Raw genomic sequence first — 72089 nt, forward strand, 5'->3', positions numbered from 1 at the left:
ACCCGGCTAGACGGAGAGATTCTCTGTGAGGATGTACACTGTCCACGAACGGGTAGCTGCAAAGACGGTGAACTCCTGTGAGGAAGTGTAGGGTCCAAGATCAGGTATACCCTCTAGGGCGGTAATTCCTTGTCCGGTCGTATATATCTCGGACCGAACGATCCGGCGTGGATCTTGTGTTTTCGCTTACCATAAAAAGTTATGGTGAGCTGTGACGATCTTCTGAGATTGTTTGCGATAGTCAACTATGAATTCATAGTTTCGGCTTTCTGTTTTAGCATGATTACAGGCATGACTCAGATGTGAGAATCAGATCGTTAGTGATTTGAGTTAGTGATCATGTTTTGGACCTTCTACGGAAGGGTGAGCTTCTCTAAGAAAGTATGACGCCTTAGTGCGTCATAACCGGTGATGGTTAGCCGCGTAAGACTTTGAGAGATGAGGATAGATTAAGGTTGTTCAGGACAATGCGTTTGTTAGAAGTAGTGAGCGACAAACGATGTCCTGATGGTGATTAGATGCAGAGACCTCGTTCTAGGAACGAGGACAAGCTTGTTGCGTAGTAGTTCCCAACTTACGATCAAATGGATCGTATGCTGCGTTGGTCAGTTGCACTGCTTACTTGCTTTGAACTGCTTACTTGCGTTGAACTGCTTACTGTTTGCACTACTTACGCATTTGTACTGCTTACTCGCTTGCACTACTTACTCGCTCGCACGCCTTATTCGCTTGTACTGCTTACGTGTTTGCACTATTCACCTGCTTGCATTGCTTACTTGTTTAACTGCATATCTGCTTTAAACTGCGTACCCTACTGAATTAAATGTACTTAATTCAGTTCCTTGTAGTCTTTCTTGTGCACCTACTAGTTTTTCGCGAAACTAACTCATTCTATGGGTACAGGTGTTTATTAGGTACACTACGGGCGATGGCGCGATTGCAAGATGGCTTCAAGACTTCTTCTTCCTGCTCTTAGCTCGCGTCCTGGACGCTTGGGGTTCGTATCGGATTTCCCTTAGGATATTCGAATCTTGTCAGTTTTGGTTCTTTTAGCTAACGTGCCCAAAGTTGTCAACTTGCCTTATGATTTATCAAAGACAAATCTTCCGCTGATTTCATAAACAAACTCTGAAGGAAAAAGATATTTCTAGTCTCTTGCCTGTTTTTCTGAAAAGGGTTCGCAAGTTTGAAATTTGGGGCGTTACAATGCAAGATAAATTGATACTCACATCAACCTATCATCTTTAGACTGCTAACTGATAATAAGATGTCTTATACAACACTCCACAACAGCTAATTAAGAAAAAATTAACTGCCTTGAACGGGTCGGGATCCAATCACATACAGATCAGCCCGATATAAACAAATCTTTTGACAGTGAAGCTGGCAGATTACCACAGCAAGAACTAAGTTTCCAGGGGATAATGCCAGGCCAAAACAGGAATCAAATATATGTCGTCGTATCTGCAAGAAAACTCCTTTAAAACATTCCAAACTAAAAAAATAAAAAAAAATAGTGTACCAGAAGCAAAAAAAAAAAATAGGTCATACCTCACTGGAAGCCTTTTTACTGTCATACACAAGACTAGGAGAACTTAGAGGGAATGGGACTGAACAAAGAGAGTCCACTTGCAATATCCAGCATCGAACATAATTGTCTTATAAATAGCAGTAAATTATCAATTAAAGCATGTTTCTTTTAAATTGGCAATGCCCAATGTGTGTGTGTGTGTGTGTGTGAAAAATACATGTTTCATGCCTCACCCTATAAAGATTAAACATTTGACAATGACAGGAAATGCATTAGAGAAATAATGAAATGCAGCTACTAAGATTCAAGATATGCGTTTCCAACTGTCAGAGATCAGGTTCATTTTCAACCTATACTCTACTGCTACACAGGAGAAGCAACACAAGCAAAATGCTGTTCACACATCAGAAAAAACAAACCATTCAGTGTAGCATGGCAGGGTTGAAATATTATATATGACCAGCACAACTAATAGAGTAATAACAGCATAAGCATTTCACTAGTAACAAGTGAAACATGCCTGGCTGCAGCGGTACAAACAATGGCCATCAAAAGCCCAGGAGAGGCCAGTAACCTAAAGAAAGTGACACATTTAAAACAAATATTATAGAAAAATAATAAAGAACAGCACAGGTGAGAGCAGGTTACCACTTGATCATGTGCATCAAACCGTCCAGAGAACTTGATTTCACCACTTGAAATGTAACAGCCCAGCACTTCTAATGAGCCAGATCCTTTTCCAACCACATTGGGGGCCCCACATTTGAGAGTTCTTTATATTCATTTAGGTTTCCATTAATGTTTTAATTAAGTTGAGGTTTGAAAAGTCAAAACATGGATTTAATTAGGATTCCATCAAGTAAAATCCCCCCCCCCCTCTAGCCTCTATCTCTTTTAATTAAGAGAGTTCCAGCCCAAATGGAACTCTCTCTAATTAGGTGTCTTGAAAATCTATAAATAGGGCCCCATAGCAATGGTCGACCCCCATGCTCTCTCTCCCTCTCTCCAACCACCTTCTCTCTCTCAAGCTCTCCTCCTCCTCCAGCAGCCTCCATTGAAGCAGACCAAGGTGAGCTCCCTCTTCTTCTTTTATTATTTTTATTTACTTTTTTTATTATTTTCTATTGAATCCACCATTGCCGCCCCTCTTGCTTGGATTTTTTTTATTCTTTTTCATGCAAGAATCATGTTTATGATTCAAAAAGATGGTCAAGTGAGTATTTGATGTTCTTCTCACATTTTTAATCCATTAAAGATGCTTAAAATCAATTTATTTCATTAATGCCTAAAAAAAGATTGAGATTTGACCCCTCTATGGATCGAATCCCTCTTTTAATGGCTAAATCAAATCCTTAACCATGCTTCCCTGATTTTTAATTTTTATTTCATTATGTTCATGCATATTTTCATTATTTTATACGTTTAATTATGATTCATAGCCTTAGTTACATGTTTTATTAATTTTGTCATACTTAATTAGATTTCTTTTTGTTCTAGGGTTTTAGTTTTATAGTCTTGAATTATGTTCGTCTGTTTATGCTATCATTTTACCTATTTATATTCATTGTTTAAATCTAAATTTTTTATGGTAGAATCAAGCATCTATCTATGGTTTTCAGTAAAAAAAGTGGATTTTTTTAGTCCTGTAGCCCTATTTTCAAAAATCAAAGTCGGAACCTATTTTCTGCATCGTTAAAATGCTGTACAGAATCAGGTGCTACTTGTCGGGGTCATATCTTCCTAACAGGAGATTGTATTTTAGATCTATAAAAAGTGGCATCTTCGTCAGAGTGTTTAGTTTAATTTGTGAAATTTTTATAATTTTCTATAATCGTTTACTATGTTATTTTCATCCGACATCAGAACCTATGGTTTTTGAACCGACAGGCACGGTACAGAGCTAGGTTCGTCTTGCCGGAGCGATATCTTCTTAACCGGAGATCGTATTGATGATCCGTAAAAAGTGACTGATCCATCTAAGTGTCTACTTTCTGTGGCATGATTTTTATAATTTTTCACTATCATTTTCTATTTTTGTGAAACCCGAAATCAGAGTCTATGTTTCTTGAATCGTCAGGCATGATTAAAACCCTAGTTCATCTTACCAGAACGATTTTTCCCTCACTAGAGATTGTATTTCTGATTCATGAAAGGGGGTTTTCTCATCATTATATCTAATTTATCTCTGAAAAAATTTATAAATTTTAATGATTGTTTTCTACTTTTCCTTAAACCCAAAACTGGGTCTGTCTTTCTTGCATCGTTATGCATAGGTCAGAATCAAGTGCGTTTTATGAGAGTCATATTTCCCTAACCGGAGGTTGTATTCCTAATATGTAAAAGGGGTTATTTTTATTGGTATATCTAGTTTCTTCCTGTTAAATTTCATAAATTTTCAGCCATGTTTGATATATCATTCTGGTCTAACACTGTGACAGGTACGGAATAACAGGTAAAACAACATATTTTTCTCTTTTTTATTTAATATTTATTATTTAAATAATCATAAAAAAAAAATTTAGTTGCATAGTGTTTTTAGGGTTAGTAGAAGTGTCCATGTCAATTTTTATAGTTTGTGAAATTCATTTGATGTGTTATTTAGTTATTTCACAAAAACAGGATGCTCACAGAGTTCTAATTCAATTGAAACATGAGCAAATTCCATCTTTTTACATATTTTATTATTTCCATATATTTTCATGTTTTTAAAATTTTGATCATCTTTATAATCATGTTAGGGTACTCTTCACCCGATTTGACATTGTTTTGAATACGTTTGGTCCCTAGATTTAGCGTATTACAAAGATCTTTTATGAAAAACCCTGTTTTTAACCCTTTTTTACAAATAACATCAATTTTTAAGGGTATTTCGATTATTTTTTCCTTAATTCCGAATTTTTAATTTATTTATTTTTATTATTTATTTAGTCATACTTCATCCATTATGTTATTTAATGATTTTTATTTCAGAAAAGCACAGAAAAAGGCCTATTTCAGGATAAAATCCCTCAATTTCCCGATATTATTGGATAAATCCTGAAAAGCCAACATAATTCTACTAACATGTTTGTTAATTTTACAGGAAAGCTCAAGAAGTTTATTTTTGTTATTTTCTTTTTTTCTTTTTTTATTTATTATTCAATTATTGATGTAAATTATAATTGTAATATTAGAATAAAAACATTTTCCTTTCTGCGTAGATTAGGGTTGCATTTACATATAGTTTATTGTTAATATTAACTTCTATGGATGATGATTCATGCATATTTTAAATTCACAATGGCCAACACGAATGGCACATGAGTTGCTTTTAAGGAGTTAATAAACTCAGTGGAATCCATATTTGTGGTCATAGTCAAAATACGAATGAAACTCAGATTTAGCATCTTCTTTTAAGTTACAAACAACCTACACTCTTAGGCATATTTTTAAAAGTTTTTTCAAGTATTTTTTCTTTTAGAATCAAACAAAGTATATTCAAAATATATTTGTGGTCATAGTCATGGATATATGGCGAATTTATTTCATTTGAATTCTATAAGGCACATAAAAACCCTTTTATTCGACACAAATTCGATTTCTGAAAAAAATGAGATTTCTCAAAGTTTTTCAAATTTTCTTCTTCCAAATATGATTTTATGAAACCACATTTCATTCATCATATAAGCTAGTCTGCATCATTTTCTAAACCTTCTTTTCCTCAAAATCGATTTTCTCAAAATCTTCAAATATTTTCCTAGTTTGGCTCACAATTTCCAAGTTTGCTTTCCTTTAAAAATTTCTTTAAGTTTGGCTCACAATTTTCTAAGTTTTCCTTTCTTCAAAAGTGTTTTCCAAGTTTGAAACACGATTTTCCAATCATCTCTTTTTTCCTAATATTTTTAAATATTCGAAGCATACAACATGTTTTCAACCTACATTTTTCTAAGTCTATAGCGCATGCCTGCTTCTTTGTGCATTTAGGAATAGAATAACGATTTACACAGTTAAGCAAAGCAAAGCACAAGATTGATCATTGGTTCAATTACCCCTGGTTATGGCACCAGGAATGGTTGGACCTCGTACCGACAGGCGAGTCCCATTCTACGATTTTCTTTTGCATTTTAAAAATGGAGGTGAATTATTTTTAAAACTTTTTCAAAAGTCAGTTTGACTTACAAAAGTAAAATTTTATAATGATAATAGGTTTGGCGACCAAGATGAGACTTATCTTCGCATGATCAATCTAGTGCTTTGCTCTATTCAACTCGTCAAAATCGTGTTCTACAATGTTTGCTCTATTTCATGTGAACTTGGGAGCCTAGAATCAAACCCAGCTGACATGGATTGCATGTAGACTTAGGCATGGTTTGGTAGGACCGATTGAGAAGACATTATTTATGCTCACGTAGACTTAGGTCTCATACAATCCTCCTCAATCTAGGATCTGATTGAAAACATTGTTTGCTTCTCAAAACTTTTCAAAATTCTACTTCTTTAGGTCATTCTATGCCTTCTGTTTTCCTTGCATGTTGATCATTTTTATCAAAAACAATCCCACCTATTTTTACTTGGCCACCACGTTGCTGGGCTTTCTTCCAGAACCATAATTCGGGACAAAGCCGCACAACTGGACCACCTATTTGGGTTGAACCCCCTCTGCCACGTACCTAGGGCCATAGTCCAAAGTATATCGGCAGGCACTCAAGGATGTTGAAAAAGACGAGCTTAGAACCGAAGAAATTGTTTTTATGCCACGTACATCGGGCTTCGACTCGAGTATATCAGCATAGCATGATTGGACATAGATGATCTGAGTCTTAGAGTTAGGATTAGGGTCCTACAACTATTTCAAACTTGTGCATGTACAGTCAACCTTTTAGGGAGTGTTGTATACGCATACTTGTATTATGCAGGATGTGATTGTAGCTCAATTATTTTCGTTTATTTTCCTTATATTTTCTCATATTTTTCAATAATTTTTCAAAAACCTGGATGATTTTTTAAACCTTATATTTTTCTTCAAAACTCTAGGCAATTTTTCTTTTCCTTCCTTTCTTCTAGATCTCGAATTTCCAGTTTTATTTTGATCTTGCCTGTTATTTTCCTCAAGAAAATCATGTATTTTTCTCCTAGATTTCAATCCTTCAATCTTAATCTTGCTATCTGTTTTCAGACTTCGTCTTCCTCATATTTTTCAGCAAATTTTCCTGATTATTGCGGTGGAACTTGTCCGCTTACCTTCCTTTTGCCCTCTTTTATCCCAAAAAAACCTTTCATGGATCATCTCGTCAAGAGACATCCCTTTTCAAAAATAGTGTTTTCTTCATGGTTGACGACCTCTCCTAGGTAACAAAGCATATTCTTGTTGTTTATTTTCTCTTACGGAATAACAATGTAATTATCGCAATTCTAGCGACGACCCCATCCCTGGTAATGGGATATCCTTTTAAAATTGTCAACCTGATCTCATCATTCTTCTCTTATCCTTTTCATCAAAATTGTTGCCCTCAAAAAAATTTCCATCATTCTGATCATCCTATTTGTCCTACAAAGAGTATTGGCATTATTGAATGGTTCAGACGAGATACGGGAAGAAAACAGTGCCACCTTAGTACAACATCAGTAGCAACGAGCAAGAAATGGACTCCCCAAGGTTGACCAGAGGACATGGTTAGCAAGGTGGCGATGACATCGATCCCACCATGTATGATCTATTCCAGAAGATGATGACAAGGATGCAATAAGAGCAAGCTAAGGCTAGCTCAAAAAAGGTGTCATCCAGGAATAAGACTAAGGGCAAAACCATCAGGAAATACATCAAAATCGCCTAGAGGAAGGTTCAACAGTACAACAAGTTAGAAAGGGCAGATTCCGTGAAAGAAGACTCAGATGAAGAGCAAGAGGCATTTCTCCAAACTCCATCATTTCATAAATGTGCTCGAGAGCTTGAGTCTACCAAACGGTCAATGCCGCAGTGAGCAGCCGATGATCTGATCCAGCTTCAGCTGAAGGAAATGACCAGGATGGTCACGGACCTACAGGTCTGTGACAAGGGCAAGAAAGTCTACACTAGTGAGGACTTCTACGATGGCCTTGAAGGGGATGACGGTCTGGAAGATCTCCCTCGCAAATTTGTCAAATTCGATGGGACTGGCGATCCCAAGGCTCATCTGGTCATGTTCTTCATGGAATGCAATCAATTTAAGAGAGACAATCAGGCTTTATTTAGATGCTTTCCACGCAGCTTGGAAGGCACAACAGCCAAATGGTACTTCAAGCATATTAATCCAATTGAGCTATGAGAGTTCGATAAGATGGTCAACCTGTTTATCAAACGGTTCTTATTCAATACTGAGGCCTTGCCCACATTGAACCATCTATACAGCCTGAGGCAAAAAGACGGCGAAAAGGCTAAAGACTTTATTCACAGATGGAGATCCACTTGCAATCGAATAAGGAATTTGATATCAGAGGAACATGCATTGTCAGTCATTCTGAATAATTTCTCATAACCTCTGAGGGGCTGATCACTACCTCCCCATCGTGATCTTTTATCGAATTGATAGAATGAGCCGAATGGCTCGAAGTGGGGATAGAATATGGTGTATATGAGAGCCTCACGCTCTCGAAGAATAGCCCAGATGCCAAGGGGAAAGTGCGAGCTACTTGCGCAACCAACACTACGGGCCAAAACAATAGCAGCAACATGAAAGGCAAAAGCGATGATGCCCTCAATCATGATAACAAGTCTTTTGGCTCCCCGCAGAAACCAAGCACTCGAGAGAAGATAAAGCGCGATGGTTGGGGTTATGACCACGAGTTCACTCCTCTAGATCAGCCACTCAAGAAAATTCTTGAATACCTGCTCGCAAAAGATATGATCAAACTTCCATGGTTTGTTGATCATCCAATCACCCTAGGAAAATGAAAAGATCATTTCTACAAGTTCCACCAAGCAATGGGGCACGATATTGAATGTTGTTTCGTCCTCAAGAACATTATTCAAGACTGCATCAATAAAAAGCTTCTTGTGGTAGACGAAGAAGAGGATCAGCCGGCCATCTTGACCAAGCCTTTCCTTGATCATTCAAGAAAATGCCAATGCCAATGTTTTCTCCTTTCTTTCATCTTGCTTTTGCCATTTTAAAGGGACGATGTAATCCCGTTTCTTTCCTTGATTTATCATTCTTCCTTCAATGTGTTAATAAAATCATCAAATTTCCTCATAACTTGACGTCATCTTCTCCTTTTTTGCAAAGTGTCTTCTGCGAAGAGTGACTTCTTTCAAAGTACCTCCCGAATCAATCAAGAAGCATGTTGCCATGTTATCTTTAGAAAGCGTTCTTCAATGTCAATTATCCTTCTTTTATCAAGCATCATTTTCCCTTGTTATACTGGGGCATCTTTTGAAAATTTGTCTTTACTTTAAAATGTCTTGTACGCAGGCAGGATCAATCAAAATCTTTCACCATCCTTCATTATCAAGCATTATCTTTTATTGACTTTTATCATCAATTTGTATCAATTTGCATCAATTCCGGATAAGAGATAATCCTAAGACCCCAACAATCATCTATGACGATTTATCGTCAGGGTGAAATTGAAAATTTCCCATCACAACTATCAAGCACTTTCAGAGCACCGGTCTTTTCAAATTCGACCTTCGAGTCGAGTCTTTTTATAAAAAACTACCCCTTTCCAAAGTCAACCTTCGGGTTGAGCCTCTTTCCAAAACTATCTTCGCTGGTTCTTTTCAAAATCAACTCTCAAGTTGAATTCGATTTTTAAAACCTAGTTCTCATGTTGGTCTTTTATAAAAAAAACAGTACTCATACTGGTCGCTTTTTGAAACCCAATGCTCGTGCTGGTCTTTTATAAAAAAACCATTACTCATACTAGTCGCTCTTTAAAACCGAGTGCTCGTGTGGATCCTTTAACAAAATCCAGTCCTCACACTGGTCTTCATCAAAATTCAAGCTCAATACCAATCAGACCTTCGGGTCACCGATTTCACCAAATTTTCAATCAGACCTTCGGGTTGCCAATTTTCAGACCTTTCGGTCAACCAATTTCTGTCAAGCATACCTTTGGGTCACCAAATTTTACAATCAAACCTTCAGGTTACAATCTTTATCGATGATAATTTTTATAATCAAACATTTGGGTTATAATTTTGCCAAGTATCAATCCTTCCAAATCTAGTTTAACATTGGTCCTTCCAAATCCAGTTTAGCATTGGTCCTTCCAAAACATTGGTCCTTTCAAATCCAGTTTAACACTGGTCCTTCCAAATCCAGTCTTTTTACTGGTACTTCCAAATTCAATTTAACATTGGTCCTTCCAAATCCAGTTTAGCATTCGTCCTTCCAAATCCAGTTTAGCATTGGTCCTGCCAAATCCAGTTTTTACACTGGTCCTTCAAAATCCAGCTTTGTGTTGGTCCTTTTACCAAATTCAGCTTTGCATTGGTCCTTTTACAAAATTCAGCTTTGCGTTGGTCTTTTCACCAAATCCATTTTTGTGTTGGTCCTTTTACAAAATCCAGCTTTGCGTTGGTCCTTTTACCAAATCCAGCTTTGCATTGGTCCTTTCACCAAATCCATCTTTGCGTTAGTCATTTCACCAAACCCGGCTTTTGCGCTGGCCCTTTCACCCAATCTAGCCTGGCATTGGTCTTTTACCAAATCCAGTTTTTGTGTTGGTCCTCTCACCAAATCCAGTCATGTGCTGGTCTTTCCAAAATTCAACTTTCGAGTTGAGCTTTTATCAAATACTGAGTCTTTTTTAAGGTCCAATCTTTAGTCATGGATGTGTCAGTTGGACGTCAAGTACTTTCTTTCACCAAGGATTTTAGAAACTTTTGTCAATTTGCTACCAAATTATGTGTTGATTTCAACTTCTATTGCACAAAAATTTCACCTCAAATTACCTTCTGTATTCTTTCCAAAAGGGTGAAGCTTTTGCGAAAAAAGATTCAAAATTCAAAGCCTTTTTTGTTGGTCAACCAAAAGGATGAAGAAAAATCCTCGATATGATTAGCAAGAAAAATTCAATGATGTTGAAAAGTCATAAATGAATTGATATTGATCATAGCTATGACACATTTCTAAAGACTATTCTTCTGGTAATAAGGCAACGGAAATATCTTGGGTAACAAAAAGAATTCACTCAATCTTAATATATCTCCAATCATTCAAGCTGCAATTAACTATCTGCAAAAGAGATCTCTCACCTATCATCAAGTTGAAGACTGATATATGAGTTAGACCCCTAGGGTCAAAGAAGACTCGAAACATCTCCAAGTTGAAGGAGCATGTGATGTATCCTTCCAGGGAAAATTTAAATCATCGCCAAGTTGAAAGTTGATGCGATAAACCTCCCGCCAATCTCTAAAAGATATTTGATCAATGCTATCATCAAGCGACTTCAATCAAAGAGACAATATTATCAATATTATTCCTGAGACCAATAAAGACTCAAAACATCTCCAAGTTGAAAGAGTTTGTGATGTGTCCTAGGAAAAATCAAAACATCACCAAGTTAAAGGCTGATATGATGAAATTCTCGCCAAACCCCAAGAGAGCTCAATTTTTATGTCTCAAAAAAGTGCAAAAGGGTCATCATGGGTAAACCCCAGATATCAAACTGTCAATCTGCCAAGAATCATATTTATTTATGTGAAATTCTTTTATCAATATCCTTTTCGCCAATTGCTTTTATGATACTAAGAGCAATTTGCTCTCTTTTCATATCAAGAAAATGGATAGCTTCCTTAAAGAAACCCAACTGCAATAATTTGAACTCGATTCTTGATTCTACAGAGTTAACCCAGTTAGAGGTAATACTTTAGGTAGAAGAGAGAATATATTTTTGCACAAATGTGCTTACTTTCAATCATTTTGAATCAACTATAATTTTTATCTTATTGGCAATATTTTCCAGCTATCCCGACATGAAGTGAGAGTTTGATGTTCATTTTTTATATATTTTGGCGTTGTTTTATCCCTCATTAGGACTTGATAATAGGAGTTTTCAATATCTTTTCCTTCTTTTTAATCTGAGCGCTCGGGCTTCTAGATTCACACACTTCTATGTGTTCCCCACTGTCCCACCATAGACAGTTCTTTTTTTTTGGTCCAAAGTCGAGACAACATCTATATTTCCAGCAAAAGGTCACCTTAAAAGCTATTTAGTCTCAACAATGAGGCGCCCAAGATCAATCCATTTCCAAAGCTTTAGGGAACCCCATTTTCTTCCTTTTGCAAACCCCTCTCAGATTTATTGTGCAAAATCTGAAGATTCCATCATGGTTTCTTCTTTCGAGGATTTCATTTCTCTGTTCAGGTTAAGGGTTAAACCTGAACCTCATTCTTCCACGAGGTATTTTTCCCTTCAGAATAAAGGTTAAACCTGAGCCATCTTTCTTAAAAAGCCATCTTTCAAAAGCTATTTGGTCTCAGCCATGAGGCGCCCAAGATCACTCCCTTTTCCAAAGCTTTTAGGGAACCCCATCTTCATTGCCTTCTTTCCAGCCCTTCATCTTTCTATCAGGTATTTTTTGTGGTTTCCTCAATCTTTTCTCTCGAGTACTCCACTCTAGCCCCCCATTCAGGTAAGGGTCAAGCCTGAACCTCATTCCGATGAGGTGAATCTTCTTCTCCATTCTCCATTTCATATCTACCATTATCACTAGAGCCAATTCTTTTATAACCAGTTAGATTTTCCTAACTGGGGCATTTTTATAACCCCAATTTGGTATGTTTTTCTTTGTCACTAAGCTCGACTTTCAACCGACTTAGTAGCAAAGAGGGGCATCCGTAAACACCCCAAATTTTCCCTGTTTGTTTTCAGACACCCCCCTTTCACAGATGTCAACCTTGTACATTAGTAGGAGTCTAACCCTAGGTCGATCCCAGTTTAGGTGTCATTTCACCCCCTTTTTCATGAGTAAAATTACTATTTTACCCCTAGGTCACCTTAGACCCTCGTCAATTGGACCCGGCCAAGCTCATTTTCAAGTTCAGAAGAGTTAGAATGTTAGTCATTTTTAGCTTACCTGAGCTCGATAAGTAAATCCTATTCATTTCTGATCATTTCAACTAAAATTGGTTTATTTCTCGAGAAATGAACTCATTGCTAGCTCGAATTCTAGCCAATTATCCCAGAGTTAGTTATTTCAAGTCGACCCTGTTTCCCTGAGTCTAACTTGAGCTCACCAGAAGTTCACGAAGTCTGGTTCCAGTTCAAATTCCTTTCCCATAGTCTTCAGTCCATTTCAACTCATTTTAGCTAGAATTGAGCTAACCCCAGTCTGTCTAGCTGGTGTTTAAGTTCCAGATTTAGTTCATCTCAGTATAATTGACCTTCGTTTCAGCTTAAACCCAGCACAGTCTTGTTACTCACCTCACTTCGATGTTCATTTCTCACCATTTTCCCAATAATGATGTCATTTATCGATCATCCAGTCTACGAATCTAGCTGAGTCAATGTCCTTTTAGTTTACCTAAGTTTAAAAACCCTAGAATCCAATTTAAACCAGTTCAAACATCATTTTTTAGTCTCACTCTTTGCCCTACAGGGGCAAAATCATTTCTTAGAATATTTTATTCAAAACATCAATTCTATTATTTTCCCAAGCTAGAACAAGTGTCAATTTGGGCTCGGATCAATTCTTTTTATGAAATTTTAGCTATATCCGAGATCCAATTCATATTTGAATCAGATCCAATATCGGATCTGATATCCAATACCCAATTTCTATCCTCAGACAGTAATTTCCAATTCCTTGCCTCTGTCGGGGGTCTGGGACTTCAAATCCCTCATCCAAGGTTTGCATTTTGCATGTCATTTCATGTCATTGCATATCATTTTCGAGATCCAGCACTCTTGTTTTCAAAATATCAAATCCGCACTCGATTTTAAAACCTTTCTTTATAAATCAATTTAAAAAACCTAGGTTTTAAAACCAATTTTTGCCATTTGGCCAACCCCCAGGGCTTCATTTTCCTAGTTTTTAAAAGCATTTCTTTAGAAAAATATTTGGATTCATTTTAAACTTGATCCCTAAATCAATTTCTAAATTTTACCAATTTTCTTCAAGTGGGGCCCACCTTGCAGGGGGCACCACTAATTTTTCCACCTTTATTCAATTTCATTTTATTTTCATGTTTTATCTATTTCAAAAATACAAACATTTTAGTGGATCTAGGTGTCTTTTAAAGCTTCTTGAAAATCATATTTTTAACCCCTTTATTTTACCTTTTTAAAATCATTTTTGAAAAACCAAATGGCACCCACATAGGTGGCTCCACATTAGAGTAGTCTCCAATTCATTTAAGCTTTTAGTTAGTTTAGGATTTTGGTCTTATCCTTAACTTTTTTTAAAAAAAAAACCTTTATTTTACTTTTAAAAACCAAATGTGGGGCCCCACATTGGGGGCACCACATTTGAGAGTTCTTTATATTCATTTAGGTTTCCATTAATGTTTTAATTAAGTTAAGGTTTAAAAAGTCAAAACATGGATTTAATTAGAATTCCATCAAGTAAAATCGCACCCCCCCCCCTCTAGGCTCTATCTCTTTTAATTAAGAGAGTTTCAACCCAATTGGAACTCTCTCTAATTAGGTGTCTTGAAAATCTATAAATAGGGCCCCATAGCAATGGTCGACCCCCATGCTCTCTCTCCCTCTCTCCAACCACCTTCTCTCTCTCAAGCTCTCCTCCTCCTCCAGCAGCCTCCATTGAAGCAGACCAAGGTGAGCTCCCTCTTCTTCTTTTATTATTTTTATTTACTTTTTTTATTATTTTCTATTGAATCCACCATTGCCGCCCCTCTTGCTTGGATTTTTTTTTATTCTTTTTCATGCAAGAATCATGTTTATGATTCAAGAAGATGATCAACTCAGTATTTGATGTTCTTCTCACGTTTTTTATCCATTAAAGATGCTTAGAATCAATTTATTTCATTAATGCCTAAAAAAAGATTGAGATTCGACCCATCTATGGATCGAATCCCTCTTTTAATGGCTAAATCAAATTCTTAATCATGCTTCCCTGGTTTTTTATTTTTATTTCATCATGCTCATGCATATTTTCATTATTTCATACGTTTAATCGTGATTCATAGCCTTAGTTACACGTTTTATTAATTTTGTCATGCTTAATTAGATTTCTTTTTGTTCTAGGGTTTTAGTTTTACAGTCTTAAATTTTGTTCATCTGTTTATGCTATCATTTTACCTATTTATATTTGTTGTTTAAATCTATACTTTTTATGATAGAATCATGCATCTGTCTACGGTTTCCAGTAAAAATATCAGATTTTTTTTAATCTTGTAGCCCTCTTTTCAAAAATCAAAGTCAGAACCTATTTTTTGCATTGTTAAAACATTGTACAAAATCAGGTGCTACTTGTTGGGGTCATATCTCCCTAACCGGAGATCATATTTTAGATCCGTAAAAACAGCATCTTTGTCAGAGTGTCTAGTTTAATTTATAAAATTTTTATAATTTTCTACAATCGTTTACTATTTTATTTTCATCCGACATCAGAACATGTGTTTCTTGAATCGACAGGCATGGTTCAGAGCTAGGTTCATCTTGCCAGAGTGATATCTCCCTAACCAAAGATTGTATTGATGATCCATACAAAATGACCAATCTGTCATTGTGTCTACTTTTTGTGATGTGATTTTTATAATTTTTGACCATCATTTTCTATTTTCTTGAAACCAGAAATCAGAGTCTATGTTTCTTAAATCATCAGACATGATTAAAACCCTGGTTCATCTTGCCAGAACGATTTCTCCCTCACCGAATATTGTATTTCCAATCCGTAAAAAGGGTTTTTCTCGTCATTATATCAAGTTTATCTCTGAAAAAATTTAAGAATTTTGATGATTGTTTGTTATTTTTCCTTAAACCCGAAACTGATCTTTCTTTCTTGCATTGTTATGTGTGGGCCAGAATCAAGTGCATTTTGCCAAAGTCGTATCTCCCTAAACAGAGGTCATATTCCCGATCTGTAAAAAGGGTTATTTTCATTGGTCTGTCCAGTTCCTTTATATTAAATTTCATAAATTTTCATTCTTGTTTGATATGTCATTCTAGTCTGACACCATGAGAGGTACAGAATAACAGGTAAAACAATATATTTTCTCTTTTTTTATTTAATATTTATTGCTTAAATAATCATAAAAGTTTGTTTTTTAGTTACATACTATTTTTAGGGTTAGCAGCAGTGTCCATGTCAATTTTTATAGTTTTTGAAATTTATTTGATATGTTATTTAGTCATTTCACAAAAACAGGATGCCCGCAGAGTTCTGATTCAATCGAAACACAGGCAAATTTCATATTTTTTGCATATTTTATTATTTCTATATATTGTTTTCATGATTTTTGAATTTGATCATCTTTATAATCATGTTAGGGTGCTTTTCACCCGATTTGGCAATGTTTTGAATACGTTTGGTCCCTAGATTTAGCGTATTACAAAGATCTTTTATGAAAAACCCTGTTTTTAACCCTATTTTACAAATAACATCAATTTTTAAGGGTATTTTGGTCATTTTCCCCTCAATTCTGAATTTTTAATTTGTTTATTTTTATTATTTATTTAGTCATACATCATCCATTATGTTATTTAATGATTTTTATTTCAGAAAAACACAGAAGAAGGCCTATTTCAGGATAAAATCCCTCAATTTCCCGATATTATTGGATAAATCCTGAAAAGCCAACATAATTCTACTAACATGTTTGTTAATTTTACAGGAAAGCTCAAGAAGTTTATTTTCGTTATTTTCTTTTTTTCTTTCTTTATTTATTATTCAATTATTGAGAAAAATTATAATTATAATATTGGAATAAAAACATTTTCCTTTTTGCATAGATTAGGGTTGCATTTGCATATAGTTTATTGTTAATATTAACTGCTATGGATGATGATTCATGCATATTTCAAATTCACAATGGTCAACACGAATGACACATGCACTTGCTTCTAAGAAGTTAATAAACCCAGTGAAATCTATATTTGTGGCCATAGTCAGAATACGAATGAAACTCAGATTTAGCATCTTCTTTTAAGTTACAAACAACCTACACTTTTAGGCTATCTTTAGAAATCATTGCATATTTTCAAAAGCTTTTCTAAGTATTTTTCCTTTTGGAATTAAACAAAGTATATTCAAAATATATTTGTGGTCAGAGTCATGGATATATGGCAAATTTATTTCATCTAAATTCTATAAGACATATAAAAACCTTTTTTATTCTATATAAATTCAATTTCTAAAAAAAAGGGGATTTCTCAAAGGTTTTCGAATTTCCTTCTTCCAAATATGATTTTATGAAACCACATTTCATTCATCGTATAAGCTAGTCAGCATCATTTTCTAAACCTTCTTTTCCTCAAAACCGATTTTCTCAAAATCTTTAAATATTTTCCAAGTCTGACTCACAATTTCGAAGTTTTCTTTTCTTCAAAAATTTCTTTAAGTTTGGCTCATGATTTTCCAAGTTTTCCTTTCTTCAAAAGTGTTTTTCAAGTTTGAAACACGATTTTCCAATCATCTCCTTTTTCTCGATATTTTTAAATATTTGAAGTATACATGATGTTTTCAACCTGCATTTTTTTAAGTCCATAGCACATGCCTCTCCATTGTGCATTTAGGAATAGAATAACGATTTAAACAATTGAGCAATGCAAAGTACAAGATTGATCATTGGTTTAATTACCCCTAGTTATGGTGCTAGAAACAGTTGGACCTCGTACCGACAAGCGAGTCCCATTGTATAAAAAATTTTAGCATTTTAAAAATGAAGGTGAGTTATTTTCAAAACTTTTTCAAAGGTCAATTTGACTTGCAAAAGTAAAATTTTGCAATGATAACACTAAATGACTAACTGAGCTAAACCCACTTAGGAATGGTCCAATGTCGAGAGAAACTCACCAGTGGCACAATCATGATCGATCCAAAATCTGCACAGACATGGACATACTGCCTATAACTCATTTAGGTAGTCTAGTCCCCTGACTCGGTGGACTCGGGACCAGTGAGACCTTTTGCCCACAAAAAAAAATAGAATCCAGGCAACTTGTACCGCCGCCCTCTCTAAGGCTGACTAGGAAAGTCCGATCACATGTGTTCAACGCAAACGGTCAGAACCACTAAGTATGATCCATCATCTAACAATTTCAGTGACCAATTTTGCTCAAAAAATTACCAACATAATTCTCTTTATTAAGGTCATAGGTCTGTACAGCTGGGTTGTCCACCCACATTGTGTGTTTCATACTTTCAAAACCAATATGCATGTTTGTTATTATGCACCACACACACATGACAATTTTTATGCACAATCATGACAAACTACACTTAACCATAAACATATGCATGTTAACGTATTAAATGCAAGAATCACATGGCTATATGCTATGTTTTAAACACGTTATACAAATAGAACCCCATATGCACCATATGCATATATACTATATGTCATAACCTTATATGCCTTGAGACATATTACATGCATACCATAAACATGTTATTCAATAAAAAACACATGTAGTATATCAATTCATGAAAGCATGCATAACCATAAAGTGCATATCATAAACATCAAAAGAACATATGATATTCAACCATGCATATACTCATTGGATTCAATTATGGAACTCAATCATGTCCCAACCAGTCCACTTTCGGAACCCGAACAACATGAGCACAAGAGTTTCAACTTGAAACTCCAAACACTGAATTTTATCAAACAATATAAATGTTGTCCCGATCAGATTATAGTGAGGAAAATCTGAAAATTTTACAGTAGATGTATCTATTTTACTGAAACTGGTTTTTTGCTCATGGATTAACCAATTTGGTCCAGCCCCTCCAAAGAAGCATCAATTCAGTATCTTTACATAAACAAGAAAATTCTCTAAAATTTATTGTGTATAGATAGAAATTTTAGAACAATATCCCACAGAGATCAGGTCCAAACTCTATCAAATATGTGAATTAAAATTCATGGACCGCAACTTATTTAGGTTCTTGAACAGGTTGCGCTCCAAAAAAAATCAAGTTTCGGAGGCAACTTTCATCATTTTTAACTCACGGACCGTAATGAATTTATGCACTAAATTTTTATTGGAACTTCTTCAATATATAATGTAACACATAAAGTTTTCAGCTATAACCATAGATTAGATTAAAAGAAATAAAATTAGCAAGATAGTTAATCAAAATATAGGATTTTTGTTAGGATAGAAATCTTGTTTCGACTTTCAGAGGCCGTATTTTCTCATCCAAACTCAAACGGTGCCAAAATTTCTCTTGGGACTTCCTAAACGAGTCTAGAACTCCATCTAAAATTTGATAATTCTTTTTAAGCAGTTTGAGCATATGATAAAGATCTTGAAAAGTGTTTGTACCAGTGAATAACACGACAATGTGTCTTTTTATGAAAAATCATGTATATTTTTTATTTTTTATAAAATAAACCACATAAACATAATTTTTATTATTCAATTCATCACAATATAATCAGTCTCAGTATAAACATGCATCAACAAAATTCTATGTTGCATACGCAATTATCAAACACATGGAATTAAATCCAAAACAAACAAGAAACAGTTTTTTTAAAAAATAGGCACTCGTACACCGATTCATGTATTGAAAAATAGAATTTAATTTTGAATTATATATAAATCATGCACATGTATATAAGATCTAACATAATGAATATAGGTTGATCATGAATTATTCATGCACATATCACAAATAAAATCATATAACACATATTTTTTTGAAAAAGGCTCCCATAAACCCTAATTGATATGAATTATATATAATATGAGTTTATGACTAATATTGTTTTATTTATCTTCTTATTGAATGTTGGACATATCTTTATCATGCTCTACCATCATAAAATACTTAAATTCAGAAAAATGACTAGTAGGGTTTATGCAACTGAATTAGCTAAAACTGATAAATTAAATGAAATCAATTTTTATATTTGGAAGAGGAGGATTCCTCTCGTTTTGACCTTAGAGGGCATCGAGATTGCCCTAACTACTGAAATGAGAGACCTTGGTGACAAAGCTACAGAAGCAGACAAAACTACTTAGCTCAAATATAAAAGAGATAACATGTTAGCTAGAACTATTATGCTCACCTACATGGATGACGATCTCATTAGGGTGTTCGAAGATTACCCTACATGAAAGTTTATGTTTCATGCTATTTCAAAGAAATATGATACTACCTCTGAAACTCATATTTAATTGCTCTTAGAGCAATATAATTCGTGTAAGATGCAAGAAAATAAAAATATAGTTGACTACGCGAACAAAATGCTAGTAATGACAAAGGACTTAGCAATTGTTGGGTTCCTGATTGTATGCATATATCCACTATTCTACATAGTCTCTCATCTTCATGGAAGATGGTGAAAACTGCTCTAAGACTGAACTCAAAAAATCTAACTTTGGAAGAGCTACCTGCTTAACTTAAAATTGAGCAATAACATATGCAACAAGACAAAAAAAGCGAATTACACTTTATAAAAGATGCTCCAAACCATAACCATGGCCCTTCTAGACGCCAACATTTTAAGAAAAAGTTTTTTAAAGGTAATGACAAATTTGATAAGAGAAAATGTTCAACATTTTGCAAGCCACAGGCAGCACCTCCCAGGTAAAGTGCTTTAAGTGTTGCAAACCTAGACACTTCAAGAAAGACCACTAGAGTCGGATGAACAACAACAATAGCAGGAACAACAAAAATAACTAACAAAAGAAGAGGCATGATATAATCTATATAATATCGGAATGCTCTTATGCGGACCAAGCTCTTTCTGTATGGTAGGTGGACTCTGGGGCAACACATCATATAGCCACGAGTAATGAAGGAATGATAGACATGATCAAGTATAAACCTAGTGAACATCGGGTGTACATAGGGAACAACACCTATTATGATGTTATGGGTGTTGGGACTTATCATATTGAAACTTCTAGAAACAATGTTCTGTTGTCAAATGTCTTGTTTGTACCGTCCATAAGACATAATTTAGTGTATGTCTGACCTTGGTTGCTAAGGGTTTTAAAGTTAGATTTTTACTGGGAAAGGTTACTATGGGAAAACATGGTCGAGTCCTGTTTGATGGGGTCTTTGACAAACAAGATGGTCTGTTCAAAATTTATAATTTTGAGATGAATAAAAATTTCATCTATTTCTGCTTATATTGACAATGTCTTTAATGTGGATGTAAATGTCTAGCACCAAAGACTTGGACATATTAATTTTAAAAAAATGAAGAAACTTATTGAATTAAATATAATACCCGACTTTAATGAATATTTTTTTCATAGATGTAAACCTTGTATTTATAAAAAAATGATAAAGAAAACCTTTTTCATATAATGTAATTAGGGCATCTGAATTATTGAAAATCATACATACTGATATTTATGGTCCTTTCAGGATTCAAACTCATAAAGAAATGCAATATTTTATATCCTTTATTAATGAATTTTCAAAATATAGTCACGTATACCTTATAACATATAAGTATGAAATATTAGAGAAATTTAAAGAATATTGTCAAGAAATCGAAAACCAACTTGGTAAAAAGATTAAAGTTTTATGGTATGATCGAGTTGGAAAATATACCTCACATGAATTTTTTGAATATTGTAAGGCTAATGGGATCAGACCTCAAACTACGACTCTAGGCACTCCTCAACAAAATGGTATAGTTGAAAGATTCAATAAGACCTTTCTTGACATGGTTAGATGCATGTTATCTAATGCTTTATTACCCAAAGTATTTTAGGGAGAAGCAATACATACATCAACATATATTTTAAATAGGGTTCCTTATAAGGCTATTGTCTCTACACCTTATGAATTATGGACAAAAAGAAAACCTAACATATCGCCTTCGTAGATGGGGTTCAATAACTCATATAAAGGTTATAGAGCGATCAAGAGATAAACTCAATACAATATCTATAAGGTGTATCTTTATTGGATATCTCAAAGGATCCAAAGGTTATAGACTTTACCACCCTGATAAGGGTTTAATCGAAAGTAAAGATGTTATATTTTTGGAAGATTAAAATATGAAAAAAATTATTCCTGAAATTAATATAGATGATCCTCTTGATTTGTATTATGACTCTGATTACTCGCAAGAATATTTTAGTAACGTTGAATCATCTGTTAGTTCTTTATTTTCTTCTCATCAGACTCAGGTTGGGCACAAAAGGTCTAGAGCTCTCCCGTCTTACTTGGATGACTATTATGACCACCTGTCGGAGGAACTGTGTTATGCTTTAGACCATAGATGACATGAAAGATATCATGTTATATGATGAGCAAATAAAATCATGCGAGTCAACAGACTGAGTAAAAGTCATAAATTAGAAAATCGAGTCCATTAAGAAAAATCAGGTTTGAAAATTGACTGATTTCCTTGAGAAAAAAAATCATTCGACGTAAATGAATTTTAAAAAAGAAATTCAAGTCTGATGGTAGTATTGATAAATTTAAAGCAAGGTTATTAGTTAAAAGATTTTCTCAGAAAAAAGGGTTAGAATATGTTGACATATATTCACCTGTTACAAAATTTGCCTCGATAAGGATAGTTCTCACTATTATAGCTCACTATGACCTATATTTACATTAAATGGATGTTAAAACCGCATTTCTTAATGGTGAATTTAAGAAAATCATTTTCATGAAATAACTTAAAGGTTATACAATAAAATGCAAAGAAGATAAAGTATATAGGTCGAAAAAATCCCTATATGAAATCAAGCAATCACCACATCAGTGGTACTTAAAGTTTTATAAGGCAATTATGTTACTATGTTTATGTCTGAAAAAGTGAGAGTAAATTTGTTATTCTCTCATTATATGTGAATGACATACTTTTGACTGAAAACGACAATGATATGATTGTCAAAACTAAGTCATGGCTAAATTCTCAATTCGAGATGAAAGACATGGGAGAGACGTCCTATGTTCTTGGAATTAAAATCACTCAAGATATAAATTCTAAACTTTTAAGCTTGAGTCAAGAAAGGTATATAAATTATATACTCAAGAAATTTAAAATGAGAGATTGTGTGGATGTTAGAACACATGTGATAAAAGGTATCAAATTGAGTAAGAATAATAGTCTTAGTGATGGACAAGAAAGACTGAATGTCTCTTATACACAAGCTGTTGGAAGCCTGATGTATGCTATGCTATGCACAAGGCCTGATATCAGCTTTGTTGTTGGGCTCGTTAGTCACTATCAAAGTAATCTTGGTTGGCTTCACTGGTAAGCAGTAGAAAGAATATTTTGATATTTAAAAGAGAATGTAAACTTGAAACTATGTTTTCAAGATGATACATTAGAATTAACTATTCTGATGTTGACCTTGAAAGCAGTATATATGATAGTAAATCCATTTTTGGATATGTTTTTCTCCTCGGAGGAAGAGAAATTTCCTAGTCTTATAAGAAACAAGGTTGCATAGTTCAGCATACTCAGAAAGCATAATATATTATATGCAATGCAAATGTCACATTTACCGTTTGGATGAGCCGTTTTATTAATAATTTGAAGTAAGATATAACCAATAGGCCGGTTTAAATTTATTGTGATAACCGAATGAGTGTAGCTGAGATGCGTATGCTGAGATGGATGTGTGGAAATACAATAAAAGATGAGATTCAGAACGAGGAGATACGTAAGAAGGTAGGCGTTGCACCCATTGAAAATAAGATGAGAGAGAACCGTTTACAGTGGTTTGGACATATTCGGCGAAGGCCTAATGATGCTCCAGTTAGAAGGATGGAGAAATGGGAAAATATATTAGTTAAAAGAGGTCGGGGTAGGCCTAGGAAGACATGGATGGAGGTGATAGGAAAGGATATGAATGCTTTGAACCTCACCAAGGACATAGCATTGGATAGAAATGATTGAAGGAGAAGGATTCATGTGGAAGACCCATAATGATTTTCTTTTTTGGTTCATATCGCCGACCCCAATTATTTTGGGATGAAGGCGTAGTTGTTGTTGTTGTTGTTGTAACCAAGTTGTCATCTCTCTTATGAAGAGTGGAGCAGACAATTCTAAAAGCAAACATATAATGGTAAAATATCATTATATTTATGACATGATATGTCTGATAAGATATATGGCTGAATGAGTAACAAAAGTACATAACTCATTCCAGGAACATTGTTGCAAGTGAAATACTCCAATAGTGGGAAGTAAAACCCTATATCGTGATTATTTTTATACATGGTCGTAAGAGATGTTGATCATACATGACCGAAGTGGCCATGTTTTCATGCATTGAGTAGAGAGGTGGGCTCACTCTCTCTCTCCAACACATGAAACCGCTAGACAGAAGGTCTTATTCAGATAAAGCATATTTGAACATGCTTCATTTGGATAAGCATAAGGTGAAAATGGTTACTGAAATCAGTAAGTCCCAACAACTGGGTAACGACTACTCAGAAGGGTGAAAACAGCATACACATCTCTTTCTTATAAGGGAGAGATTCTCACTCAGAAAAACATATACGAGAAAGTAGGAGAAGACCCCCTCCTGAAGAAGGCTTGTTACGTACCTTTTTACATTTGTGCACTTAGGCTCATCTTCTTCTCTATACATATATGGCCTCGATCTCATTTGACAATAATGGGGGGCTCCTTGTGAACGAAATGGTGGTCAATGCACGCAGAGATTGTACAGATGGTCACGTCGAAGATGGCAATGATCGAAATCAGCACCCCGCAGAGCTTCTCGTCGAACGATGATGAGCTCAATCTCTACAACAAACAAGAGGAACAAGGAGAGGAAGAGGACCACACAAAACCCTAAATTCGATCAACATCTATAAAATTCTGAAAGGAGATAAAAACGCTGAGAACGAAAGGAAAACAAATCACATGTACCAAGTAGGCCACCAGTGGAACCATCAAACCGAGAATGAAGGAAGTAACAATTCACGCCTGACAAGTGTAGAAAAATTTCTCTCATTTGAAACTGTAAAAAAGTCATACATTTTTTGCTTCCTATCTTTTACTTTTCCTATGTCTTTCTCACTTTCAAACTTGCCCAATGGACAAAAAATTCTTCATTTTATACCAATCAACGCAAGAGCTATTGTGCAAATGGTTTGGATCCAGTTGAACTTCCAATCCGGGTCACCTAAAAAATTGGGCCCAAAATCAACCTTACATCTTTTAATCTGAATCAGATACAGACGCAGTTGAGGATATGTTGTTGACATTTGGACCTTGATTACCATAGGTCCATGATCCAGACCAGATAGGATCCGCTTGTAGCCTGGGAGAAACATGGTGTAATTAAAGATTTGCTCAAACAACCCGCCAAGCAACACCGATTGAGCTACCATATCCACCCATCTTGAGATAAACGGTTGGCTGGCCTGCTGCCTTAATTGGCAATGTGCTGAAGAAAAGTGGCCCCACTTTAGCAATGTCTAGAATGACCATGTTACCCCCTTCACGGCCACCAAGTTGGATATGGGGAACGGATCATGGAATATCCGGAATATTCTCTGGCAGCCTACGCGTGAAACCAGGGACAACATTGGGACTCAAAAAGAACCCTTGGTTCCTGGGTGCATGATATTTGTTGAAAATATATTAACATTAACTTGATATTTATTTTATTATTTTATAAATGTTTATATATTCTTATTTTCAGAAAAAAATCAATTTTTTATATTTTCTTAACGCTGCCCAAAACCATAATGTACTATATTGCCAGATTTTCCAACGCCAAAAAAATAAAAATAAAAATAAAAATGATGATATCAAGGGTTGTAACATTGTATTTAAGTTGTGTCTAATGGACATGTTAAGCGTCACCGCATGGTAACCAAACACTAATCACGTTATGGTACACGCTAGACTCCACGTGCACATTTTTATTATTTTTTATGTTTTATCGATTTTATATTTAATATCTACGCTTTTTAATTATTTCGAATTTAGCCCTTACTCTTTAGTTTGTATACATACATATACCATTACATTGTGCAATAATAAATATGTTTGCATAAAAAATTATAACAAAAATATATTAAACAAGAAATACATATCTCATTGGCTCGAGTTTGAAGATCCGTCCATGACCTAGCTCATTGGCTCAACTGGCCAATGTGAAGCAGGTCCGGCTCAGCTCAGCTCAGACACATTTGTAGGTTATTTTTTTAATAAAATTAATAATTTATTTTTTTAAATACTAAAAAATAAATTAAATAAAAAACATAAAATTCAAAATTAGAATCTATCAAGCACATGATACGACATGACCAAAGAAACATCACCTCTTGCTCACCAACGTTTTGACAGTATAGCTCTTTACATTGTTAAATGGACTTACTATGCTCCCACTTGCTTGCTATAGCCTGTAGTTGTTGGCATAGTGACAAAAATTTTTATGGGCAATTTCTTATTTTTTAAAAACTTGTGAGAAATTGAAAAAAATCCATAAAATCTTGTGTTTTTTTAGGCAAAATCTCAGCAATAAAAAACAAATTAAAAAATATAAAAATGTTTTTTTATAAGAAAATATTAATAAAATTTATTAATATCACATTTAAATCACAATAAATAGCCATTTAAAACATAAATATCACGTTTAAATCACAGTATTTATATTTTTTTCATAAATCTCATGATATTTTCAAAAACTCGCAAGAAATTACCGTTTTAAACTTTCAGGCAATTTCTTGCGATATTATCATGAGATTTTCATAAAATCTCACGATATTTGTCACTATGGTTGTTGGTTACTTGACGGCAGACATTTAGTTTGCACGATAAAGGTGACCGAGAAAAAAAATTCAGAAAACTTAACTCCTAAACAAACCCAAATTCATAAAAATAAAATTTTTATCATAAAATTAATTTTTTAAAAATTAATGTAACTAATTAGGTAAAATAGTAAATAATTAACAAGTTCTCATGTAGGCAACTAATTATCTTTATAGTTTTCATAATAATAGTTATCAAGTTACTATGTAATTTAATTTTTATATTATTAAAAAATTAATAAATAACTCAGGCCCATTGAGCCGCTTCGATAGCCCGTGAGCTGATCCAAACGACCCACGTATATAACGGGCATGGTTTCGCCTTAGTAGCTAAAGGACTCATCTCTAAAACCTTGACCCAAATTCAGTTCACGACGGATCAACTTGACCCATCAGTCCGCCCGACCCGTTGCCCGCCCCTACATATACTGAAAACTCGCTACATTGTCGCAGAGACAAAAGTTACAAAGCATTAGATCAGTTTGGAACCTCCACAAGTGAGCAACGCCAGCCGTTGGATCGGATCCTCCGGTCCTGCCCGGCGCGCGAAGAAAACGGGAAGAAATCGAGTCCCTCTTTGCCTCCACCGTCTCGGCTCCATATAAGAAATCCCCCTCGGCTCCACGACTCTTCACCTTCTTCTCCTTCTCTCCTTAGATCCCCCTTCCTCCCTCCCTCCCTTCCTCCTGCAATCTAGGGTTTCTCCCGCTCTCTCTTGTCGTCCATCTTCCGATTCCTCAGCGTCCTATCCGACTTCTCCGGTTGATCGATTTCAGAATCTTTGAAATCTCGTTTTGACGTCGTCGCGGTCTCGTTCATTCGCGTCGTCCGGAGGAAAAAAATTCTGCGTTCCAGGGATCTTCGATCTTGCTCGTAGACGGTGCATTCAAATTTCCGGGTGCGATCGTCCTCCGCCGAGTCTTTATTTTTGGTGTTGTTTTGCTTTTTTTCGCTTTGGGGTTGCAATTTGGGCGTGTTTCCTGGCGGGAAACAAAAGGAAGAGAGTTTTTGCGATCGGCATGATGGTTTCAGATTCGGATTGCTTGATGGGAGATGGAATTGACGTGGTGCTCTGTTCGACGGAGGACGAGAGGAGGATAATTGGTGGGCTGTGGGACGCGGCGGAGTCGAGTTCGAAGGCGGGGGATGTTTTTTACGTCGTTTCGAGCAGGTTTGATGCTTCTCCCTGAATAGTCGCTGGTGATTTGGCTTGGTTTCTTGTTTTGTGAGTTTCGAAGTGCCTGGTTGTGTTGCGAACGAGTTTTATGCTCTGATGATTGTAAGGTTCATGGTTCTATGTTACCGGTTACACGCTTTTGTTAATTGAACATGTTAGCTTTTTGAATGACGTAGGATAAGTTTGATGGTCGTTGCTTCCGATTATTTATTTATTTTTTAAATTTTATTTTCCGGATTATGCCATCTACTTTGTTGAATAATTTTGATTGTTATACTGAACATAAGGGATACATTTTCCCGATATCTAACAGGGTAATCCGTCATTGGTATTCTAGTAGTTTCAGCCACAAAATTAGGTTCTTCACAATTGTAGCAATATCCATTACTTGCTTTCTGTAGCGCTACAGAGTGACGAGTTCTTTTATACTGGATACTGGTCGTACCCGAATGCACTAGACTAGCTGCACCTCGGATATAAGTAGAATTGTTTTGTTATGCAATCTAAGACTGTGGTGGATCCTTATTCCAGATCATGCTATGTGCTTGTTGGTTCATTCTACATTGTACTGAAATAGCTTATATATTTGCATTGTTTGCAGATGGTGGAGATCTTGGAAAGGATATGTAGAACCAGAGGAAAGCAGTACTCCTGTTGATAATAATTCTACTATCATGCACTGCAATAAGGAGGCCATTCAAAAGAAAGGGTGCAGGCCTGGGACGATTGATAATACTGACCTGGTGTCGGATGGAACTGATGGAAGTGTTGAGTTGGACCTTCGTAGCGGCTTACAGGAAGGGCATGATTATGAATTGGTTCCTGAAGAAGTATGGAAACAACTACTAGAATGGTTAGTGTCTTAGTTATTCTGTTTTTTATTTGCACCTTCCTTTCCTGGAGACATCTATTTTTAAGTTAATTTCAGAGGGAAAGTTGCTAGAAGTTACAGGAACGATTCTTCTTGTTTTTTTGTTAAAACTCGGTGACATAACTGGCATTGAATAAACCATCTGGCTACGAACAGCTATTTGTAATTCTTGCACAGTGTTATTTTTCTAATTCAATGGCGTTAATACCCTATGGAGATGACATATTGTTTTATTGATTCTGTTGCCTGCTTTAATTTCTTCCTGGAGTACCTACTTTATGATGATCTTAGAGTTCATTTTTTTTTTTAATTTAGTGACTTTGACTTTGTTGTTTCTTTGTCATTGTTATTATAAGATGACTGGAAACGGCATAAATTGGAAATTTTCATTTTCACATGCTTATATCGAGTTAATGACCATGCTGTATAATTTTAGAGGTCAACATACTATTATGTAATTCAGTAATTGTATTGCTTCTTCTTCATTGTATTTTTAACATAATGGCAATAAGTGGTCCAAAGTTAATTTCATGTTGCTGTGGGAATTTAAACAGCAGCCATTTTTGGCACGCCCTCCCCCTCAAAACATATTAATGACAGTGAAGAGCCATTATTACCATTTTTATGTATATTTTGATTTTTCCTCTTCTCCCTCACTTCATTATGTTCTGCATACTTATATGTTTTATTTATTTTCTATTTTTCTATTTTCTTCTTTTATCGTATTTGTGACAAAGTTATTAATTTCAAGGCATTGAATTTTTGCACCTTCAATTGTGGTTCAAGGTTTTGGTAACCAAATGTAGCTCAATAATGTAAAGTAATCTAATGGAGCTTAATATGGTAATTTTTTGTGCTATAGGTTGCATATGTCCTGATCTATTGTTGAGGGGTATTGAATACTGAGTAAAATTGACATCCCTATCAGATAATAGCCCTTAATGATATGTGCCTCCAATATGTTTACATCACATATTGGAGTTTGCATATCACATGTTATATTAGATCACTGGTGCATTACTTGAAGGCAATGATGTGCATGCCCGGTTTCATTTCTTGCCTTTGTTTGCTAATAGAAATAATTTAATGTCCTGTATGATCTGCAGGTATGGAGGAGGTCCAGCTTTACCTCGAATGCTCATTTCTTCTGTCTGTTCTGGAAAGGATTTTATTGTAGAGGTTTATCCATTGCGTCTTCAATTAGTTGTTTCTCACACAGATGATAGATCAACTCTTCGGATAAGTAGAAAGGTCCTTATTACTATTTTCTGCCATTACTGAATCATGGGAATTACTAATTTCCAACACGATTTATCTACATCAATGCTAACTTTTTTCATTAGGCTATTCCTCTTGTCATGATGCATAGTGTTCTGTTATATCACTATCTGTGCTGTCATCATGTCATGGTCGAGGGCGTGATCTTTAAATGTTTATTCCTAGTGCTGTAGTTTAAACTTTGAAGTTCAAATCAAAAGAGCTAAATTGTTTTAAGAGTGTTGTGAGACAGAAATCCAGGATTTTAGCCAGGTTATGATCATATTATTTTAGATCATGCTTGACATGATTATTCTAATATTTGTTGAGTATATGTAGTTAACTTTTGCTTGAAATGAGTGATAAGATTGCTTATTAGTAGTTAACATTTGATTTGTTCTTTTGCTGATATATACTTGCTGCAAAATGTTATTAAAGAAGCAACATATGAAGTGGAATACTATATTTAAGAATATATTATGAACTTGGTAATTTTCAAAGAATACTATATTTTAGAGTATTATTGCATTGATGACAGCTTAGATTTTACCAAGCATTTACTAAAATTTGAAATGTTATCTGCTTTTTTAATTTTTAAGTGTTTTCTTAACGTCCTTATGAATTTACCATTTAACATTATTGCTAATTAACCATTTCCTCTTAGGTGGCATGTCCAGTTTGTTGGGTATCCTATATGTAGTCACAAATACAGGCCATTTTCTGAAAATCTCCTGATTTTATTGAAAGATTCTGAAAAAACTGATATAATCCTGAAATGATATTTTCAAAATATCAATACTTTGGAAATAGTGTTTTTATCACGGTATTATCATGTTACATGACATTCAATGTACTTTTTATATTTTTAATGTTTTTTTACAGTTTCTAGTATATTTTTAAACTTAAATATACCAATATTCTCCTGAGATTTCCCTGAGAAAAACACATTTTTAATGTGGGATTTTCCTTTGCCTGAGAAAATCCTGATAACGAGATTTGTGACCAGTGTTGTGAAAAGCGTTGAGGCGTAGCGAGACACTCTACCAAAATCTGAGGCGAGGCGTAAAGCGTAAGCCTCAATTATTTTTTTGAAAACTTAAAAAAACTAAAAAAAATATCTAAAATTACAAATAAATAAAAAATGCTTTATTGATGAAGCAACAACCGACAAAAAATAAAAAATCTCAAATAAATACTGAAAAATATGAGATTAACATGTAAAAGTAACATTAATGCAACAACTTGATCTACGGAAGTATCTAATAAATAAAATATGAGCATTCATTCAATAAACAGATTTACTCTGTTATTGCACATCAAAATTTTGTACCACAATACACATATTTGAAACTCAATCTAATTTTGTTTTCTACTATGTGACATGCAAAATACAAGCAGTGGTCTTTGAGTAAAGAGGCATAAATACCATGGCTTGAAGATGAGTAACATTAAAGCCACAATTAAAATTATAAGAAAATAAGGTGTCAAGCATACTTAGCAAGATAAGAAAACATCAAAAATAATTTAGAAACAGCAGATAGTAAAAATCAACCACTAATGTTGTTCTTTACCAGTTTTAAGAATAAACATTATGACCAACAGCAAAGCCAAACTAACAACTCAGACATTCACAAATAATCATTATGTTATACCGAGTTTTTAACATAATCAGTAGCTGCCAATACGCACATGCACATAGACACACATACACATACATATACATGTATGTGAAATGCATGTTGTACAACATAAATTCTATCTATTTCATGTTGTATACCAGCCCAAAATTTAACGGTAAAGGGGAGTAGAACTCAACCGAACTGCAGACTGCTATTTCACACAGAAAAATAACAGAAAAGAAAACTATATACAAATTTCTTTCATATCTAAATGACAGAAAAATAAATAAAAAAAATAACAGAAAAGAAATTTTGTAAATGAAGAGGGGAAGGAGCATTACCTAAATGAAGAAGCTTGCGTGGCAGAGAGAGAGAGAGAGAGAGAGAGAGAGAGAGAGAGAGAGGATAAAATTAGGGCCCCAGACCCTAATTAGGGTCGGGGGCCCTTTTTTAAAACCCTAATTTTTGATCAAATGGGGGCTTTGACCCCTTATTTGACCAAAATTTCAAGGCGTGCGCGCCTCGCCCCGAGGCGTGCGCTTCAAGGCGTATGAGGTGCACGCCTCGGGGCTTTTGCGCTTTATACATGCGCCTCAAGGCATGAAGGCCCTTGCCTTGAGGCGAGGTGCGCTTTTTGCGCCTTGAGGCGCGTTTTTAATAACACTGTTTGTGACTGTGATCTTATATCACACTCCACTACCTCTATTTGGATTCTTACTACTGAAGCCGACCATGACTATTTCATGCATCCTTCCTTTCAACTTTGTTTTTCATATGCATGCCTACAAAAGGCTTTAACCGGTTTTCCAAAGGTTAACTAGAAGAATCCTGATCCCAGTTCCACTGTCATTTTTAGTGACTTACATGTTGTGTTCAGGGTACTGTGGGAGAGCTTCATAATCAGGTTTCTCAGATTCTCAAGTTGGAACCTGAGAAGGCAAGTGATTTTTTTTTTTCCTTTTTTCCAAGTAGGAAGTTGTGAAAGTCAACTTTGGAATTTTTGGCACAGATACACATTTGGGACTACTTCAATAAGAGGAAAAATGCACTGTTGACAGAACCAGATCAAACTCTTGAGGAATCCCAGTTGCAAATGGATCAAGATGTGAGTTTTCTGTTTATATTGTGATTGTGTTTTGCATTGTTCTTTCATTATAGTGGTGTCTATTATTTGTTAAAGTGAGGGAACATCTACTACTATTCAAAGTTTAAAAAAATCAGATAGCATGAGAAATTCGTCACTTCTCTGCATGTGCTATTGTTTACTGTGGGTTTATTTATGCTTGCGTTCTTTATATATATATATATATATATATATATATATATATATATTAAATTGTGTTTGCATTTGTTAGTCTTTCCTTGCTCATGACTTGTACATGTTTTTCCTTTTTGAGTGTTTGTTAGCTGTTTCACCATTATAATCCATTATTTTACTATACCTAGGACCTCGTAAGCCATTGTTAAAAAGTGTATATACATGTATGTATAATTATATAATTATATATAATAGATGTGTATTTATATATTATTTATATATTTTTCCCTTTTTCTTTTATTTATTTTTGTTTTTTTAGCTTGTCTAGTTCATTTTGAACTAGACTCAAACTAGTCAACATTTTCATGTTGACTAGTTTGAATAGCCATTGGAGCTAGTCCAACGGCTGCTGGAGCTAGTCCAACGGCTACAAATAGAGCCGTTGGACTAGCTCCAACGACTCTTTTGGAGCCTCTTAAAGGCCTTTCTCCCCCTTTCTCTCATGTATATAAATAAGGGTAACTCCCCTCATATTGTATCAATGTTTTTTAAGCATTTTATGTGAATGAAATAATTTTGTTATTTTCTTCTTGAGTTCTCTCATTTGTGCCATTTTGTGGGTTATGATTAAGGTGCCTTTTATAGACACTTGTCGTAAGCATTTGTGCTTTCGTGGAAGATCTTCATTTCATTACATGGTATCAGAGGTTCGAAGCTTTTAGATCTTGGAAAGTTGCTGCCTCGTTTTTCATGCAATTTTAGCAAGAAGTTGATTTGTGTCCTTGTTCGTGATTCAAATACTCTTGTGCTTACATAGTTGAAGAAAGAAGTGGTTTGAAAGATCGTTGACTACTCAAAGACCGAGAAATTGTGATTGTGTTCTTTCCCTTTCTCCTTTCTTTCATTTTTTTGTCTCTTCTTTTTTTCTCTCATCTTCTTTCTCTCTGTCTCACCCTTGTAAGAATGGATGTCAATGATAAAGTCACTATCATGCCCGTAAAACTAAATGATACCAATTATATGATGTGGGCTTCAATTATGAAACACCACATTTGGGGAAAGGAGTTATGGGGGTTAGTAGATGGTTCCGATTTGGAACCAAAACTAATTCTCAAAAAATTGAAAATAAAAAAGAGGTACCATACCCTCACAAAAGGAGAGAAAACCAAGGTACTAGCTACATACGAGAAAAAGTGGAAAGAGTGGAGGATGGAGGATGCCAAGATCATGTCTTGGCTAATTAATAGTGTTTATATCAAGAAATGCTCTAGTCTTGCAAAGTTTGAACATGTCAATAAGGCTTGGGAATACTTTAGAAATATGTATTCCCTTAGTGACATTGCGCATGCATGCAATTTACAAGACAAGGTGCGAACTATGACCCAAAGGAACAAAAGTATTAGATAATACTGTAATGAATTGTCTGAATCAGTGTTGAGAAAAGCGTTGAGGCATAGCGAGACGCTCCACTAAGAACAGAGGCGAGGCGTAAAGCGTAAGCCTCAAATATCTTTTTTGAAAACTTTAAAAAAATTATAAAAAAATTATCTAAAAATATAAATAAATAAAGAAATGCTTTATTGATGAAATAACAATCAATAAAAAATAGAAAATCTCAAATAAGTACTAAAAACTATGAGATTAACATATAAAAGTAACTAAAAACTGATTACATAACTGGAAAATATATGAGATTAACCAAAAGAAGTTAAAATATACTAAGAAACTGATTACATAACTGAAATAACTGGAAAATATATGAGATTAACCTACAAAAGTTAAAATATATGAGATTATTCTAAAAAATATGAGATTAACATATAAAAGTAACTAAAAAAATGATTACATAACTGGAAAATATATGAGATTAACCAACAAAAGATAAAATATACTAAGAAATTGATTACATAACTAGAAAATATATGAGATTAACCAACAAAAGTTAAAATATATGAGATTATTCTAAAAAATATGAGATTAACATATAAAAGTAACTAAAAAACTGATTACATAACTGAAAAATATATGAGATTTACCAACAAAAGTTAAAATATATTAAGAAACTGATTACATAACTGAAATAATTGGAAAATATATGAGATTAACCTACAAAAGTTAAAATATACTAAGAAACTGATTACATAACTGAAATTACTGGAAAATATATGTGATTAACCTATAAAAATTAAAATATATGAGATTATTCTAAAAAATATGAGATTAACATATAAAAGTCGTTAAAACATGTGTCATACCCGATAAAGGGGTATTTTTGTAATTCTACCCAATAGGGGCATTTCAGTCTTTTCTTTTTCCTCTTTATTCTTTGTTTTTTTTCTTTTTGGTTTTATTGGGTTACATTGGGGATCCCAACTAAGAGTCGTTGGGCCCCCCAACAGTCATTAATATGACCATCCCAATGGCCCCCATCTTGAGTTGTATAAATAGGGGTGTCCACCCCTTTGTAAAATAGGCTTCTCTAAGCCCTTGTGCTCAATAACATTCTCCTTTATTTGCAAGCCCTTTGTTGGTTTTTTGTATTTGTCCTTGAAGGACTTGTTCATTGCTATTGCATTTGTGGTTGTCCGTTTTAGGACATTGGGTATGCTTTAGCATTCCTCATATTACTTTATTACATGGTATCAAAGCAAGGTTGTGCCCTTGATCCTTGTTAAAGTTGTATTTGCTTTTCTTGTCTCTCTCTTTTTGCTCCTCTTTCTTGATCACCATGGAGGGTGAACAAAAGATAGATCTTTATTTCAAGTTAAATGGTTCAAACTATTTAGTACGGGCATCCGCTATGGAGAACAACCTCAAAGGCAAAAAACTTTGGGGTTATGTGATGGGCACCGTTCCAGAACCTCAACTTCAACTTACCAAAATATACGGAGATCAAGAAAAGGTTTTAGAAGGAGGTGCAAGAATCAAGGTGATTGAAGAATATCAATCCAAGATTATGGATTGGGAGAGTAAACATGCAAATATACTTGCATGGTTTATGAACAATGTGGAGTTAAAAATTCGTGCATAACATTGCCAAATTTCGTAAAGCTAACGAGGCATGGTTTTTCATGAAAGGTATGTACACACAAAAGGACCTCGCTAGACAATTCTTTCTTCAAGAAAAGATTTTCACTATTAAGCAAGGGGACATGTGTGTCCGTGACTACTTTAGCTCTCTTAGTCCTTTGTGGGATGAGCATGCCCTCCTAGAACCCAAGTGGGTGGCTAGTAAAGATGTAGAGCTTAGGAGAGAACAAATGAAAAAAGAATGTTTTTTTCTAATTTTTATATAGGCTTAGGCCTGATTATGAGCAAGTTAGATCCTCTCTCCTCCATAGATCTAAACCCCTTCCCCTAGAAGACGCGGTTGCCGAAATATGTCAAGAAGAAACCCGTCTTGGCATGATAAAAGGAGGAGATGAGGTCTTAGCCGTATCTATACCCGGCAACCATGTTAAGACCTATAAGCCTCCACATTTTGGGAGGCAAAATGGATATAATGGTAACTATAAGAAGGCCATATGCTATCATTGTCAAGAACCGGGACACATAAGGCCTAATTGTCCCAAGATAAATGAAGCTCTCAAACCTAGAGTTGTTTCTGTTGAAGAAAACACCCCAAGAAAGGAAAATTCAACCAAAGGAAAAGATTCATTTTCTCTTGCTCAATTATCGGAGGCACTTCAAATTCTATTCAATTCTCCATTTACATCGGGCGCCACCATTGCCTCTTCCTCTCCTCCAGGTATGTCTTCTTGGATCCTTGATTCAGGCGCTTCTTTTTATATGACACCAGTTGATAATGGGCTATCCGACTTACGTTCTAATTCAAAAACCTCCTATGTTTCAACTGTCGATGAAACATATTTGCAAATTAAAAGTGTTGGAACCTTAAGCTCTTTTGAAAAATTTCTTGTGCCCAATGTTAGAGTCGTTTCACAACTAAATTTAAACCTTCTCTCCGTTTCTTAAATTTTCGATCATGGATATGAAATCTCCTTTTCGAATAAGGGTTGCTCTGTGCAGGATCTCCGGTCCGGGAAGTAGATTGGGCAAGGCCATAGAAGGGGGGATCTCTATTACATAAACTACTTGAAACTCCCCACCAACTTTTTTTGTAATTATGTCCAAGATAAAGATATTAATACTTGACACAAAAGACTTGGACATCCAAGTTTCTCAAAAATGTATTCTTTTCCCTTTGGAAAAAAAAATTGTAACGAGAAAAATTTTGTTTGTAAGGATTGTATCTTTGAAAAATGAAATCCACTCCTTTTTCAAATAGAACTTTTGTGTCTAAGAGACCTTTTGAATTAGTTCATTCGGATGTGTGGGGCCCTTCTTCTGTCATATTAAAAGGAGGATACTCATATTATGTTACCTTTATTGATGGTTTTACTAGATATGTATGGATTTATTTTCTTAACTTAAAATCCGATGTATTCTCATTTTTTAAGAAATTTCGTATGATTGTCAAAAATCAATTTTTAAGTAATATCTCTATCCTTAGGTCTGATTCGGGTGGAGAATACTTGTCAAACGAGTTTCAAAATTATCTAGAAACCTAAGTCACACGGACTCGGCTAAAAGGTCGCCGCACCCACGTCAACCGTACCCGACACGGGTGTGGCTTTGGACCCGGGGCGGACACGGTCAACTAAGTGTCGGACTCGATCAACGCACCGGGGCCGAGTCCGTCCACATTTTGGACTTGGTCAACTTTGACCGAGTCTATTTTCATCCATTTTTAGGGCAAAAGACGTATAAAAACTAAAAAAACAATTGATCTTCGATCGTCTTCCTCTTTTATGTGTTATGTGTTATATTTTGGTAAGTTTGTGTTGTTACTTCAATAGAATTACTTTTTTATTTTTTGCTTTAAAATTTCCAATCTTATTATTGTTATATATATATATATATAGCTGTGTCCTCGTGTCCAAAATGTTTGAAATTGTTCTGCACCCGTGTCACACCCATACCCGCACCCATGTGACATAGCTAGAAACCAATGAAATTTGCCATAAAAAATCTTGTCCTAGAACTCCTCAATAAAATGGTTTAGCCGAAAGAAAACATAGATACATTTTGAAAACTACTAGGATTCATCTCATTTCAAAAGAAGTTTCAAAAAGTTTTTGGGCCGAAGCCGCTCTAATAGCAATTTATTTGATAAATAGAATGATCTCACCATCTTTACAAAATATATCTCTCTATGAAAAACTATTTGAAAGAATACCCGATTTCAATAGGTTAAGAATTTTTTGTTGTAAATGTTTTATTCTTTCGCGTAAAAGAGATAAATTATCACCAAAAGCTGTTGAATGTGTATTTTTAGGGTATGGAGAAAATAAAAATGGATTTAGATGCTTCGACTCCAAAAATAACAAACTATATGTGTCTAAAGATGTAACCTTTTTGGAAAATGAAAATGGTTTTGAAAAAACTAAAGACATTAATGAAGGCGAATATGCTTTCTTGTTTGATCTTCTTCCTTAAGAAGTGATTCTTAATAAAAATTCCGTGAATGACCAAGAAGATACTCCTCTTAATGATATTGAAAATGAAAATGTTGATGAAAACGATATCATTGATAGTAGACCAATTCAAACCTATATTCGGCGTGGTCAACAAGTCTCCATGAATGCATTGGAAAAATACTCTCAGGATTCTAACATAGAGGAAATTTCACTTAGAAGATCCAGTCGTATCTCCAATCCTCCTAACAGGTTTGTTTCCTATGACTCACTAACACTAAAATATAGGTCATGCCTAATTGTGTTACATTCATTCCATGAACCATCCCACTATAATGAGCCTAAGAATTTTTCCCAATGAGTTGAAGCCATGAACCTAGAACTTAGTGCTCTTGAGAAAGCAAAAACTTGGGAAATAACTTCATTACCTATGAGAAAGAAATTTATAGGATGTAGATGGGTCTATAAAGTCAAAACTAAGAGCGATGGGTTCTTAGAACGCTACAAAGCTAGGTTAGTAGCTAAATGATACTCTCAAGAATATGGTATTGATTATGAGAAAACCTTCACCCCGGTTGCTAGATTGACCAGTGTTAAGACCCTTATTGTTGTTGCTTCTATTAAAAAATGGCCTATTTATCAATTAGATGTTAAAAATGCATTTTTAAATGAGGAACTAAACGAAGAAGTTTACATGGATCTACCGCCAGGGGTATGTATTGGTAATGATAAAATTCTCAAACTCAACAAAGCTTTATATAGATTAAAACAAGCCCCCAAAGCTTGACATGATAAATTTAGCAATGTAATGACACGTTTAGGTTTTCATTCATGTTATACTGACATTGTTTTTTTTTTTGTGAAAAGTACAGGATCCATGGTGGTTATTCTCCTGCTTTACGTAGATGATATGATTATCACTGGAAGTGATAAATAGGGAATTAATGACATCAAGAAAGTTTTAAAAGAAAATTTGACATGTCTGATCTTGGATTCTTAAGATATTTTTTAGGTATTGAAGTGACGTACTCTCCTAGAGGGTACATTCTTTCTCAAATGAAACTTTGAGCTGACATTTGTTCAAAATTCAACATTTTCGACGACAAGAAGACAGAAACCCCTGAAGTTATCAATGCCAAATTAAGATTGGAAGATGGAACTCTTCTTGAAGATCCTACTTCCTATCATCAACTTATCAGGTCTCTGACATACTTATCCATCACTCGGCCAGACATTGCTCATGCAGTTAGTTTCAACACGCTCCAACAACTGTGCACATGAGTGCATTCTTAAGAATCATCAGATACATTAAAAACACTATAACCAAGAGAGTTTTTCTTTCTTCATCTTCGTCACTTGATTTAATTGCTTATAGTGATATTGATTGAGAATGAAATCCCAATGATAGAGTCTCAACTACAGGTTTCTGTGTATTTTTAGGTGACTATGATTTCTTGGAGATGCAAGAAGCAACACAAAGTATCCTTGTCCTCAACAGAAGCAGAATATCGTGCAATGGCCACTACAACCATGAAGCTTGTATGGCTTCATAGTTTTCTTAGTGATATGAGCATAATCATCTCTACACCTTTGAAGATATGTTGTGACAATAAAAGTGCCATTTATATCGCAAACAACCACACCTTCCACGAACGTACTAAACACATTGAGATCGATTGTCACTATGTACGTGATGAATATTGAAGAGGGACTATCACATTGCCATATGTTACATCAGAGTATCAGTTGGCAGACTTCTTCACTAAAGCTCTTGCTGCTCCTCGCTTTATCTTTCTACTTAAAAAGCTTTCGGTCGATCTCTCTGTATAGCTTGAGGGAGGGTGTTAAAACATGTGTCATACCTAATAAAAGGTATTTTTGTAATTCCCCTCAATAGGGGCATTTCAGTCTTTTCTTTTTCTTTTTTCTTTTTCTTTTTCTTTTTCTTTTTTGGTTTTATTGGGTTACATTGGGGGTCCCAACTAAGAGTCGTTGGGCCCCCCAATGGTCATTAATATGACCGTTAGGGGCTCCCAACGACTCTTAGTGAGAGCCCCCTAATGGCCCCCATCTTGAGTTGTATAAATAGGGGTGTCCACTCCTTTGTATGATAGGCTTCTTTAAGCCCTTATGCTCAATAGCATTCTCTTTTATTTGCAAGCCCTTTGTTGATTTTTTGTATTTGTCCTTAAGGACTTGTTCATTGCTATTGCATTTGTGGTTGTCCGTTTTACGACATTGGGTATGCTTTAGCATTCCTCGTATCTATTTTCGCTTACTTTATTACAAAAGTAACTAAAAAACTAATTACATAACTGAAAAATATATGAGATTAACCAACAAAAGTTAAAATATATTAAGAAACTAATTACATAACTTAAATAATTGAAAAATATACGAGATTAACCAACAAAAGTTAAAATATAATAATATACTAAGAAACTAATTACATAACTGAAATAACTGGAAAATATATGAGATCAACCTACAAAAATCTTGTTGATCATGTCTCAGACATCTTATTGTAAAATTTTTTTTGAGCCTTTAGCTACAGAGGGTCGCCCCTCAAGGCGAGGCGCGCCTTTTGTGCTTCAAGGCACATTTTTTATAACACTGGTTTGAATTTTGGGAAGAGTTGACTCTTCTTGAGCCAAAGTGACACTATCTAGAAGATATCGAACTTCGCCAAAAATAACTCGATATGGAACATTTCTATCAATTTGTAAATGGTTTGAGGCCATAATTTGAAACAACCAACCCTTCTACATAGAAGAAAAGTTTCCTCTATTGTTGACATTATTGAGGAATTAACTATGAAGAAAAATAAGCTAAAAAAGAATACTCCAAAGAATGAAGAGGATTCTAGTCGTATATAGACCAGAGAACTATATGTGCACTTATAAGCCACCTCATTTCGATAGATAAGGCAATGACTATGATAAAAAGAAAGTGATTTGTCACCATTATCATGAACCAGGACATTATAGGCTTAAATGTCTCAAATTAAAGAGAAGAGATGAAAAGAAAGTTGCATTAGTCGGTTTATCACAAGAATCAAAAGACCAAGACAATCAAGATGCACCCATATTTATGGCACAACTAATGAAAATTCTTCAACTTCTTAAAAGAGCATATTCTTCAACTAAAGCCTCAATCGGAGCAGCTGTTTCATCATTTTTCAATCCCAGTAACTATCTTTGGCTTCTTGACTCTGGTGTTTTTTTTCATGACACCAAATAATAAAACTTTATCCGATTGTCATAACAACTCAAGTGTGTCAATTGTTTTAACAGATGATGGTACATCTCTTGAAATAAAAGAAAAAAATATATATATAATATAAATATATATATATATGTATTATATATAATTATACATATATGTATATACACTTTTTAACAATTTGTAATAGTAAGCTTCAACTTCAGCTGGACCCATGTCCAATTACTGTATCCTGGTTGATAGAGAATAGGATCACTTTTGTCCTCCTTATTTTGGTTGTTTGTATATGTGTCTTTGTAAATCTTCCTGCTGTTTACGAGTGTTATTGTCTTTTGCCATTTAATCTTTTGCACGTGTCAGACCCATGTGTGCATGCTTTTCTCCTGGCACAACCTTTTCGGTCTCTTTGATAAATTAAGTTGGTCATCAATGATGTCTGTGCCTTCTTTTTATGCATAATTGGTTCTTTACATCTAATTTATGGAGAATAATGCTTCCATCATACATGACCTTGTTTGAACTTTGAAGTTAGTGCTCCGAGCATTGTGCACAAAGGAGTGGTCATTATTTTGTTCTGATTGGTTGATTAAAATTGTTTTTTGCCCAGTGAGAAAAACATTGTAGTTGAGCTGTGAAAATAATCTTTCAGTTTAGCTGTGAAACTGTAGCTGATTTTCATTTTCATCTATCACTGTCTACTTTCTGAGCTAATACACCTACTTCAGTATGCATTCTATGTTTTTGAGCTAAAAACATATAGTTCCCACTGTTTTTGTTATTTTGTATTTGCAAATATTTGTGTCTAAACCATTTGATCATTTGGATAATTTGCTTGTGCAGATTCTTGTTGAGGTTCAGACTAATGGGGCTTGGCCGAGTGACAGTCTTAAATCTGGTTATGAAATGGTTTCATCAAATAATGAGCTAGCTCTGGTGGCAATAGAGCCTTCAAGGTCATCTTTTTCAATTGCAGGAGGACCTACTCTATGCAATGGGTATTCCACCGAGTTTGCTTCAGATTCCTTGAGCAGTAGTAGTTTGAATTTAATGGGAAGAGATTCCGAGGATGGATGTGAACGTCTAAGCACAAATGGCAATGGGTGTTATTCTGGGTTGACAGGATTGCAGAACCTTGGAAACACATGCTTTATGAATAGTGCCCTTCAGTGTTTAGTGCATACACCTCCGCTTGTAGAGTTTTTTTTGGGGGATTACAGCACGGCGATCAACAGACAGAATCCTTTAGGGATGGATGTATGTTTAAGTTCTTTTCTTATGCATTTTCTTACCCTGTTTGCTTTAGCTTCACATGTTTTGTCTTTCTAACAATAGTTGTTGATTTTCTGCCTGCCTTAATTTTAAGGCTGGTTGGAATGATCTAATTTGTTGTAGTTGTGCAGGGTGAGCTAGCATTTGCATTTGGTGAACTATTGAGGCAACTATGGGCACCTGGTCGGACTCCAATTGCTCCACGTTTATTCAAAACAAAGCTTGCTCGCTTTGCTCCTCAGTTCAGTGGATACAACCAACATGATTCTCAAGTTAGTAATTTTTACAGCTGACTAAGTCTCTATTGTTAGTTCTTGTGGTTATTATTTTTTAAGGCACCAATGATGTAATTTACGGTTACTGTGAAAAGTGATTATTATTTTCTTTTTTAGCTTTTGTTAGTGCTAGTATTGTATATCTGAGCCCTTATTTCTAGATAACAACCTACATCAGTGGACGCTTCACTTGGTCTGCATGCCCTCTGAAACGATGTGAGATTGACACAGTAACTAGAAATGCCATGACACTTCATGGATGCAATCAGCCGTCTGTCAACCACAATTAACACCACTTGTGGGCCTTTAGCTATTTTCTATTTTAAGCATCTATTTTGTCATTGCTTGTAACTTTTCTTTTTATAGCATGTGATTAATGTGACAGTTTTTTATTTCTTCATGATCTTGAGCCTTGTAACTTATTATTATACATTTGGAATGCGGATGAGTAATCTATTATCTATGTATATAATTTAAACAATTAAATAAACAAAAAATTATGGGGCCTCATTTTTGACAGGATCGAGCCAGCTTGTCAGTGTGCCATAGCCTAGTCAAACTGACCTTAGGGGCGTAATTGGTTGGGTTCGGTTCAGTTCTTGTTAGACTTGTTTTTTAATTGGATCTAAAAATTAGACCCGAACCCAGGCCAATTTGATTCGGGTATGGGTTTTGGGTTTGGGTATGGCTAAAATTGAGGGCCCATATGGATTAATGGTTCTGAAAACAAATAATTTTTTTAAATAAAAGAAACAAATTTCAAAAGATTTTGGCTATGAAGATTTGTCACAAAATCATGAGATTTTCATCTAAACTATAAATATTGCAGATGTGTTGGTGCTTTTAACTTTTAAGAAAATTTCAAAATTTTCAAGATATAAATACATCTCATGATATTCTTACTATGTTTTAATCCTTAAACAGCACAAAAGGAAATACTTTTATGATTAGTAGTGTAAACTGAACTATTTAATTCAATATCTATAGAATTTCAGGCGCATACTTCAAAAAGAATTATGCAATTTGGAGATCTCTGAACCTCCTGCAGTTCAGAACTCTCGCTCAAATGCATATAGCAGGTCTCGTGGTTGAGCTGAACTTTTCAAAACCGTAGTTTACTTAAATGGAAATAAAACATATATATATATATATAGCATAATTCTAATGTAATTCTTTTTACTATTCCATGAAACATGAGTAGGTTATAACTTATAAGGGCTAACGATGATCAACCCAAAGTCAAACTGTAGTCAGCATAAGGAAGAGCCTCAGTGGGCTATATTTGCTGTCATGTTTGGGGTCACATTGAGATTGGTCCACATCCACGTTAGGCTGGCATGATGTTGTAAATATTTTCTTTTTAATATATCATGGTAGATGAGTACCTGACCCATATGCTACCTGTTTCCAGCCCCATGCATATGAAATAACGGTGTTAGTTAAACAATTTAAACTGAGAGAGAAAAAAAATTGTAGTTCTCACTTTATTTTTATTATTGATAAAGTTTATATTAGCAGCAACATAATCACCAACGTTGGTCTTGACAATTTCTCAGCAACACATTCTGTTTGCAGAATAAGGAAATTATGTTTCTTGGAAAAATATCAGAAAATATTTATTATTTGGAAAAGAAAATGAAAAAGTATAATTACATAAAAAGCAGCAAGTATCAAATAATTAGAAAAGTAAAGAATTAGGATAAATAAATTCTTCTTGTGAACTGTGATTTTTCTTATAACATAGCAACTAAGTTAAAACTAGTAGCTATGTCACACGGACTCGGCTTTATGGTCGCCACACCCGCGTCGACACGCCCCGACACAGGTGCGAACACGGGTGCGGCTTCGGACACGGGGCAGACTCGGTCAACGGAGAGTCGGACTCGGTCAACGCACCGAGTTCGTCCACGTTTTGGACTCGGTCAACTTTGATCGAGTCCATATTTGTCCATTTTTTAAAAAAAAATTGTTAATTTTTGCTTTATAGAACAAAAAAATCCTAAAGTGTATTGCTCTCTCTATATGTAAAAGCTCTCCAAATTCCCAGTCAATTCTTACAAGTCAAATAAAGTATTGATTTCATTGAAAAATGCAGGGTATTACAACAGTTAATTTGCACACGAATCTAGAAACGAAGCATGAAAAGGGCTGAACAAAAAAAGGTGAATATCCAAATGAGCACTACCTTATGTTGTAATGCAAAGAGATCCCATTCGGAAATCGAACCATCAATGTTTCATTTAGCATTGTGCCCATAGTGCCGAACACTTCAGGCCCGAACGACACCACGTGAGAGATGAGATCCTCAAGTCGGAGTTACCATGAATCGTCTAGCATTAAAATGCATCCCCTTCAGGCCCGAACGACACCACAACACCACGTTAAAATGCTAATTTTTGCTTTTTTTATTTATAATCTTATTATTAATTTATTGTTATATATATATATATATATATAGCCGAGTCCCCGTGTCCAAAATTTTTGAATTTGCGCCGCACCCGCACCCATGTGACATAGACTAGTAGTATTAAAAAAATTGTTTTAGACTATTATTAGTTTTGTTTTATGAAAAATATTGTGATATATCAACGATCAGGGGCGGAGCCCACCCTGACCCAGGAAAAACCCCCAAGGGGTAATGGGACCTGGACTGTAGGTGGACAGTGCCCACCCTGACCCGGACTGCTGGTGGGCAGTGTCTAGGGTCTGGGTGGGAACCACTCGTTCCCAACCCCCGAGCCGAGTGGCGAGTACATACCCACCTCACTCTCTCTCTCTTTCTTTGATTTTGGTTAGACATAGTTTTTTTTGTTTTCAGTTAACATAAATTTATGATTTTTTAAAAAATTAAGGTATTGATTTGGACTTTTCCAAATGACATAAATGTTTAATTAAGGGTTCAAGTTTTGTTTTGTGTTCTTTTTCTTGCGATTTATCTGATAATAGCATGAATGTTCTGATTTTAGGAATCTTATTTGTTTTTTTAGCATAATGTATGATAGGGTTTTTGTTTTTTATTTAGTTTATTTTTAAATAGCATAAATGTTTAATTAGAGTTTTAAGGTTTTTTGTATGTTTTTTAATTAGCATTAGGCATGCAATGAGTGCTTGATTGTAGTTAGAATATTAGTTTTTTTTTCAATGAACGTAAATCCATGATTTTTTTGAGATTAGGGTATTGGTTTGCATTTTTCCAAATGATGCAAATAATTAATTACAAATTTTGAGTTTTTTTGTGTTATTTTTTATTTTTATATATCATTATGTAAGATTCCATTAATGAATGCTTGATTTTGGTTATTACTCATCAAACCCCTAAATCTTTGATTTTTGTTAGAATTTAAGTTTTTTTTTGGTTTCTTAAATGCCATGAACATTTAATTAGGCAATTTTGTCTCTTTTTTTTTCAATCAACATTAAACATGATTCCATGAATGCACGTTTGATTTTGGTTAGAATTTTAGAGGATATGAATGCTTTGAACCTCACCGAGGACATGGCATTGGATAGAAATGATTGGAAGAGAAGGATTCATGTGGAAGACCCAGAATGATTTTCTTTTTTGGTTCATATCACCGACCCCAATTGTTTTGGGATGAAGGCGTAGTTGTTGTTGTTGTTATATTTCTTTTTCAATTAACATATCTATGAATCATGTTATTAGAATTTAGGATTTTGATTTTTTTAATGTGCATTTGTGCTCACCCTAGTTTAGATTCCTGGCTCCTCCCCTGTCAATGATATTTTTCAATTTTGAGATTTCCGACTGAGAATATCAAAAAGTCACTCTCACCCTCATATGGTGGCTATGTTACCCGAACTTGTTCTTTATGGTGCCCATATCACATAGATGCATGTGGAAACTGGGAGCTAAGAATGGATTGGGATGTGGCTGGGCAATGTTGTAAGGATTTGATAAAGAGTCTTTATGACATGGCTTCTAGGAGTATAATGAGGTGAGGAGGACAATTGCCAAAATGGAACCTGTTGAGAGAGTAAATGTGGTGATCATGTTTACACATCACTAAGGTGTATAAGAAGCAATAGCTGGGCCAACAATTAGCAAAATAATTGAGATGAGAAAGGTGAAGTCCTAAGTTAGGAGCGTGCTTCAGTTTAGGCCCTTGCTGAACAATAGTTGCTGTCTCATCTGGCCATGTAGGGGCAAGTTCTTTTCTTGCCATTGTGGCATGGAGTTTGTTACTAATTATCTTAGGATGAACTCTGTATGTAACAAGATTGGCTTTGCTTTTTGAAGTTCTGAATAATTCATTTTACTATAATGTGAATATTGTCATTCTCATACTTGAAATGATATCACAAAACTTTTATCTGTTGAAACCATTTTTTGGCATTTAACTGATATAACTTTCCAGGAACTATTCATTCTTTTGTCCCAATGTGCTGTTATGCATATATAGGTGTGTTGTTTCCTTGTGCAGTACAATGGTTTCTTTTGCCAATTATGGCAAGCTCTGATTAATTTCCCATGCAGGAACTTCTGGCTTTTCTTTTGGATGGACTGCATGAAGATCTTAATCGTGTGAAGCAAAAGCCTTATATTGAAACAAAGGAACCGAATAGACGACCTGATGAAGAAGTTGCCGACGAATACTGGGCAAACCACAAGGCTCGAAATGATTCTATTATTGTAGATGTTTGCCAGGTATATTTTAATCTCCATAGATTTCCTTTTCTTCTCAGTTCTTTATCTTTCTTGTTTCATAGGAGGGCAAGGGGCTGTTGATGTCTTAGAGTTTTTTATTTTGTAGTTCAGTATTGTATTGTTCTTCCTCTTAGTTTCCATCTGCCATTTAAATTCTGTCATTCAGGCTCTAGATTTGGTCAAAGAATGGGGGACTTTCAGCTTATGTTCATGCTGGTTTCTTGCTGAGTCTTTGTTAGCATTTCTTATTGGGTTTGTCAAGGCACTCCAATGGATGTTAACAAGTTCATCACATATTTATAACCTCAACAAATTAAAAGGTTATTTGATAGTTTCATGCATTTGTCACCACCATGATCATTTTTGTTATTTTATAATGTATACATGACACATTTATATCTGTATTTTGAGAATTTACAATGTGTTTCATTTGCGAAATTATAAAATTGCAATGGTCAGTGACAAGAAGTGAAATGATTCAATGTGCATGTTGTGGGTATAAACTTGTGGTAATGTGCCACAGATAGCCATGTATGTTTATATGTGTGTGTATTAATATTGGTATTTCATAATTTTTTGACGAAAACCTCATCTCTTACTGTAGCTGGCATTACCTTTTTCAGGGTCAATATAAGTCAACATTGGTTTGTCCAGTTTGCAGCAAAGTTTCTGTCACTTTTGATCCCTTTATGTACTTATCACTGCCATTGCCTTCAACAGCTACTCGTTCTATGACAATTACAGTATTCTACGGGTATGGAAGCGGACTTCCCATGCCTTTCACTATAAATGTGCAAAAACAGGGTCACTGTAAGGATCTCACTCAGGAATTAAGTGTTGCATGCTGTTTAAATGCTGATGAGAGTCTATTGCTTGCGGAGGTAAATTTTACATGAACCTGCACCTTTGTAATACATTGCTTGTTGCTTTTGATTCTTATTATCTAGATGAACACTAAATTAGAAGCTTTTTTAATTTCCAGGTTTATAACCATCGAATTTATAAATACCTGGACAATCCATGTGAACAATTATCAGCTATCAAAGATGATGATCGTATTGTAGCCTACAGACTTCCTTTGAATCATGAGAAACTGTTGAAGCTGGAGTTACTTCATCAGAGGAATGAAGTGTAAGCTTTTAATATCTTTTAGATCTCGTGTTGATTATCTTTCCTTGGGTTGAATCCAAAATGTTAAGAGCTAGGGCGTTTTTTCCCTCTCCACATGCCATGTTATGCCCTGTGGGTGGACAAGCATTGCTTCTTGTTTTCTCAGAAATACCAGCTGGGGTGGTTGCTTTTCCTTTATATTTTTTGATTTCATGTTTCTTGACTACGAAACCCAGGGTATCACTCAGCTTGGCTATTAAATAAGAAAGGAAAGGTTTCTCCTATGTTGCACAAATTTCTCTATAGGTTTGACATGGATCAGATAGATCAGATCTATGCTCAGTCAATGGAAATGCACTCCATCTTTTCCATGATCCAGTGAGACTTGGTTCAATTTAGTTATTTGATTCATCAGGATCAAGGATCCATCAACATCTTCAATACCAAATATTGGTTTACTTTTATCCAGCGATACCTGGCAGCCAGAGTATGCAAAAGCTAAATCTCAAAGTGTCTGACTTGAAGTGTTTAGAAACACAAAGAATCTTGACATTTCAGATATCATAGAAGGATGAAGCTAAAGCTAAGGTCAATGTCAACAGTCTTTTGCATTCTGGTGGTCAGGAATAGTAGGGAAGAGAAAAAGTCAAGGTGCTAAGCGAGTAGGTGTAAGAGAAAAGGATAAAATTAGAAGAGGGAGAGAAAGAGGGTCACAAAAGAGTCATATGCAAACGGGTCATAGTTTCATCTACATATAACATTTATGCACAACCTGTAAATTATCCCCTCCCAGAAGATGGTTATATTTCTGCATACATGAAGAAATCACTGACAACATGATAACCAACTAAGAAGCTAGTAAGTGTAAAATGCCCTTGAAAACATTTCTGCCTCATGGTTGGACAAATATGTTACATGTCCTCAACTTTCCTAGATTCCTTCGAGTCTAGATTTTCCAACTGCTTTGGTGAAGATATTAGCTTCACATATGGAGCACAAAGTAATTTTTTCTTTTTACCCTTCCCCTAACGTGTGACAATCAATTTCTATGCGCTTTGTTTTCTCAACATAGTTGGCTGCAAGATGGCTGCTTGATTAACGTAAATAAATTCGGCATGAAGCTTTAAGTTATCTCCAAGATCTTCACATGTGCTTTTTATGCAGAAGACTTCACACACACCGTGAGGCAGGGAATTCTGCTTTTCCTTGGCATTTGATTTTGAAAGTTGAAACGACATACTGTTTTTAAGCCCTTGTCACGAGAGAGCCTCCAATTTGCACATAACAACCACTGGTAGATCTTCTATCATCTGTTGATCTGGACCAGCTATACACATTTGCTTCACAATAAATGTGATTTCTATGAAGAATTCTTACTCTTGGAGTTTGCTTAAGATATCTCAATGTTGTGGTCATATTCAAGTTTGGTTTCAATGGAAATTAACATCTAGACAGGTAACCACGGAGGAGTCCCTTGCAGCGAGGTCAAGGCTGTTGGGTAGGGTGGACCTCAAGGATTTTACTGACCTGCGGGTGTGTGGTCGGGGATGAAGGGGTTTCCCTTGGCCTAGCCAAAAAGAGGAAAACAAAATGTTTGGCTTCGATTGAGCATGCATGAATCTACTTATAATGCTCACATGATATGTATGTTCCATTGATGGCTAGACAATCTCTATTCTTTGAACCATGACTTGAGCCCAAAGGTGGGTTTGTAGCCTTGGCACTTATCCTTCTTGTTCCTTGAGTTAGGGCTGTTAACAGAACGGTTTCTGTCGGATAACCAACCAGGCCGGAACCTGAACACCAGGGTAGGGCATAAAAAATTCTGACCCGGGCATCATCTGGATTGACTCGAACATGACCTGAGTAACATGCAGGCTGGGTTTGGGATATAATTTTGCCTGTAGAATGTTATGAGCCACCTTCTCTCGGATATTCTCAAAACCTTGATTTGAGCCAAATGAAAGTAAATTTCATATGGGATATTTTGACCGTACACTTGTCTGTGATTCTACTTAATCATCCTCCATCTGTATGCATGCACAAACATGTGTTCCCCCCTTCCGTCCCTTGAAAATTTAGTTGTCTCAGGCTTCATGTTAAATGTTGCTGTTTTACTATTTTATGCACCTGGTGACCCTTGGAAATCACATCCTAGAGGGAATCAGGAAACCTATGTGATTGGGGCTCTCATCATGAACTATTTCTGTGAAGAAACTGGGCAAAGTCTCTTCTGTAGCAACTTACCTAGCAGCATAGCAAATCATCCTTATACAATTTTTCCCTCTCAGAGAAGTTATTCAAACTGCAAGATTTTTTGTGGTCCTTTTTCTTTTGAAAAATGTGTGATGGATTTTCAGGAAAAAGGTGATATTAAATTTGTTCCATAGTCTTTATGCACATCATGAAGCATGTTTGCGTTTTCAGGTATTTTGATTTTCACAAAAATTGCCACTGGAAACCATTTGGAACACCACTTATCACATGCTTGCCCGAGGGTGCGCGAAGTGTTGCTGACATTCAAGACGCAGTCAGGACTGTGCTTGCTCCACTGTTTAGAAAGAAATCCTTGAGTTATTCAAATAGAATGAAAACCCAGAAAGATGATGATTTAATTGATGGGGCGGATGACACATTAATGGAGAACTGTGATCCTCATACAGGACTTGAGAACCAGTCTGCAAGTGATATTGGATCAAAATATGTATGCAATGGAGAGCCATCATTTCAGCTGTTGCTTATAGATAATAAGGGTTTGACTAAACCTCTGGACGGTGATGCATTTGTTTTCTTGAACACATCCACCAGGGTTCAAATTGCAATGCGTTGGTCAGACCAGGATCAGGACTTATATGACACCTGTTTCCTTGAGATTCTTCCTGAGGTCTTCAAATCAGGATTTGTTATGAAAAAGATACGGCAGGATGCTGTCACACTGTTTTCGTGCTTAGATGCATTTCTGAAAGAGGAACCTCTTGGTCCTGATGACATGTGGTTAGTAAATTTTATGATGTTTAGACCTCTAGCAATGAGTGTTTCTTATCACTAACTTCATTAGTATATGTTGTTTGCAGGTACTGTCCTAGCTGTAAGGAGCACAGGGAAGCGACAAAAAAACTGGACTTGTGGAGATTGCCGGAGATTCTAGTTGTTCACTTGAAACGGTTCTCTTACAGTCGGTATTTCAAGAACAAACTTGATACCCTTGTCAACTTTCCGGTTTGCAATCTGGATTTAACAAAATATGTGAAACAAAAGGGGATGCCTGAGACTTACGCATACGAGCTCTATGCAATTAGTAACCATTATGGTGGCATGGGTGGTGGTCATTATACTGCATATGTGAAGGTAAATTGCAATTATTTTGCTCTTTTGCTTTTTTCCTGAGATTAGAAATTTAGTACTGTTACCTTGTATTTTATCTGTTTCCTTTTTGTAATCTTGGATTCGGTGCATCAGTGATTACAACTTGGGTCTTATCATCTCTGTGCAGCTCATTGAAGAGAACAGATGGTACAGCTTTGATGACAACCATGTTTCTCAAGTTAGCAAGGATGAGATTAGGACTTCTGCTGCTTACGTGCTGTTCTATAGACGGGTTAAAGCGGAACCGGTTACGGGAGAAAGTCGAGAGCAATCTCATTTGGACAGCCTAAGTTAAGCGTGGGTGTTGGCCTTTCGATTGAAATGATGGTGCCAATTTTCTTTTGCGGATTTCGGAGATCCGCAGCTGCTGTAGCTTGGTCAGTGCAAGATGGCGTATATTTGAACAAGAATGATATATTTGAACAAGAATGATGCGTCGTCCAGTGGAGCTTAGAAGGTGACTGTGCAGATGGCTGATCAATCTCAGGGAAGGAAGCCTCTATAATGGGGATAGATGGATGGGGTAGAGGTCGGGCCTGGTTATATTCTGAAGTTTGAATCAGCGGGTTTTAAAATCTTGCTGCTGGACCATCAGTACTATTTTTTTGGCGTTTTCCCTTTCTTTTTTCCTTTTTTTCTTTTCTTTTGGGTGGGTAGGGGGAGGGTGGGGGCGTCCATTTTATTGTAAACGGTGTGAGAATTAGATAGGCATTGGGTTTGTCATTTTAATATATAGATCGGTTGATTTTTTAGGGCAGAGGGAACTTATTGTTGAATCAAGATGGATGAATAGCCTGAGTTTTATCCTAATCACGTCAGTGTATCATTCATGCTTCAGGGAAGAGAGCAAAGATTTTTGTTCTTCGTTACTTGTCCATTGGTCCTTGAGAATTACCCTTGAACTAGTTGTGGTGATAGTGTACATCGTTGAGTCCACTTCTGCGATCTGGTGTCATACAATTCCGAGCCGGATCTGGCTATCCAAACGATTAGGCATAACTCCAACCCCTCTACCAACGGGGGCTACGCTTGTCTGGTAGCTAGTACACGGCATCTTGTGTTGGGATGTTTCTAGTTCAAATCCCAACGGTATCATTGTATAACTGGTAGGGGTCTACCTAACCTCAGCTTGCCTTAAAAAAAAAACTCCAACCACCCTCATGGATGGTGCCACGGATAAAATTCCAGAAGGTGTCGACATTAAGAAAATGATTGTACAGTGCGACAAAACGTTTTTTTTTTAAATGCGTTACAATTTTTGAAATTTGCCCCATGTCCAAAATTACAAATAGCTAATATTATTAGGATTTTTTTACCTTTCTTATAGTGGAACTTACGAAGTTTGCATGATATATCGTTTCACTTTTTGGGTATTGCAAACTTTTACTTAAAAAGACATCCAAACATTTTTTTGGCGACATCATGAAGTTTACGTAATCATATTTGCAAACATCTTATTAAACTCAAACCTTGAAACATTATAAATACCTAACTAAATTCATATATATAATACAAAATTTGTATAAAAAAAGTGCAAACTTTATGTTAAACTGAACTGCATAACTTCACAAATACTGAAATAAAGTCGCTGATATAATACTAAATTTATGGGATACCGCGCAAACATCCTTTCAGTAACAAAGATATCCGTAAATATGTGACTTTGAATGCTTGCCGAAACATATATAAACTCATTTTTGTTTATTTTTTTCATTTGTATATGAAAATAATCATATTTTTTTTGTAGAACCCTCAACATTGTTCCTCTCCCTTTGCAGTGAAGCTAGGGTGCATTTTGGTGATGCATTATGATAAGGTTGTGGTATCATCCTTCTCATCGACTTCCTTGGTTAGGTCGAAAGGTGAGTTTCATACAAACAATATACATGCATACTATTTTATTTCACTCTTAACTTTTTTTATTTTTTTTGTATATATGATTATTTAATAACCCCATGCGTATTTGTGTTTAGTTATTGTTGTGGATGTTTTTTATATATTTACCTATGTTTTATTTAATATTTGCCATTGAATTTATTATTTAGGGTTTGTTATGTTTATTTTTTTTCATAGATATATATTTATTTGTATTGTAGATGATTTAAGTTTGTTTGCTTGTCCTTTAGTTAATATTCATTGTTTTTGTGTTGGTGTAATGAGGCTAAGATTCACTATGCACAAGCATTGAATATAATATAGTTGGTTTGCAGAGTGGTTGTTATATGTAATTTTGTTAATTTAATGTATGAAGTGTATATAAATGACCTTTTTAAGCATACTAGTTTCTAAACATAAATGATATGTCGTGTGGTAGGTGTAGTCAGTTAATAATGACTTCTGAAAGGATTAAAATATACTACTGTAAAACTTATCACCCTACTTGAAGATCTATAGTGGTCTTCATAAATAATAACTATAAGAAATTTGTAGCTTTGATATATCATAAAACTAGATATGCAGAATAGTTAATGATCCTACAGTATAGTTGTTCTCTAAAATTAGATGTCTTAGACGATGATGATGTAGAATCCATGTTATTTAGTAGTTGACATTTACTTAATTGCTGGCAAAGTTAAAGAAAAAGTTGATGCTTTGAGAGTTAAATAAGAAATAATTGATAAATGAAATGATGAAAATTCTATGGAGAAAGTACATTTATCTAAGACACTATCTATCGAGCTTAGTCCTTTGGTTATTATCCAACTATCCTAAAGAGTGAACAATATTGACGTCCAAAACATCAAGATTAAGCATGTGGAGGGCATGCAGTTGCCCAAACTGATTAAGGATATAGATGTTTGACGTATAGGCAATAAAGAATGAACAATTAATGTTGTATATGATCAAAGAATCACTGCAGAGGATGTGAAACCACGTAAAAAAATCAATGCCAATGATCTTCTTCGTAGTAATTTGAATGACATTAAGCCTTCTTAAGCAGATGACAAATCTAGGTACAAGTTGTTAGACTTTGTAATTTATGTTTATGATATGTGAAATGATGAATGTGAAGTATTTATGGTTAATCTTGAATGTTGAAAATACAAGAATGTTGAATGCATGAAAGCAAAAGAAGTGATAGATACGATGAATTTTGATTTAGTTTATGCAATCGAATAATCAATTAGTGGTAGCAACAATCACGATGATAGTGGAGAATTAGATTGATATCGATGATGAGTATACCATGTCGATAGGAGATGATGAAAACATTGATGACATGAGATAAATAATGATGGGTAAAAGCATTACACAAATGACATTTGAGAAGTTGAACCTTTGATATATTGTATAAGCTATATAAATGATTGTTAGACAATATAACTATTTTATGTTATTACAGATATAGTTGAATAAGTTCTCGTTCAATGGATTCTCTTATAATCAAGAGTAATTGAAAATCGTTGAATTGGAGGCATCTCGTTTGTTTGACGAATTGCATAACGAACAACTTAATGATTGTGGACAATTCTAGTGGCTAACAATATGTTCAAACAATCGAGAAATTGCTTTTGAGAAAAGGTTTAATGATCCCTCGCACTATTATGAGTTTTTAAACTTTATGTGATCTGGAATAACTATAAAGCAAATTTTTTAAAGAACTGCAATAACAGAGTCACTTTCATATGCACGAGAAAGAACCCGCAAACTACGGTTGATTGTTCTTGAAAGATCTCTTGTACAAAGGTGCACAGAGTAGGATCTTTTCAAGTGAAAAAGTATCAAAGCAAGCATACATATGGTGGATCACTAGGCAACCTTATAGTAAAAAAAGTGTCTTTCAAGTATACTTCAAATGTTATTCACAAACATATGCACGATAACCCAAAGATAACTCTAAGAGAAATCATAAATGATATGAGTCACGAGAAATGTATGGAGATTACTTACAAACAAGCATGACATGAATGTGAACAGACTAAAGAGGTGCTATATGGTTCATTCAAAGAGTCCTTCAAGATGCTTCTTGCCTATTTGGATCATTTGATGAAGGCTAACCAAAGATCGCTAGGATATATTTAAACCAATTGAAAAGATTGATTTAGTGTCCGTTCTTATCTTTTTGTCTAAGCATCAATGAGTTTTTGAAAGGATACCCTCTAGTTCTTATGGAATATAACATGCAATTATGTTACCACTGATGTGAAACTGAAACATTAGGCTAGCAATTACTTTCTAAGAAAAAGATATGGGTGCTTAATGTCAAATATAGCAGTGAACTTCAATTTATGAATTCTCATCGTACATGACAAACCCCTAATTCTTCTTGTTGAAAGACTTGATCTCATGTTGATGAAACCTTTTAATAAAAAAAAGAATACCAGGCAGTGTATGCCAAACATTGTGGTACCAAAGGTAAAAGAAAAGCTAAAGAAACTGAAGAGAAAGATACAAAAACTACATGTGCAAGTAGTGTATTACTAATGAAATTGGTACAAAGCTCACAACCAATCTCACAATTATAATATTAATATTAAAAAACACTTGTGTTCTTGCGAAGAGTGGCAGGTTATCGGGATTACGAACATGCAATCACATGCATTTTGTATGACAACACGTTACTAGAGGATTATTGTGACAAGTTCTTCACAATTGAATAATATAGAGTTTCATATAATGAATATCCATTTTTTAATGGCAGATAATGTCCCACATATCGTTCCTACGACTCTTATAACATGTCTATCCACCAAAAGTGGTTTGTAAAGCAAGGCAACCTAAGATGAAGATACGAAAAACAAAACACAAGAATGTTGTGCTATACAAGTGCAGTCACTATAGTGTGTGTAGTGAGTTTTTTCATAACAAGAAGAAGCACAAATAACAATATATTAGAGTACGTATGCTTTGCAAAGTGTAAAATTTGTTAAAGAGTTGTTTAATAAATTACTTCTTTGTATTTATCTAGTATTTTTAAATGAATTGCTCTAATGTCTTATGTCTTTTATGTATATATTAGTTATGTCTTATATGTATAAACATAAAAAAAAATATGGTAGAAAGGAAACCAAACCTCTATTCTTAACCCCAAGCAAGAAACCAATTATGGTGTTTGAGGTATAATCAATATCTCGAGTCATGTTTGTATATTTGTCCTACTATACATGTATATGTTTATATACAATTTCAATTGGTGATAAGAACATGTTAATAAAGAAGGAAAAGCTGTGTAACATAACACAAGAGTTAAATGAATATGAATTTGATGAAGAAACTCTGTTGGCAAGTGATGTAAGTGTTAGGTTTGCTCGTTTATATAATTGTTCTTTTGTTACATTTGTATGTAGACTCATTTGAATCTAACAGAAATGTACCACATATTTCGACTATATAATATCTAGCAAGATTGATACAAAGACTTCAACCGGCTCACAACAAGGACATGGAAAGAAGAACAAAATTGCCAAGGACCCTTTACCTTACTCCATATTTCTTTGTGAGTTTGAAAAACAAAGTTTCTATTATTTTTCCACCAACTAATAAAAAGTAATTAGTAAATTTTTTATGTTTACAATAAATGGTCACAACTAAAGAGCATCGAGATAGGGTAACTGAGTGCTTGGAGAGTAGCGAGTTGCCGTATAAATCTTTTGAAGCTGACAAGATATCTGTTGGACAACTTTGTATGCTCCCAAAGCTTAAATTTTCATGTGTAGAATGACCTTAAACTCAATTAATGTTGCAACTCTTAATTCCTGTCAACTTAGGCAACTACCATTGAGTTCTTTAAGAAATAGAGATGAAGGAGAATGTGTTTAAGATGTACAATTTCATGGGGTTCACATATTGTGCATATGAGAATGTCAATACAAATAATACAATAACATTACTTATTCAATAATGTACTCATTTTTTTTCATATGTTTGTTAACTTATTTTTTTGCAGGTTCATTTTTTTTGCGTGGTTTGGCTACGACTATTATAAAGATTAGACAACTAAGACCATAAAGGATATTCCTCAACAACAAAATGGGTTGTTAACTCAATTTGTACATGTACATATTCTTTACTTGGTATATGATTATTACATGTATGTTTATTGTATATTTGTCCTAATGTACATGCAGCATTTGAGCAAAAACTGAAAATTAAACTTTATGCAAGTACATTTTTATATGTCATGTTCATTTCAATTCTTTGGGACACAAGCTAAAGTTAGTGGTTTGTTAATAACCTTTTTTTCATCAAGATGCCATATAGTACAAGAGATGTATGATCAAATTTTATGAACACAAAGAAGGAGACTTTGGAAGGTGCCAAAAAGAAGACTGACGAGGAGATAAAGAACAAAAATGAGCCGCAACAGAACACAAATGCATGAAGGCTAATGAAAAGGCAAAAGTTGAGGAGGCATCGATTAGTGAGGTGTCAGCTGATGAGGTCTCAATAGCTAAGTTATGGACAATTATGGAGAGTTTAGTTTAAATAATTACTATAAATTTGTATAAATTGTTAAAATTTAAGGATGTAAATTATGAGTTTACATTTTGAACGTTCTTTAAATATTTTATGATACGTAAATTATGTTTTGTAAGTGAAAGATGTTCTTTAAACAACTAACGGGGTTCCGCAAATTTTGTATGTTTAACTTCATTTTATATATGAAATATGTAAATGTTGTCAAATTGAATTATGTAATTGTAAATAGGTGAATTATGTAATTATAAACAGGTGAAACTGCAAACAAGTGAATTGTATAAATCATGTCAATTTGAATTGAACAAGTAAAACTATAAATTTGTGAGGATGAGGATGTTCACAAAAAAGATAAGCAAAAATAACTAATATTTGCGAGCATGAAGAAGTCCACATAAAATATAGACAAACAATGATAAATATTTGTGAGGATAAAGAAGCTTGCATAAAATATAAGCGAACAATGACAAATATTTGCAATGATGTGGAAGTCTGCAAAAAGAATTTGTTAATAGTTGACCAATACATTTGTGAATTCCTCTTAAATATGTGAATTTCCTTTTACAAAGAGTTGAGAGAATTCATAATTTCACAACAAAAAATATGTGATTTTCTCTCATCCGCATATTCATGAGAAATTCACATATTAAAAAAAAATCACAAATTTAGGAGTAAATTCACACATGTAAGAGGAAATTCACACATGTAAGAGGAAAAACACATAAAGGCTCAAACAATCCCGATCATCCGCATATATAAATTCACATAATTTGAAGAAAAATTACATATTCAGGAAAATTCATAAATTTATCATAAATTCACATATGTAGAGAAAATTTACATATTTTGAAGAAAAAATGCACAAAGTACCAAATTTCTTTTTGTTCACAAAACTTTATAACAGAGCTTCCCGTCATCACAATTCTTTGTTGCGAAAGATTTAGGTTGAAATTGCATACTATGAAAATCAAATATTTTTTTTTGTAATAGACCCATTCCTTGCAACTCTTTGTAAGAGAAAAATCCATATTTAGGATGAATTCACAAATGTATTGGTCAACTGTTCACAAATTCATTTTGAGAACTTCAACCTCATGAAATATTGGTCATTGTTTGCTAATAATGTATGCAGACTTTCTCATCTTCACAAATATTTTTATTTCTTCACCTATTATTTTATGCAAACTTTCTTATCCTCATAATTTTTGGTCATGTTTGCCTATTATTTTTGCGAACTTCTGCATCTTTGTAAATATATAATTTTACCAGATCAAATCAAATCGATAATATTTACACAATTCAACTACTTATAATTACAATATATAATTAAAATCTATGAATATAAAAACAACCTATTATATTCAAATTCATAACACTTATATAATTCACCTATTTACAATTACAATCTATATTTATAAAATCTACAATTATAATTTCAAAAAAATCTTCAACATTTATACAATTCACCTGTTATATTCAAATTTACAACACTTACAATTTATATATTTACAATTAACATTTACAACACTTATAATTCAAATTCATAACACTTATAATTAAATCTTATAATAGATACACAATTCAATGATTTATGGCTTTACAATGAATCACTGTTATGATTTATAATTCAAATTTAAAATTAAATATACAGTCCAATTGAAGACAATTCAATGATTTATAATTACACTAATTTACAATGAATCTCAATTATATTCAAATTTATAAAACAATCAAAGATAGAAGTCACTATTGTGGATGCTTCAGTCAGCTTGTAGATCTTCGATGACCTTATTTGCATTATCTAGAAGACCAACTTGAGTCTGTATAATATCTTTTACTGTGCGGATTTCGTTTAATGCAAGAGCCAACTCTGTTTTTGCTCCACTTGCAGTCTTTATGTGCTTCGCCCCAACTTCCTCCTCCTCCAAATTAATAACTCTTTTTGCAAAGTGACTGCCTACAAACTATTGGGATATAATAACTAAATCCTCTTCATCAATGGCACATACCAAGGATGACAAGCCAATGTTTTCTTTGTCATCTCACCAGTCTTCAAGTTCAAAGAGGAATATCGTGGGATAATCCTTCGTCTGATCGTTTATTTGCATTGAGATGAATTTGCTAATTGTGCGAGGGAGATATGGTTGTTGAACAAACCCAAACTACTTGAGGACTCTACTTTCTATTTGGTACTCAACTTCATTCATATTATACAATCAAATGTCTGTCCTCACAATGCCTTTCTCTCCCACAACCACATTGAATTATCATAAAAAATGAAGTTTCATTCATGGTTAGTCCTATATCGTATTGTTTATAAAAATATAAGAATTTTCATAAAAAATACTTACATTTGCCCAGGCTAGCCTATGTAATAATGCAACACATTGGGCACGTCCCATATGAGGACTACCACTATTCGATCAGTTACCTCTTCATTGCGCGATCAACTTCATATTGCAACACACATAAATTCATAGAGACAATCACACATCCGAAGCTTCGCAATGAATATGTGTTCCCATATCCAAACCTGCAAGGATTAATATACAATATAATATATCAACAATGTTAAATAAAGTCTGAGTATAAATCAAAAGTTTAGGTATAATAAATGAATAAATACCTAAAACAACGCCAACATTCTAACCATATTTTTCTCACTCCTCATGATGCTACTCAAACTTATATATAGGTGTGGAAGCAAGGTTGCTCTCCATACATATTGATCTATGTGATTTAGGTCTTACAACAATTCAATGTGCGATACATAGATTGACTTCACACCAATGTCGATGAATAAACATGTGCCAAAGAAGTAGAGCAAAAATGCTCTCATCTCCTTCTTACCCTTCTATCGCTCTTCCCTCTAACACACGATAACTTTTCCTTGATCCTCCTCCTCATGTTGGGGTCATAGTAGTTCCTCAACTATGATAACTTTAACCTTTCTCTTTCGAACACATCATCCTTCACTTTCAAATAAAGATCACACAGGTGCTTGAAATCTTTCCACCGATGTCCACTCACTGGCTCGTAATGACACTTAAATCTGATGATTCATGCTACGTCCTTCAATATGATGGCTATCTCAAGATTTTCAAACAGAAATGTATTGGTTGCCAGATTCCAGAATTGCACAGTGACCTATAAGAGAAGGTGATTGTTCTTCCATGATGTGATCTCCATGAAATGTCGTAAATGCATATGATGCAATCACTCATTCGTTTCCTTCGTTAGTGTTAGGAACTACTGGTATGCTTGAAACTAGTAGAATCAGTGCATGTTGAATATTGAATATTCTAAATCTTTTGGCTACGGATCTTGTGATTACAATTAATTTTGCTAAAATTAGTCAAATTAATCATTGAATTATACATACATACAAATATAATGTTTTAACAATCTAATTATCTTTAAAATGTGTTTCACACATACATGCCAAACTTATCAATCAATTGCAATATTCAGACTAGTTGAAATGATTAGCGATGCCCTTAGCAACATTCAACTAGCCATTTGCATCCATAGATAGTGGTAACCTTGGTAACATTTAATTAATTTAAATAATTAAATAATTCAATTAGTCAGATTAGACACTTTTACTTTTCAATATTCAAATTATTTAATAAACCAATTTACATAAAAGGTTTAATATAAAATTAGGACTACCAAGTAACTTGAGCTTTTTTTTTAGAACGTAACATAATGCTTATGAATAATACCAAATTGTTTATGCACTTTTTAAGTGTGAAAGAATGTTAATAGACATTATTATTGATTCAACGAGAAAATAATATTTCATGATTCACACACACACGCACACACACACACACACACACACATATATATATATATATGACAAATTAATCAATGATAAAATATAAAATTGACAATGATTGCAAATATCTTACAAATATGTATATACAAAATAGCAAATGAACAAAGTACCATGAGCACCGAACTTTGTTCTTTATTGTGACCTCTTCCTTGGAGCTTTCATTTTCTCCTTCGGGATATCATCGCTGGACTCTTGAGGATGATCTCCCTTATGATCGTCCAATGCACTTTCCAATTCAGCTTGAACATTGCCCTAAGCATCCGATCCAGCCATGTGATCCTCACATCAATTTCCTAAGGAGAGTCCACATTAACCTCAACCTTAGGGTTCACATCCTCTCCTTAGTGAGGTAGCTCCTTCGCCCTTGTAAATGATCATTCCCCTCTATTATCCACACTCTTCATCTTCATCTCAACATTGTCACTGCAGGTGACCACATCTCTAGCTTCATCTATTCGGGTATTGAGGTTAGCAACAACATCAGAGTGAGCTAATCTCTTTATCATATAATCACCCTTTCCCTCTTTAGATACTTTTGGGATGAGAGATAAGATTGTGACTACAAACCCTTTAACCTTTTCTACTAATTCTGCTTGAGATATGGGCCACCTTGAAATTGTTAGTTGCTATTTGGTCAGCATTAAAGGTGTTTGTTGTTGATTGTTTGAGTGCAAATTATGTTTGGGTTTACGAAGGGTGCATTTTTGTGAAAAATATCGAACACCCAAATTTGTGGCATTTAATGTGGCCCCCTCTCTATTCACGTGTCATGCTTACTCCATGCTTCATAGTATATAAGATGACCTAGTTCATAACTTTTTTCTTCAATTTTTCTTATTGTACTAGAACACTAGAAGATGATGTAATTGTGGACCCCTCCAACATAGTTTTCTCAGTGGACATATTGTATTAAACACATTAAGAATTTCTACAATAACAAAATAGAAAATATAGGTAAACAAGTGGGCAACAGATACACAAGACATAGGCTATTAAAAAAACATTGAAAAAAATAAACAAAATAACCTATTGACAATGCAAAAACCAGAATCGTTAAGAAAAAAAAATAAAACAGTGTTCTCATGATACCATGTTTATCATATAAGATATGCAACATATAAATAACCAAATTGGAGAATAGAGGCATACAAATTGTTGAAACAAATGAAAAAAGGCTATTGAACATGCAAAGATAATTTGAAAACCATGCAATTCTTCTATAAAATAATTATTAATTATGCAAAAGAATAACTGATTCAAGTTGTTGCTTTAAAAAAGATAATTGGTTCAATCGTTAAAGATGTGTTTACCGAAAGAATCATCATTGATGATTCTATAATACTTGAGGATGAAGTGTTGCTGATGAATTATCGAAAATAGTTAACAGAAATAGTTACCCAAAAAGTCGTTGACAAAAAGCAGGTTGGAGACCACAAAAAATTCTAGTTTATGCAAAAATAGCCATGGGGTACGGACAGTTGGTTTTTATACTCAATCATTTAGGAGTGCAACCTTCAAGTATATACATTGATCGTTACATATATGCGACATTAGTCCTATATTTGCGAAATTACGTAGTTTAATTTAACTTCACATATATTTTTATGCGAACTTTGTGAGGTATATGCAAATTAAGTATGATATTTGGGAGGTTATGAGGTTCAGTTTAACAAGATGTTCACATATTTTTTTATGTAAATTTTATATTATATATGTGAACTTAGTCAGGTATTTACGAAGTTTCAAGGTTTAAGTTTAACAATATATTTTCAAATATGATTATGAAAAATTTGTGATATTCGCAAAAATACTTGCAGACCTCCTTTTAAGTTAGAGTTTGCTGTACTTGATGAGCGAAGCGATATATCGAGCAAACTTCATGAGTTTCACATGTAAGAAACGTAAAAAAAGTCCTAACTAAGTTGGCTATTTGTGATATTGGACATGAGGCAGATTTCAAAAATTGCAAGACATTTGAAATAACTTATTATTTTTTAGTTGTCATTTTCCACAAACATTTGGAGTTCCTGAAAATGAGATTTCCCAGTCTACCTTATGCCTTATGTTGACGATAGAGATATGCAACTTGCAATCATAGTGACAAACATTAAAAATGACAAAATCTCATTTTTCAAAAACTAGCGAGAATTTGAAAATTTTCATAAATCTCACATTTTTGGCAAAATCTCAGCAATAAAATAAATAAATTAAAAATATAAAAAATAGTTTTTATAAGAAAATATTCATAAAAATAAAAATACAATGTTTTTTCAGAATAAATATCACATTTAAATCATGGTATTTATGTTTTTTCATAAATCTCATGATATTTTGAAAATCTCACGATAAATTGCTGTTTTAAACTTTCAGGCAATTTCTCACGATATTATCGCGATATTTTCATAAATCTCGCGATATTTGTTACTATGATGCAATCACATACGAAGTAGTTTCAATAGGACCCCTAATGAATATGCCAAAAACCTGGACCCGAAAACTCTCGTTTGTTAGCTGTGCGGGTGGCAGTGTTTAACAAATAAATACCAACTCTGGAATAGACGTCTAATTAAGATATCCTACTACTAAAAACTGCGTGTCAAGCAAAAGGCCGCCTTTGCTAAAATAAATATCAATGACCCATTGTGTCTGACAACTTGGTTCTCACGCGCCGTCGTCCTCAAATGGTGACTTTGGTAATTGGAGGCCATTGCTGTTGCCTTCGTCCCTTTCGGCCAAGGAGCCGGAGCAGAGACAGAAACATCACAGAGCCAACATTGGTGGGACTCCAATTTCCTCGAGACGTCAAAACTTGCTTCTCCAGCAAATGGGCAGAGCGGCTCCTTGGTGATTTTCAGTTCGTGTCCACAGAGGCACCTGATAGCACTCCTTCCAACCTCTCCTTCGCTTCGCTTCTCCCTCCGTTGGCTCCTGAAAAGGCGGTCGTCCTTCCCATTGACTTCTACCAGGCGAGTTGTAGCAACCCATCTTTTTTTCTTCTTCTATCATGTTCTCTTTGTTGTTTTCGCTCTGCTGGTTTTGTTATTTTCTTGTTTGCCTAGCGATTTATCATGTGCATTTATGGGGTTTCAGTGGTATTTGGTGAAGAGTGTCCACAAAATTCATGCTTCCTCTTCTTCTTCATCTTCTATTCCTGTCCGTCTCTTTTGGCTTTTAAAGGTAGTCTTCGTATTTCGAGGCGCTTGGGCAAACAGCATTGTTTGTTAATAAATTTCAGTGCCCCAATTAAAATGGGTTGTTTTTATTTTGGGCTTAAAACTCCTTTTCACACTTATTTTCTATTTTCAAAATAAAATTTGTGAGTTAAAACCCACAAGTGTTGTTCTGCCGCTTCTGCTAATTACAAAGCCTTGAGTGGGTGCTTTTCTCTCCTTATCTTTTAATGTAATCTAGTGATTTGGTTGATGGAAGTTGACACTTTGGCTCTATTTGACAATGTGTTTTGAGGTAATTAGTGGATTGTGAAGTCGTGGAGTAAAATTTAGTGTTTCCTTGCAGGTTTTGGGAGCAGAAACTCATTTTTTGGCAGATGGAATCAGGAGAGCTTATGATGCTAAGGTCTCCAGGCCGCCCCAAGATGGGTTCAGCCAGGAGGCCTTGGTGGGGAGGAGGAAGATTCTGCAGGCTGCTTGTGAAACACTGGTGAATCCTCGGTCCAGGGAAGAGTATAATCAGGGTCTTGTGGAAGATGACAACAGTACATTGGCAGTGGAACTGCCATGGGACAAGGTATACAAGCAGGTTTTAATCTTTCTCTTTTAACTTTCCTCTCCGTTGGGTTTGATAAATTCCACTCTAAGGAGCTAGATAAATGAATGTTTTCAATAGGTTCGCGGAGCTCTATGCCTCCTACAGGAAGTTGGGGAGAATGAAGTGGTCATACAGGCTGGGCAGAACCTGTTAATGGAAAGGCTGCCGAAGCCTTTTAAACAAGACGTTGTGCTGGCAATGGCACTGGCTTATGTGGATTTATCAAGAGATGCAATGTCATTGGCTCCCCCAGATTTCATTAAAGGCTGCGAGCTGCTGGAAAGAGCTTTAAAACTTCTACTGGTACTTAGTTTGATCTTTTGGTGTCCTTAGCATCCGTGGCTGTCTTAGTTTGATCTTTTGGTGCCCTTAACATCCATGGTTGCCATGCCTAAACAGCTACTGAATTTTGTAATGTGTTAATTCTAATCGAGCTTGCCAAGTTTCCATTTTTGTTTTACTGACCTTGGAATGCTGAGAAGACAAAGACCATCAAGGTTTACAGGATCAGTCTGTGTTATCTGGAGTGCGCATTTTCCTGCATTCTGTTGCTCATATTCAGAGTTTTCTCCTTTTTCCTCCTAAATTCTGAGTTCTTTTTATAAGGTTTTTTTTTCCCAGTATTATCTTTATTTGCATATTAGTCCACCTGGATTATACAGTTGTACTAAAGGTTACAGTTTGAGAGTGACGCTTGGAACATGCCTATATTGCACCATGATCCTTAAGGATAGCAAAAAGAAGGAAAATGTTAAAAACCCTGATTTAATCATTAAAATATGGTGCTGCAGTTACTTTTATTGTAATAATCATATGAACAGAGAGGACATTTGAATACAGTGCAATACTTGTATACTTTGATTGAGTAGAACTGATGCACTATTGCGAATGTGGTTGCCATTGATTTCTTGAAATATATGCAACATGTCTGGAATTTAATATCAATTATTGAAAAGCTTCAGCAAGTTGGTTGGTGATTCCAAATATTTTATCTGTTCTCTCTCCCTGACTTTACAAATATTCAGTCTTCATAAGTAGGTCCTCTATATGTTTATCAGGTTCTTTCTTAGTAGACGATTAACTGCAATAGCACAAACATAAAATGTGTTGTTGCAGGAGGAAGGAGCTAGCAGTCTTGCACCTGACTTACGAACTCAGATTGATGAGACTCTAGAGGAGATAACCCCACGCTGTGTCTTGGAGCTTCTGGCTTTACCTCTTGATGAAGAGCATCGGCCCAAAAGGGAGGAAGGACTTAATGGTGTGCGCAATATTTTGTGGACGGTTGGAGGTGGGGGTGCAGTGACAATTTCTGGAGGATTCACCAGAGAAGACTTTATGAGCCAAGCCTTGTCGCTTATGTCATCAGATGAGCAGGTCTGCAATTGGCTACGAATCCTTTTAGTTAAGGGTATGATTTGCTGAAGTCAGGCTGTACAAAGAGAGATGCTGTCTCAGTAGATTAATCATCTAATTCTCTTTACGAAGCCTGTTTTTCATGTGGCCCTTATTCACTTGTCATAATTTGCATAATTGCATAACTTTCTTATCTTTGATTCTCTGAAATTTTTGTTCATGTTCTATTTTTGCTCTTAAAGGTGAATTTATTTGTGGCAACTCCTAGCAATATACCTGCAGAGAGTTTTGAAGTTTATGGTGTTGCACTTGCTCTTGTAGCCCAAGCCTTCATTGGCAAGAAACCTCACCTGATCCAACAAGCTGATAAGTTGCTTCAGCAACTGCAACAGACCAATGTGTCCACCCTAGGTACTGCCACTGAGCCTAAAGTTGTCACAGATAGCGAGATTGACTTTTCCCTTGAGCGTGGGCTCTGTTCACTACTGATGGGGGAGCTAGATGACTGCCGTTCATGGTTGGGCCTATATAATGATGCTTCACCATACAGGGACCCGTCCATTGTGTATTTTGTCATGGAGAATTCACAGAATGGTGGAGATGATGACATCCTTCCTGGGCTATGCAAATTATTGGAAAGCTGGTTGATGGAGATTGTGTTTCCAAGATTTAGAGATACCCAAGATGTACATTTCAAGCTTGGTGACTACTATGACGATCCTACAGTTTTAAGGTATTTGGAGAGGCTTGAAAGGGAAGGAGGTTCACCATTGGCTGCCGCTGCTGCCATTGTGAGAATTGGAGCTGAGGCTTCAGCAGCATTTGATAATGTGAAGACAAGTGCGATACAAGCACTGCATAAAGTGTTTCCACTGGGAAGTAGAAAACAGAGGGTGAGAACAAAGAATGGTGATAATGATTCTGTCATGGAAGATGAGGCCATGGAGGAGCATGATGGAGCTATTTCTGACCATTCACCTGAAATTGCTGAGCCAAAGCCTGCTGAGTACAATGAGACGAAAGCATCGATCATAGATGATATCAAAGATGCTAGCATGAAGATCCTATGTGCTGGTGTGTTGGTTGGGATAATAGCAGTGTCAGGATTCAAATTGGTGCCTGTTAGATCTATGTTGCATCTTTCCAGGAAAGATGCAGGTGCAGCATTGGCTGCAGATGTCAGTGGTCTGCGTGGTAAGATCTTAAAATTATTGTTCCATTTGGTATTTATTCGTTCAAAAATTTGTTTTGATATTTCGTGGATATAATGGGTGTTTAAGTACTGGTAATTGTTTCTTGAAAATGGAAGAGCAGCTATAGTATTTTTCCCTTTGGTTTAATAGATGATTTGCTAGTGTCACGAGGAATGGAAATGTAGGTTTCTCAAATGTCAACCAAGAACTTTCACGTAGCGCTAGTGAAGAATATGCCCTGTTAAACCTTTATTGGTGATGAAGGTTTATTATTTTTCCTCATGTTTTTATGGCAGCTTGAGAATTGTGTCCAAAATAATCCGTGAATATCTACTGCAAATGTAAAATTTAGGTGATTTTCATTAGCAAATGCCAATAGTTCAACAAGATTAGGGAAGCCCAAACATCATTATTTTGCTGACTTAAAATGTGGATTCAGTTATATAAATAACTATCCCAGAATGAATTTTCATTGCAAAATGTACTCTTCCACGTTATGCTGTGCAAGAGCTAGCCCGTTATGTAACATTGGTACTTGAAAATGCCCAGTGTACCTGCATCGATGCTGGTACTTCAGGATGCTGGTTTTGGTTAGGTGCTGCTTCCACACATATATCTACCACATACCGTACATGCATATAATAATTCTGTATGTGATATATTTCTGTACATTTCTTCATTTTTGGTGACCTCTCTCTCTCTCTATATATATATATATATAATGAGAATGGGGATCATCCTGCCCCCTTTTCGTTAGGTCACAGTTAGGACCCTCAAAACATCATAATTTTAGGTGTTATATACACAATCTGAACCATTAGATGTGTTTATCATTGTTTACTCAATAGAGAATATGTATTTGATTAAGCATCTTTATGCTTAGATGTGTATTTTAAAGAGGTAAAACAATCACCGGTTGATATTGTACTAAAATTTGATGAAAAAATATTAACAGTTTTACATCAAATCAATTTGAAACAAAGCTTGTTTCTTAATAAATAATCAATGATAAACACATCTAACAGTTCAGATCGAGAATAAAACACCTTAAACTATGATTTTTGGAGGGTCCTAACAGTGACCTCACAAAAAAGGCAGCAGGATGATTCCCACACATTCTCTCTCTCTCTCTCTCTCTCTCTCTATATATATATATATATATATATATATATATATATATATATATATGTGTGTGTGTGTGTGTGTGTGTGTGTGTGTATGTGTGTCCGTAGCTTTCAGAGGTGGGCCATGTAAAGGCATGGTGGTCTCTCTCTCTCTCTCTCTATAGAGAGAGAGAGAGAGAGAGAGAGAGAGAGGCGTAAGCGACACACACCTTTACCCACCAGCTGTGCCTGCGTCCATGATATAGGAGCCAAGAAAATTCTTTGTTAGCTTTATCTTGCTTTACATTCATATCTTTGCTTTTGGATATTCTGTAGATGATACTCCAGAAATGGAAGCGCCTAGAATGGATGCAAGATTAGCTGAGAGCCTTGTCCGGAAGTGGCAGAGCATCAAATCACGAGCTCTTGGACTTGAGCATGCGTTTTCTAGGTTGCCTGAGGTGAGTTTGGATCTTTCTGTAGTCTTCACTTCCATACTCTCCAGCTGCAGTGAAGACACGAGAACTACTAAAACAAAACTGAAGAAGTTATCATTGTCTATGCTTCACGTGGAAGTGTTTTAGAAATGAAAGAATTTTGTTCTATTTACGTATATTAATGATGCTCTATATTTCTAGACTACCAATTTCTTTTCTTGAATTTCAGTTTTTCCTTGTGAATGGTTCAAAAAGTGCTGCTAATTTTGTCGTCTTGATCCAATTACCTATTTGTCTTGCTAGAGATCTCATTTCAGCTCAACCATTGTACAGGTTCTGGATGGCCAGATGCTCAAGATATGGACTGATCGAGCGGCTGAAATTGCCCAGCATGGTTGGTACTGGGAATACACCCTTGTGGGTCTAACAATCGACAGTGTCACTATCTCCATGGATGGCAGGAGAGCTATGGTGGAAGCAACACTTGAGGAAGCGGCTAGCTTAACTGACAATGCCAATCCTGAGCACAATGATTCCCGCATTGCCACTTACACCACCAGGTATGAGATGACTTGTTCCAAGGGAGTCTGGAAGATAACAGAGGGAGCTGTTCTCAAATCTTAACATGTATCTGTGTTATCGTTTTCTGTGTAGTGTTTCTTATTTTGAAGATACCTCTCTCTCTCTCTCTCTCTCTCTGCCGATATCATGCCCTGACATGGTCCAATACCAGAGTGACCTACTCCATAACTCGGTCCAGCTCAACCAGGCGGCCCTTTCTTGAGCTAAATGGACTAGCCTGGCCTGAGCCCACATCTAAAATATAGAAGAGAAATCAAGATTACCAAAAAACACCATCCAAGTTTCGGAAATGCATGGGAAGCACATTGAAAATGTGTTTGCCATACATTTTCCTTAGATAAGAAATGTTTCTTTTGTAGAAAAAAAAGTTGTGATTTGTTATTTAAAAATTTTAATTGTTTCTAGCAAAAACCTTAATTTTTATATATTTTTTAATGTTAAAAAATGATGTAATGTGCTAGATGAAAAGGGTAATTTCATAATGTATTCCAACCAAACTATTTTTAAGTTATAAGCCCTACTGTGCATTTAAACACTGTATTTTTATGATATTTACTATTTGAACAAAAGTAGCTCGTTTTGCAATTTGTATGATTGTTTTATCAATATAATCGATATTCATATATTTCATGTTTTATTAGAATAATCAATGTATTCACAAATTTATGCATGACATTCATTTATCAGTTCTAATTGATTTTTTAATGACAAGCTGTTCTCTTTGATCTTTTTCTTCTTTTCTATCAGATATCAGTTTTATCCTTTTATTTCCTTTTTCTACGTTTGAAGGGTTTTAATGTAATGTTATTTTGCAAGGGTGCCTAAAATGTATCACTTTTCACATTTTTTCATTCACTTATTTAACAATACAAATATAAATGATATTTTCTAATTAGGGGTTTAATAGTCTTTTGAGGTAAACATTAATTGTTCTTAATTTATAGCGCTTAAATCACCATATTCATTACCCAAGTCTTTGATTATGCTATTTGGATATAAAAGCACCAAATTTTAAGTCATGAACTTTAGTAAATTGTGGGCCATTGATATTTAAAATCCTGCTTGCATGTCACAATCACATGATACCCATTTTTCACTAAATAAACATTGCAGCTGACATCAATAAGGTCCAATCTACAAAAAATCTAAAGGAAAAATTCTGTTTAGGGATTAACCCTTTGCCTCTAATTCCAAAAGTTAGCCTCACTTATCTGAAATTTCAGATGTGGGACCATACTTTTCTTGAAAACAGTCAAATAGGGGCCTATGATTCCTTTTTGGTTTCCTGTATTGTCCTTTGAAAATTAAAAAATAGTCATTCATTCTCAAAGAAAAGTAAGCGGTTTGAAAGTTATTATTGTAATTTGTTCTATGATTTAACACAAGTTAAAGGATAATAATAAATGCAAGCCTTTGTTTGGCAGTTTTCAGGAAAACAGAAGTCCATATT

At 34.9% G+C, this 72089-nt stretch overlaps 2 protein-coding genes across 3 annotated transcripts; both read left to right on the forward strand.

Moving 5' to 3' along the window:
• Positions 1-27050: 27050 nt before the first annotated feature.
• LOC149829580 (ubiquitin carboxyl-terminal hydrolase 9-like) lies at positions 27051-52752 on the forward strand. 2 transcript variants are annotated; one of them, XM_090016027.1, is made up of 13 exons: positions 27051-27546; positions 28154-28405; positions 29530-29674; positions 32177-32236; positions 32309-32404; positions 42097-42510; positions 42657-42797; positions 47296-47466; positions 48090-48347; positions 48449-48597; positions 51004-51570; positions 51651-51924; positions 52070-52752. In XM_090016027.1, exons 1-13 carry the CDS (start codon positions 27395-27397, stop codon positions 52235-52237), a joined length of 2847 nt encoding a protein of 948 aa, XP_089872153.1. In that variant the 5' UTR covers positions 27051-27394; the 3' UTR covers positions 52238-52752. The 2 variants fall into 2 exon arrangements, with proteins under 2 accessions (XP_089872153.1, XP_089872154.1); XM_090016028.1 differs by lacking the exon at positions 32177-32236.
• Positions 52753-64806: 12054 nt separating this feature from the next.
• Positions 64807-70729, forward strand: LOC149829581 (protein ACCUMULATION AND REPLICATION OF CHLOROPLASTS 6, chloroplastic-like). The gene is made up of 7 exons (XM_090016029.1): positions 64807-65166; positions 65717-65947; positions 66047-66271; positions 67085-67345; positions 67567-68518; positions 69957-70081; positions 70391-70729. The coding sequence occupies exons 1-7, from the start codon at positions 64882-64884 to the stop codon at positions 70679-70681; spliced, it is 2370 nt and encodes a 789-aa protein (XP_089872155.1). The 5' UTR covers positions 64807-64881; the 3' UTR covers positions 70682-70729.
• The last annotated feature ends 1360 nt before the right edge of the window (positions 70730-72089 follow it).

Source organism: Nuphar pumila, chromosome 8, assembly GCF_984573655.1.
Source record: "Nuphar pumila chromosome 8, dmNupPumi1.hap1.1, whole genome shotgun sequence".
Lineage (NCBI taxonomy): Eukaryota > Viridiplantae > Streptophyta > Magnoliopsida > Nymphaeales > Nymphaeaceae > Nuphar > Nuphar pumila.

Bases quoted from the DNA above. Each gene is read 5' to 3' on its own strand.
- LOC149829580 (XM_090016027.1), top strand. From the start codon at position 27,395: ATGATGGTTTCAGATTCGGATTGCTTGATGGGAGATGGAATTGACGTG. The intron at 28,406-29,529 runs GTTAGTGTCTTA...TATGATCTGCAG, and splicing joins TGGAAACAACTACTAGAATG to GTATGGAGGAGGTCCAGCTT. The intron at 32,237-32,308 runs GCAAGTGATTTT...TTTTTGGCACAG, and splicing joins TCAAGTTGGAACCTGAGAAG to ATACACATTTGGGACTACTT.
- LOC149829581 (XM_090016029.1), top strand. From the start codon at position 64,882: ATGGTGACTTTGGTAATTGGAGGCCATTGCTGTTGCCTTCGTCCCTTT. The intron at 65,948-66,046 runs GTATACAAGCAG...TGTTTTCAATAG, and splicing joins TGGAACTGCCATGGGACAAG to GTTCGCGGAGCTCTATGCCT. The intron at 66,272-67,084 runs GTACTTAGTTTG...GTGTTGTTGCAG, and splicing joins GAGCTTTAAAACTTCTACTG to GAGGAAGGAGCTAGCAGTCT.